The sequence below is a fragment of the Dipteris shenzhenensis genome, chromosome 7, assembly GCF_047967505.1.
Source record: "Dipteris shenzhenensis isolate YYH24624 ecotype China chromosome 7, Dip_SZ_1.0, whole genome shotgun sequence".
Classification (NCBI taxonomy): Eukaryota; Viridiplantae; Streptophyta; class Polypodiopsida; order Gleicheniales; family Dipteridaceae; genus Dipteris; species Dipteris shenzhenensis.
In genome coordinates, this window is record NC_141602.1 from 55,434,313 (window position 1) to 55,506,401 (window position 72,089).

The 72,089-nt window shown below is 44.2% G+C and overlaps 1 protein-coding gene across 1 annotated transcript; it reads left to right on the forward strand.

Annotated features, from left to right (window-relative positions):
- Nucleotides 1-10,093: 10,093 nt before the first annotated feature.
- LOC147900532 (ATP-dependent RNA helicase DEAH12, chloroplastic-like) lies at nt 10,094-55,080 on the forward strand. The gene is made up of 3 exons (XM_087376719.1): nt 10,094-11,531; nt 11,708-13,931; nt 52,427-55,080. Exons 1-3 carry the CDS (start codon nt 10,731-10,733, stop codon nt 54,568-54,570), a joined length of 5,169 nt encoding a protein of 1,722 aa, XP_087232845.1. The 5' UTR covers nt 10,094-10,730; the 3' UTR covers nt 54,571-55,080.
- Nucleotides 55,081-72,089: the final 17,009 nt, after the last annotated feature.

The window sequence follows — 72,089 nt, forward strand, 5'->3', positions numbered from 1 at the left end:
TCAGGGAAGCCCACTCTTGGGTTGCGGGGCACCATTTGGAGCCCCATATGATCTCGGATGGCTCTATTTTGCACACTGGTTCTATCGTGTGGTTGGTGGCCTATTTTGGGACCAACCCCCAGTCGACCGTTTTGGGTGGACTGGGTCAGCAATCACCCAATTGGGTCTATGACTGGTGGCTATATAAGAGCAAGCTCGTGAAGCCCATTTCATCACTGGCTATAGCAACCCTAATTCCTTAGCATCCAGCCTCCGTCCTCTATTGTTTCCAACTCGCCATCGAAGCTTCTTTCACAAAAGTGCACAGTTGGGAGGCAACACCATCTATTGTATCAATTTTATAGTAATCAAATTTTTGATTCTCCATACTATCTGTTTTTCTCTCTTGAACGAGATCCTGTTATCTGTTGAGCACAGACATTTTATTGTTTTCTTACAACCTTAAGCAAGCACCTAGAGAATGGTATCAGAAGTTGGATGCTTTCATTCGGTCCTAAGGTTTCACAAGAAGTGAGATTGATCATTGCCTGTACACTAAAAGGGCTAAGGATAATGGCTTGATACTCTTGGCACTTTATGTGGATGATATGCTATTGGCTAGCCAGAACACTTATGAGCTAGATGAATTGAAGGACAAGTTGCATGAGGCCTTTGACATGAAGTATTTGGGACGTGCAGGTTGTATTCTTGGTATGCACATCATGCATGACCGGAGTAGGAAACTCCCTTGGCTTTCACAGAATGAGTATGTTACAAAGGTGTTGCAGCATTTCAATATGGAGGGGGGAAAGGCAGTAATTACTCCATTGCCTCCATATGTGAAATTGAGTCAAGCAGATAGTCCCAAATTAGATAAGGAGAGGGCCATGATGGCCAAGATTCCTTGTGCATCAGTGGTTGGGAATCTTATGTATGCTATGATAGCTACTAGATCGTACATTGCATTTGCAGTGGGAGTTGTGTTAGCCGGTATATGGCTAATCTAGGAAAGAGGCATTGGGAGGCAATTAAGTGCATCATGAGGTACATGAAGGGTACCAAGGAGATGTGTATTTGCTTTGGTAGAGGAGAGATGCGTGTACTTGGGTATACAAATTCAAACTATATAGGGCATGTGGATAGCAGAAGATCCACTTCTAGTTATGTGTTTACCTTTGGAGGTGGTGCAGTGTCGTGGATGTCTCATGCACAAAAGTGTATTTCTTTGTCTACCACAGAGGCCGAGTATGTTGTAGCCACCACAAAGGGTTGCAAAGGAGGCTTTATGGCTTGATCGGCTAGTGGGAGATTTGGGGATTCATACAGGTGTACTAACATTGCATAGTGATTCCATGAGTGCTATTTAGCTAGCACAGAAGCAAAGATCAAACACATTGAAGTTAGATACCATTAGGGAGGTACTTGAGGACAAGCGCTTAGAGCTTGTCAAGGTTCATATAGATGATAACCTTGAAGATATGCTGACAAAGAGTCTACCTAGTCAGCGATTTGAGTACTGTCATATATTGATGGGCATTGGATAGTATGTCCACTGGTTGTTCTCGCTTAAATGCACATTGGCCTTTAAGTGGGAAGTTGTGGGAGTTAAAGGCCACTGTACCTTAACCCCAATTATGTGCAATACTCAAACACATATATATATGGATGACATAGAAGATTAGGGTGATGTGCACCCACCAAAACTTGTGTAGCTCTCTCTTCTGGCTCTCCTAACATTGCATAGTGATTCCATGAGTGCTATTTACCTAGCACAGAATTTGTTCTTTCATGCAAAGACCAAACACATTGAAGTTAGATACCATTAGGGAGGTACTTGAGGACAAGCGCTTAGATCTTGTCAAGGTTCATATAGATGATAACCTTGAAGATATGCTGACAAAGAGTCTACCTAGTCAGCGATTTGAGTACTGTCATGTATTGATGGGCATTGGATAGTATGTCCACTGGTTGTTCTCGCTTAAAGGCACATTGGCCTTTAAGTGGGAAGTTGTGGGAGTTAAAGGCCACTGTACCTTAACCCCAATTATGTGCAATACTCAAACACATATATATATGGATGACATAGAAGATTAGGGTGATTTGCACCCACCAAAACTTGTGTAGCTCTCTCTTCTGGCTCTCCCTCTCTCTCACCTTCTTCCATTCCACTTCTGTTGTTGATATCTCTCATGTCTCATATTGTTAGGTGGGTCTCTACCTTGAATCCATTGACTCAATAACTCAAGCACAAACTATCAACGTGTATCATCATGATGAGGCCAGTAGCCTTTTGTATAGCATTCCTATCACCGAAATCTCGGAGGACAACTTTTGAGGTGCAAGGATGTTGTGGACACACAATTGTGAAAAGGAAGATGGGAGCAATGACTACAAGAGCTTCTCTTTGAAAATATGCAAGAGTGACCATTCTTATCTTCTTGCCAATTACTTCCAACATATCATGAGTTATGTATAGGAAATTGAATGTTGAAAGACAAAACCATTCTTGTATACCAATACAAACTATAAAGGATGGAAACAAATGTCATTTAATCACCTTACAACATTTGATACACTGGTGGTCTTTCACAACATCTTCATTTAGCTTTTTTGGTAAGACCTTGAGAGTGCAAAGTTGATGTATTCGGTTCAATTCCTCCCTTTGCATGAAAGTTTAAAGATACCCCTTTGACATTAGCATTCCATCATTCATCTTAATCTTAAGGGAAATGAGAATTCTAGCACACTAAGAACATTAGTTTATGATAACAAAACACACAAAACATGCAAAAATATATTTATAATGAGACGAGATGGATACGAGCATACGCGCTCTTCCATCGCTTGACATATTCTCCCATCCATCCCCTCACATACAACATACCATCCCACATATTTAGAGCTTCATCCACTACTTCCAAGCACAAAATGAGATGAGATGGATATGGGCATATGACTCTTCCATCACCTATCATATTCTCCTATCCATCCCCCCTCATGTGTAACATACAACACTTTATATTGCATTTAACACAGGTACAATATTGTTTATCTCTTCGACTTCACTGTTGTCACTGAGTAGCTCAAGCTCGTCTTCTTCTTTGCTGAATGCACCCTCGGCAACTAATTCTGTAGTCAATCATTGTCCAACAATTCTCATTATAGTGGCTTCACTTACTGCCCTAGCTGCCGCAACATCAAATCCTTTCAAAAATCATAGATTTTTAAAGTAAAATACTAAATATGCAACTCTTGATGGCTTTAAACGATTGCATCTCTTAGAATGGATAAAATCGTATGCACTCCAATTTTGCTCACATGCACCTGATGATGCAGCAATAGAGAGCACATGAGTTGCAACATGTTGTAACTCCAATGTCTCTCCACCATATTCCTTCCACCAAGTAGGTGCAATAGTCATCTTAATAGCATCAAGATTCCAAGGATCTCCAAAAGAGCCTTCGTGATTCATATACCTCACTCGTTGTTGGTAGACCAATTTGCCTTGATCTCTTGGAAGCAAGTTCTTACAAACCTCTCAAAAGTTACTTATGACTTCTGGATTCTGTGATTGAGTGCATGTATTTGATATTGTGGATGTACTGCAAACGCAGCTCCATGCAAAGGAGTGTGCATTTGCTTCCATCTCTTATCGACCAAATATACCACTTGTTGCTTTTCCCTAGATTGTACAAGATGCACACATTTACTGCCTAGTAGTGCGTACTGTGTCTTTTTCTTGAGCCAATTCGCCCATCGTCTATCAGCAATAGTCTCGACTAAATCTTTACACACTTCCAACAATCTAGCAAGAACTAGAAAAGAAGTGGCAAATCTAGTTTGACAAAATTGCCTTAGTTGCTTCACAGAGTGCTCTTTGAATACTACATGCAAGTATTGATGACTCTTTATAAAACTCACTATGGCGTTAGCATCTTGTAGTACTAGTTGCAATATGGCAATTGTCCAATATCCTTCAACAATAAGTTGAGAGTATGAGCGCCACATGGCACCCATATCAGAGTGGGATACTTTGCCATGACCATCTCACCCACGGTCTTGTAAGTCGATGCATTATCTCCTGTTACTAATGCAGTAACATTTTCACTACCACCAACTTTACGAATTGTTCTTTTGTATATTTTTACAATATATGCTAATGTTTTTTATTTGAGACGTATCAATACTCTCCAAAAACATAGTTCCCTTAGAAGTAATGCACATTACATTTATCAAGGGTATGGCTTGCTTGCTAGCCCATCCATCAAAATCAAGAGTGCACCCATATGTAGGAATAAAATCCAATATATTTTTTTTCAAGTAGCCGAACAACGTTTGTTTGACTCTATCAAGATGAGTTGTACGCATTTTATTATAATCCAGAAAAACAAATCCTAGTCTAGCACAAGACTTCAAGGCATTACGAAACGTCTCATCTCTCATGACATTGAATGGTATACCATCTTTTACAAATGCTTCTGTCCATCTTAAGTGCTCTTCATGCACTTGTTGCCGAAAAAATCCATCCTCTGTAGAAGATTGTTCTCTCTTCTTTATCTTCTTTACCTAACAGGCATTAGTCGCATCAAAACTCACCTATGAATCGCTTGCTAGCAAATCTACATCACCTTCATGTACAGATACACCTCTTGCATTTATTGGTGCTTCTCCTTCAATCGTCTCATCAACCTCAGCGCTCACATCTTGTTGACTTGGACAATTCCTTATCAGGGTCAGATTAACCACTTTCTTCCATTTCTCTAAATATGGTTTGCATAATGGAAGAACATCGAGTGCATAAGCAAGCTTCAACATCACTGCCTATTCTGAGAAAATGTTGCTTGAGAGTAGAACCACCCGTGAACTTGTCTCCATAATATTTACACTACACGAAAGAGACTGAGGCATGTACTTTTCATATCTCCATCACATATGACCAAATCTTTCCATGCACCATGCTTTTGAAGTTGCAAAAAAAGCAAAATGCAAAAAAATTAATTTGTATATGCAATATACTGCAATACACATGTTGTCGAAAACAACACATATCCTTTAAAAAATACTTTCAAGAATGCAATATATTTTTGTCATTCATTCACGGTCTATTGAAAGAATATGAAATATTCATTCAAAAGAAAGTGTAAGAACGAGTAATTAAAATTAAGAGACATGGATTCATTTCTTTTGAAAGAATACACTCAAACTGTAAATCATTCATTCACATTCTATTGAAAGGATATTAAATATTCATTTAGAAGAAAGTGTAAGAATGAGTAATGAAAATTGGGAGACATGGATTCATCTCTAATAAAAGAACACTCAAACTGTAAATCATTCATTCACATTCTATTGAAAGAATATTAAATATTCATTCAAAAGAAAGTGTAAGAATGAGTAATAAAAATGGAGAGACGGATTCATTTCTATTGAAAGAATATACTCAAATTGAAAATCATTTATTCACATTCTATTTAAAGAATATTACATATTCATTCAAAAGAAAGTGGAAGAATGAGTAATAAAAATAGAGAGACATGGATTCATTTTTATTCAAAGAAGATACTCAAATTGAAAATCATTCATTCACATTCTATTGAAAGAATATTAAATATTCATTCAAAAGAAAATGTAAGAATGAGACAAGTGTTCTAATAACCTTTAAAACTTTAAATTCATACACCTTCAAAACTCTTTGTATTTCTTTTACGTTCTATTGAAAGAATATTAAATATTCATTCAAAGAAAGTCTAAGAATACAAACACAAAATAAAGTCATATTTTTCACAAGAGATTTAAGGAACTCCACAAGGAGATCCTAGAAGTTCCAGATACAAAAATTTTATCACAAGAGATCTAAGGAACTCAACAAGGAGATCCTAGAACTCCCATAAACAAATTTTCTCACAAGAGATCTAAGGAACTCAACAAAGAAGATCCTAGAACTCCCATGTACAAAAAAATTCTCACAAGAGATCGAAGGAACTCAACAAGGAGATCCTAAAACTCCCACAAACAAATTCTTTAATCTCTTATGGTCGGCTAGGGAACCAAGCATGAGATAAGAGACACTAGCAAACGGTGTCCTTATATACAGAAACGTAGTCACATATTCATCCTAATACAGGTTTATTCATACAAATACGTTATTCGTACGAATAGGTATTCGTATGAATAAAATCTATTCGTACAAATATAGAGGGATGATGTGTCGATTTATGTAAAAAATGTGACGTATCATCGCTTTTTTACTCAATTTTTTCTTTCATTTGAATCATTCGAGCAATTTTCTCGCATTTTTCGAATCACGAATTCGAATTTTTTCTACTTAGCTATTTCTGTAAAACACACAAACTGGGAAAATCATTGGATTCCACTTTGCTAATCTAGCGTTGATAAACAACTTTCTAACTAGGATTTTCTAAAGTACCACACTATATCTATAAGAAGGGGTGGCTTTCCATATTCTCACAATTCTTCATCTTTAAACATCAAGCCTATCCAAAGGGGCTTTATCAATCCATTGGCTCACCACAGTCCATGGTTCTCGAGGCATCTTTAGATCTCATAACTAGCAGGAGCCCGTCTTTGAGAGCCTAGTCAATTAGCCACGGTGATCTTCCCAGTGATGTATCTCCATAATGCCAGTAGTGTTGGTAAAGATATTCTTCAAACTTGAACCAAGCTAGCCAAATTTTCAAATTGAGGACTCTTGATCTGGCTGCCACATAAGATAACACGATTCATACTTATCCTTCAAGGAGATAGCCATTCCAATGGGGCATCCCAAATATTTCACAACCTCACCTGCTTTATACCATTTGAATGCAAAGTCATGACCAATCTCGAAACTCATTCCATCCCAACTACACTAGTGTAGTCTTATTCTCATTAATCCTATTAGGTCCCGGAGTTTTACCCCTTGCCATAGCAAACATAGTGAACTCGATTTCTGACTTGGTAAAAGGATGCTATAATTGGACAGTTTCATATGGAAGCACAGTCCATTGCAGATTCCTCAGAAAAACCTCTAATCAACTTTAATAATTTGGAATCACAACAGGTCTAGTCCCTATGCAATGTTGGAAAGGTAGGCAACAAAAGCTTCAGCTATTTTGAGGTTGCGATAAATTGCATTACCATCCTTATCAATAACCATTGTAATATTCTCCTTGTGTTTTTTGTCTCGGATTGCTTAAAGAAGAAGGCGGATGGAGAGTCCCCTCCCTCCAACCATCTCAAACTAGACTGAACTCCGGTAGCTACTAGCGTTATATGCTTAAAAATAATTAGTTGCACTCAGTAAAGGGGGATTGTAGGATCAAAAGGCATCTCTGCACTAGCTAGTAATAAGTAGCTTTGTGTCCAGTGAGTTGTGTTCTCCTCCCTCCTCATTCTTGAGCCTCTTAATCTGCCAAATTCCTTAGCAAACCGTGTTGTCTTCCTAATGCATGCATTCCAAGGATTCATTGGTTGAGAATAGCACTTTGACTCTCATCTCCATCCACTCTTTATTACCTCATCAAAAGGATGTGTTCATTTTGAAGGGTACTAGGCCCAAGCATCACTGCAAGCTCAAAATTGAAAATGATCAGAGGAATATATTATTTTTAAAACCTTACTTTGTAAAAAGGCTTCAACCACCAACCATTTTTTGTCTATTTGGCGAAAAGAATCCCAAGGTTGATCGGCATGCCAATTATGTCATGCATAAGCTTTACATGCATTTAGCATCTTGTAATCTTCCCAATCAACGAATGAACCAAAAGTTATCATGCTTCTCCATGCCATCACTTCTTGGCTTAGCATTAAGTTCCACTACGGGGCTGATCACAAACACTGCTCCAATCACCCAAACGAATAGCTTGTTTTCGAATCAATGCATTCCCTTGTTTATCCCACAATAATGCTCGCTGTGTAGAGCGATTGGCATACACTAACACCAAATAATGCATCTTGATATCATATTGTAACTAAAATAAACTCACCCTCACTATCATTGTAACTAGAAATCACACAACAACTCGAACTAATCATCAAAGCCATTCTCCCTTTACCAGAAAAAAGGCAACTAATAGCATGGAACTTGAACATTCCGCAAGTCATTACAACCTGTCTTGAGTTCCTTAGCTGAAGAACCATAGGTTTACACTTCCTAATCAGTTTCTTCACTGTTGCTTTCAAGCAAACTTCTATAATATTCCATCTCACCATGACTATAAACGCTACTATAGAGCATTGATTATTCATGTTGATGTTATTCATCTCGATCCATGTCTTTAGCAAGTAGTGCAAAGACATTAACAAAACTACTTCTATGCGCTTTACCTTTAGCCACTCTAATTGACTCACATTTGTTAGTACCAGTCCTTGGAGAATCTTCCTGCATAGTAGGTGCAACTATGTTTGACCTTCGAGGTTGGATCTCCTTCCATGCATTAACCACCACACTATCTTTCACATGACTCCCTACTTCCTTCTCCTTCCTGCTAGAGACGTTCTCTCGCTTTGCATCTTTCATTTTTTGTTCTCTTCCCACCTGCGCTTGTGCATTAGTGCTTTTTTGAGATTCTTCTCTTTTATCCACCATGCATGAGCATTTGGTCTTCTTCATAGACTCTTCAACTTGCTCTTAGACATGCAGCGCCAACCCTTTTGCTTTTTCACCTTGCATGTCCACCACCACTTCCTTTCTTTCCTTTTGTTGCAGTAAAAATAGAGGGCTCCTTTCATCTACATGTTTTGTCAGACAATCTCTTGCAAAACGCCCACTGTGACAAGACCTGCACAGATCACAAGCATCTGGAAATATCCCAAACTACACTTCAACAAATAAACTCCAACCATTGGAGAGGACAAGCTCGAGCCCTTAAAAAAGGGTCTCTCCTTCTATCCTGAAGCAAAGAGACCTTCCGTGATGACTTCTTTGCTTGCATTGGTGGAATATACAACACTATTCCAAATAGTGAAGCAATCCTTTCCAACTTAAAAAGAAGAAGCTCATTGATGTTTGGACCCAAACTGCACATTCATATTGAAGTACCTCCAGAGGATTGAATGATGCACTCCAAGGCGTACACCAAGTTGCCTTGATAGCCAACCAAACTCGAGACAAGCCCGTCTCTTTCTCCAACCAACTGCATTATTGCTCTTCCTAATGAATGGAAAATCCACAACGTTACATTTATTTTGGTAGGTAAAAGAAAACCACCTCATCTTCCAAAGTCACTCTGCCCAAGAAGAACATGAAAATCTAGAGTCTTGCAGCCTATTGTACTCCCTACACAAATTCTCCGGTTGGATGTTGATTAGCAGGTGTAAAATTCTTTTTGATTTTGCATTAGTTCCTTCAAAGGATTGATGCTTCCTAATCTTGATTTTCTGCAAATTATTCTTCAAATAGACAAGATTGACAGGATCAATGTTTTGCTTTGCAGATTTGACAACCTTAGCATAGGCATTACTATTGCATGTCATCTTCATGCCAGTCACACTGTCAATGCATGTCTTTAACACCTTCATCAACTTGGAAACGGTTGGACTCACATTTCAGAGGTTTGGGCTTGTTAGCATGCATGGTGAGCTCCTAGAATCGTAGGGCTGATTCCCATGTCTATGTCAAGATGAAAGATATGCCAAGAGGCTTCAGTTCTCACGAGTGTTGTTGAGCTAGCTGTCTATGGTGGTAGATCCAGTGAGGAGCAAAATTGCTTAAACCTGGCAACGAATTTCTAATGGAAAACGTGGGATCATCCCCTTAGCGTCCTCTTTTTAGCTATCCTTGCCAAATGTGGGATTGTCCCTTGAGCACTTTTTGCCGTGTTTGCCAGATGTGGGATTTGTGCCATCTGTGCAATATGTGGGATTGTCGGTGTGGGGGTCTTTGTCTATTGCGAGATGTGGAATTTCAAGAAATTTTGCCGACTTTGCTAAATTGCGAACTATTAATCAGATACTCTTTTTTTTTTGGCAAAGAAATTAATCAGATACTCTTTTTTTAGAAGGATAGGGTATTGGGAGGGATGTGCAGGGGTTTTGCAAATTCACAAGGAATTTCCTGGGAACATCGATTTGTGTTGCTCAGCTGCCTCGCCGTCATCCATCGGACATCCATCGAGCCATCGCACGGCTCATTCATTCAGCAACGAAACGGCAATAATTTTGTTGGGAGCCGCCGCTTGCACAATCAATTCATTGCCCTGCTTTGATTGCTCACAGCAATTTCGTTGGTGGTTTGCCCGTCATCAGGGCCACAGGAAGTGAAAGGGGAGAGAGAGCACGCAGAGCGCGCCAGAACATCATCTGCGCATTTCTGCTGTTCATCGCTTGGAAGCTTTTAGCGGCAATAGATCACCGGTGAGGGATTTTCATCTCTGCGAGAAGCGTTTAGGGAAGATTGGCGGCGAGAAAATCACGGGTGAGCTCTGTCGTTTTGTATTCTTGCATGCTCGCTAACCGCTGAGAATCGCTCCTCTCCTTTCCGAATTTCCTCTGCGCATCTTCTCCTCCTCCCCGGCTGCCTTGGGGAACGCTACCTTTTGGAGCAATTGCCTTTATGGAAGTGCAAGCTTGCGGATTGCATGCACGAAACAGAATCCGGCGCCGGGCCGCTTGGGTCTGCTGGTGGCGTCTCTCTCCGCAAACTCCCACAGCTTGGTTTGTTTGGGGTCGTATCTTACTGCACTTGGCGTACACAATTCATGCATTCAGGCTGATTACTTGAGGGCTCCTTATCTTCCCACCCCGATACTGGAATGGACCTAGGAGACGTTTCTATCCCCAGCGTCGAACATGTTTCTTCCAGGATGGAGAGTATGAGCATACTCGGCAATAATCGTGCATCTGTGCTGCTGTGTTCCTATAACAAAGGGTCGTGCGGCTCCTCTGAACGAACGCAGCTCCCAGACCTCGAAAAAAAATGCCCCGGTTTAGTGAATATCCAGCTGACACCGGGCAGGAGACCTATTGTGGCTACTCTCACCTTCTGCGACTGGAATGCAGCTGCGAACGCAGTTGTCGGCTTGTGGGAGCTCCGTCTGCAAGGTTTCCATGACCTGACACCTGAGCTTGCCAAAGATGAGCTGGGCACAACATGCAAGGCTCATCTCGACGGAAAGCTGAAAGATGTTTTTTTGAGTCATCTGGCTACACTAGAGAATGGCGAAGCTGTACAAAAATGCCAATCCGAACTTGCCACTTTACGGGAGGAGCTGCTCAAGATTCAACGAAGCTTAAGGGGGAGAAATAGCGTTGCAAGATGGACGCAACTTAGCACAGCAAAGACGGATAGTCTAACGCAGATACAACTTGTGGGTGCACAGATGTCAGAATATATGAATGGCTTGAAGGCTATAGAATTAGCCATACATTTAAATTGTGCAGAGGAGAATAAAAAAATTTCTTTCAACGATGAGACATCATTGTTCAGGCTAGGCAATGATTGGACCTGGCATCAGTTACACTGTTTGATAGAGAGAGAAACTCGTCGCTTTACAAATCGATTACCTCTTTACGCAAAGCGTAGTGATATACTTCGGAACATTCACAACAACCAGGTACTACTCATCTTTGGCGTGGCTTGTCTGCTTTACACGGAATATTGACGTTAATCAAATCTTTCTGCCTTACGTTACAGAAATCATTGCAGTGTTTGTTTTACGAGTTTGTGGTTTGTCTATGATAGCTCGAATATATTCTGATTTTTGGAGGTATTTTTGTAATGGAAGGGCAGGTTCTTGTGCTGAACGGAGAAACAGGTTCTGGAAAGAGCACCCAGCTTGTCCAGTACATGGTGGATGCAGGGTTTGTAAAAAAGGGTCTTTCTATTGCCTGCACTCAGCCACGAAAAGTTGCTGTTATGGCACTCTCGGAACGGGTGGCAGAAGAATGTAAAGGGTGCAACAGACTCAATCCATTTGTTGGTTATCTGTCTAGTCCTGCATTTAGGACAGAACAGTTTCCTAAGATCCTTTACGTGACTGACCACACGCTTCTACAGTTGTGCTTTCTGGACAAGAATCTCACGCAGTTTGGTTGCATTGTTGTCGATGAGGCTCATGAACGCAGTCTCAACACGGATCTCCTCTTGGCAATGCTGAAAGAGTGTTTATCACAGAGAGATGACCTTAAGCTTATCATAATGTCTGCCACAGCTGATGCTGCATCACTTTCTGGCTATTTTGGGGCTTGTATTATTTATAGGGTAGTGGGACGCAGCTTTCCTGTTCATTTTGTGTATGAGCCAGACGAAGAAGAGGACCTTGAACAATTTGAAAACAGGCAAACTCATTCAGGAAATAGTCACCATGTTTCGCGGGTTGTTCAGAAAGTGGCTTCTATCAATGCTGGGCCAGAGGAAGGGGACGTACTTGCATTTCTTACTTCACAAGCGGAAGTAGAATGGGCCTGCAGCCAGCGTTTTAGTCCTGCAGCCATAGTTCTCCCCCTCCATGGGAAGTTGCGGCATGAAGAGCAGCAATCGGTTTTCAAGTTGACCCCACCTGGTATGAGAAAAATTGTCTTTGCAACTAACATTGCGGAGACTTCTCTTACAATCCCTGGCATAAAATTTGTGGTTGACTGTGGCTTGGCAAAGGAAAGCTTTGTAGATGCCAAAAGTGGAATGAATGTCTTGAAAATATGCCGAATCGATCAAAGTGCAGCATTGCAGCGGGCAGGTCGTGCTGGTCGCACACAAGCAGGCATCTGTTACAGACTTTACAGCAGGCACGAATTTGAATCTATGGTGCTTCATAGGACACCAGAAATTTTACGAGTACACTTGGGGCTTGCAGTTCTAAAACTTTTGGCTCTTGGTGTGCAAAAGATCGAGTCGTTTGATTTTATCGACTCTCCAAATCCTGCAGCGATTTCCCTGGCAGTCAAAAACCTGTGCCAACTTGGTGCAGTGGTTGAAAGAGACGGAATGCAACATGTAACCACATTAGGCTGGCAGCTAGCAAAACTAGGTGTGGATCCTCGCCTGGGCTTTATTGTTTTGAAGAGTGTTTCTCAAGGCCTGGGAAGGGAGGGACTCGTGATTGCAGGCCTTTTATCATGCTCAGGTAGCATTTTTTTTCGCTCAGGTACTGAAGATGAGAAGATAAGGTCTGATTGCCTGAAAATGAGGTTTTGCCATATCTATGGGGACATATTCACAATGCTGTCTGTTTACCAAGAATGGGAGAGCATAGCCGAAAAGAATCGTAACACATGGTGTGTAGAGAACAGCATAAATGCTAAGGCTATGCGACGATGTCGTGATAATATTTGGGAAATGGAATGGTGCCTTAAACATGAGCTACAGGTGGAGATATCCACTCTTTGGTCCTGGTTCTTGGGTGCTTCAGAAGAATGCAATGTGACCTTGAGGAAAATCTTATTTTCTGCCATGTCAACAAATTTGGCAGTCTTTTCTGGAAATGAACGTCTTGGCTATGATGTTGTCTCTCTTGGAAAGCAAGCTTTTCTTCATCCGTCCTCAGCGCTGTTAGTTTTTGGACATTCGCCTAGTTGGATAGTGTTTGGAGAGCTACTTTGTACATCGCAAGAGTTTTTGACATCAGCTACTGTGGTGGAACCTGAGTGGTTATCTGAAATTGAACCTCCGCCTCCCTATGATATCTCTGCAATAATGTCTTCCAGGCTGAGAAAAACTATAGTCCCGAGTTTAAGTAGGTGCTTGTTGAGCAGATTATGTGGGAAGTCTTTTAGGAACCTAAAATCCCTCACAGAGCTAATTCGTCAAGGGGGTGACCAACGATGTATACTGGAGGCAGATTATGAGAAACAAGAGCTTGAGATTTACTGTACACAAGATCTTATGGAAAAAGCACAAGCGTTGATCATGGAGGCAGTGAAGCAAGAAAAGAGACGTTTGGACAACGAATGTGTAGAAAAGTGCTTGTTTCAGGCAGCTCTTGGCAAAAGCTCACCTGTCATGCTGTTTAGTGCAGGTTGGTTCTAATCTTTTTTAAGGGAATTATTAATCTTGTCTCCCTTGCAATCAAAAGTGTGTAATATTTCTAACAACTATATCGAGCTTTGGTGAACCAGGATACCTTTTTTCCTGGTCTTTGTGGTGTTATGTGTTTGACTTCCCTGGATATTAAAGCTTCATATCAATTGACACGTTGAATCTGTCCATCAGACCTAGGATAATTGGCCAAGCTGTAATAAATGCCATACTTAGAGATTCAAAAGGAGAGGTTGAGAAGTTACTTGTGAACTTTGAATTCAGAATATCTGTTGAACGAAGCGTCGTGCAATGTCAGGAGCGTCAGCAATCTTCTTGCATGGACTGAAATGTGCCATCTCGGATAAAGAATTCATGACTGATGATTTGAGCATTATAAACTCTCTTCTTTCTTTGTTGTTTGGCTTATTCTATAGAAATATTTTAATTTGTGAGATTGGATATATTCTGGTCTTATGAGAATATATATATTGCTTTTAAAAAATGTATGCATCAGAGCAATAAAGGGGCATATGCAAGGCTGAAGGAGTCATGGAGGGAGTTTTTGACTTGTCTTCATTTGCTGACGAGTGAGACACAAGTGATTTTGTTTGCATCATTCTTCATTTGCAGCTAAATGCTAAGTAGCACTGAAGAGCCAGTAAGTTTTACGGTGTGCTGGAGATGGTACTCTGTGCAATTTTTGAGCAGAATCTGCAAATATTCTTGCTGTTAGGTTACACAAATATGACCCCCATGGGGTAAAGAAAGCCATTGTTAAGGAGTCAGGGTGTGAATCTGTGATTCTGATCTAGAAGCGTGTTCCTAGGTTTTTGTGTTTTTCTTGGATTTTGAGAGGTTGCGGATTGAGAGTTCCTCTTCGTGTCTGGTTATTGGGCGTTTTTTGTGGACGTCTGGTATGGAGATTACTCTCCCACCTCGGCCTGGGTACTGTGTCGTTTCGAATTACTTTTAAAATAGCTAGTGGCATATTGGCCTTTGAAAGAGTTGGGCATGTCCATGTAACAGCCATGGGAGAAGCCACGACCTTGGGTAGTTCCATTATATATTCAATAGTTATGTGGAAGTTAGCAAAAACTGATTTCTCCTTGAGCTCCTCCCAAATGGAGTTTGGAACCTTGATGCCTCGTTGAGGTAGCTTCTGATGCGGCAATAACAGTAGGGGCATGGTTTGCGACAATTATGTGTCTCAGAATGCCCCTGGACTTGCCCTGTTACATAGCACAGCGCCTATGTAGAACTGCAGATTTTGATCTCTCAAGGAGGCTGTCATTTCTGTGCATACAAAAAGGAAAAAAGAGACTGCCGTGCATATACAAGAACTCTCTCTCTCTCCAAGGTTCTCATCAGCCCGCCCCCCCCCCTCCCCCCTCCTCTTCTCCCGTCCTTCCCTCATCTCTCTCTCCCTCTCTCTCACACACACTCTCTCTCTCATCAGACAGAATGAAGTGCATCCCTGCTTGTTTTCCACAAACTTTAGGTTATTAAAGTGGCCTCCAACAATCCAAGACTTTCCTGCCTCCTGTTTGTTTTAGCCAACTCTAGGTTGTTAAAGTGACCTTCAACAATCCAAGAGTCTAACTTGGGTTGGCAGTTCGTAAGGGCCACCCTATACATGTCGAGGATGCTTGTCACTGATTTGTAATATCCCAAGTAATCTCTTCATGTTTGGCTGCGGTCAAAGAGTCGAATAATTCTTTATTTGACTTTGGTCACAGCATTGATTAAAGGACAACAAGACTTGGCTTTGGCCAAAAGTTCAAGGAGTGTTACCTACCATCAATCAGCCTACCATCAATCAGAGTATTATAGAGCTGACTTCCGTCAAAGAGACTTGACTATGGTCAAGAAGACTCGACTATGGTCAAGGAGGGTTGACCCTGGTCAACTAGAGAATTGGATTGTGCATTGGTTTGCATGGCGGGGAAGCTCATATAGACTAGGATTAGTCGACAGTTTTTTTTGCATGTGAAATGCTAACAATTAATGGGTGCCATGGTGCATTGAATTGATTGTTGCATGTTTTGAGAGTGGATTATTACCACGGTCTTCAAGGGAACCGTGCTATCCTCCAGGTGGTGCCGACCTTTCCATGAGGCCGTGGGATTAGGAAGCTCTAGAACCTGACTAAACATGGAATGTAATTGGTCTTAGTCAGGGAGCTTTGGGATTACCAGTTGCTATATTCGGAGCACAGTCTTCCCCTAGCTCTTGTAATCTCTGGCCTTTGTGCCATTCAGCTTGTGTTCGAGGTTGGACTCTGTTTTTCTATCAAGTAATAAAGACCTTCGGGAGCGCCCATCCCTTGTGAGGTATACTGTGTGCATGCCTCATTCTCTCTCCTTTTCAGTAAATCGTGTTACATGCATTTCCGAAGCATGGAAGCTGCTCACATGGACCCATCTTGGATCAGAGCTTTGGCTCACTACTTCTCTTCGTAGTGACGATCCCAAGTCATGGGAAAGAGAGTTTTCCAATATTGAGTGCAAGAGAAGAAGGGGAACTAAGGTGCTGAATCCACAACAAGCACGTTGTCTAGTACAAGAGGTGAGCTATCAGGCACGTCCCGGAATAAATCTATAAGCAAAACGACGGTTCTTTTGGAGAGCACAACTCACGTCTTGCAAGCCATCCTTTGTGCTGCATTTCTCCATGTGATTTCACTTATAGCTAATAGAGGAAAAGATTCTCATTTGTAACAACAAAATTTCTAAATTTGTACGATTGGATATATTCTAGTCTTACAAAGGTATATTTTTCTATCACCTTAGCGGACATGCAAATTCCTTGAATTTCGTCCAAGTGGTGATCAGTTGTTTAACTACATCACGCGCAGTGCATAAGCCCCAACAGCTTAAAATTCTCATTTATAAAAACAAAATTTCTAAATTTGTACGGTAGGATATATTGTAGTCTTACAAAGGTATATTTTTCTATCACCTTAGCGGACATGCAAATTCTTTGAATTTTCGTCCAAGTGCTGATCAGCTGTCCAACTACATCGTTTTATCTTACGCGGGTGCAGAAGCCCCAATAGCTAAAAATTCTCATCTATAGCCTTACAAGGTATATTTTTCTATCACCTTAGCGGACATGCAAATTCTTTGAATTTTCATCCAAGTGGTGATCAACTGCTCAACTACATTGTTTTATCTTACGTGGGTGCAGAAGCCCCAATAGCTAAAAATTCTCATTTATAACAACAAAATTTCTAAATTTGTACGATTGGATATATTATAGTCTTACAAATATATATAATGGAGGAAAAGACATAGGTTTGTGCTCGGCATCTTCCACCCCCCAATTGGGATATACTATCTTTTGTTCTGGCAACAGTGTGCACATTAATGATGGATGTATGCATGCTGTCTTCGAATGGCTTGAAAGAGTTTACCAACATACAGTATCTTTCTGCCAGTTGACAGTCGCACCGAGGCAACAATTGATGAATTGTCCCGGTTGGATTAACGCCCATGGTGAATTCCGTGAGTGGGCATCTAGCCAACCGGGATCTTCATCTGCCATTGTTGGTAGTTGTTGCAACCAATTCCAAGGACGCATGGGAATTGAACAAGGCAAAGTCCGAGAGTAATCCATCACCGGCCGATTATGACTACATAGCAAGATGTTTAGTTTGTGTTGATTGTACCATTTGTGGTGTTGGCGGTCAAATGGTCCCTAGACGATATCTTTTACTTCACAAAGACACAGACATAAATTTTTCCGCATAGACCAGGCAATGTAGCACCTTTGCGTTTCAGATCATAAGAATTAAAGCTCTGTTTGGAATATGCTCCAGGCTATTCCTTGTGGTTGTAACTCTGTGATGATGGCTGATCTCTTTTCGAAGTATGTTGGTGGTGCACTTGTCTTTACATGGAAGCGTACTATCTTTGATAGTGTGAGGGATTGATTGCAGAATTGTTCACAATTTGCATAATCTTGTAGTGCTCTGCATAGTAGCAAGCTGTAGTCGGAGTTAACTGATTGGAGTTTTCCCCGTCGTCTTGGGTAGGTGGATTGTCAGTAATCCTGGTTGGCATGGCTCCTTTTGGAGACCAAGCTAAGGACAATAGCGCAGATTCAGTTGCTGTCAGAAGGTGAAGACAACTTAACTAGGCTGACCCTGAAGAAGTAGTTCGTCCCAAGATGCTGGAGCTTGAGGAATAGAGAATGGACCCGCGTCTGAAGCATCTCTTTAATGATGGTCATATGGAGGCAGTGGATGCACCTCTAGCTCTCCAGTAGGAAAGTACCAATTCCAGGATGTTCCCTTGCCTCTTGCTAAATATTTCGCTCAGAGACCACACCGTGCTGATCACAGGAAGAAGAGCAGAAAGTATGGTAAGAAGAAGAGGAGTCCCAATTCATCCACCAGTTCCAGCTCAAGCTCTAGTCATCCTCTTCCTCGTCATCGTCTTCAATCTGATACCTCCAGCAAGCGAAATTGGAAAAGTGAGAAGTCCTCCAAACAAAAGCCAAGAAATTCAAAGAGGGTGGTAAATCAGTTTGTTTTATCACCTACGATGGGGCTAATGGGCAGATTGAGAAGGTTATGCAGTTCGTTCGACAATTTGATGTGCCTTTGGTATGGAGAACTTCCTTGAGTCCTCCCAAGTTGCGCATGGTTAGCCTACACCACTCTGGAACAGCTAGTGTTCAACTCCTCGGAATTGGAAGGGCTACAAAAAGATATTCTTTGCCAAAGCCATTCCGAGATGAGGTTCATCTCTGTTTGGAGGGACTCAATATGGATGCAGGAGAAACAATGGAGGCATATAATCAAAAGTTTTGGGATGCTGATTTGCAGGTTGCTCCATTTTGAGAAAGTCTCTTTCTAGAAAGACTGAGCCTTCATAAATACACAGCATATCAAGGGTATTCAGGATCTGATGAATTCTGCTTCAGTGGCTGCCCTCATGCACATTCTGTGACATGTCATTGTGTCTTGGCTATCTCCGCCCTGCCCTGCCCCTCCGCCTCTCCGCCCTGCCTCTCCGCCCTGCACCTGCTACCCTTTGCCCCCTCTCACTAGCCTCTCCGCCCTGCCCGCCCCCTCTCCAGCCCTCTCGCTAGCCTCTCCGCCCTCTCCCACTAGCCCCTCCGCTTCCTCTCCGCCCTCTCGCTAGCCTCTCCGCCCTCCCCGCTAGCCTCTCCGCCCCCTCCCGCTAGCCTCTCCGCCCTCTCGCTTTGCCCCTCTGCCTTGCGCGCTAGCCTCTCCGCTCCCTCCCACTAGCCTCTCCCGTTAGCCTCTCCCGTAGCCTCTCCACTCCGCCTCGCCTCTTCGCCCTGCCCCTCGCCTCTCCGCCCTGCACTCGCTTCCCTCTGATTTGCCCCTCTGGCCCTCTCGCTGCCCCTCCCAAGTTGCTCTTGTTTTGCCCCCTCCGCCTACAGCTCCGCCTCCCCTGCAACCCCTCCTTTGCCCGTTGTTGCCTCCCCCATAATGAATGGCAAAGGGGGATGAGGACAGGGGACTAGGCGGGAGACCCTTGGGTCCAAATTTACATACGTGAGGAGATGGGGAAGGGGAACGGTGACAAGGGGAAAACACAAAAGCAACTCAGCCTGGAGAACCTCAACAAACGCAGCAACCGGAGCAGTTTGACAGTGGACAGCACCGCGGCCCAAAAGAAAGGGGCCCACCCGAAGCCCATGCCACTCACCACATCCTCGATTTATGGTTACCACCACTATTTCACCACCATCATCCGCCTCATCATCTACGCCACCTCTCTCCTCCCCCTCTCCTGCATCATCATCAGAGGTCTCCTCTCTAGTAGCCCCACCACTAGGCCAACTGGCCACGGCTCCACAGTACTTTTCCCTCGTATCCCCTCTACCTCTCAGTCAGCCACCCTTCATCACCTCGTCGGCCTCGCTACTCCTACATACCAGTCCCCCGCCCAGATCACGCTGTCCCCACCCTCAGTACAACCTCAGCAGCCCACCTTCATTCCAACCCCTCTCGAGATTCAGTTCCCACCTGGGCCAGGATATCTTAGGCCCCCACCAGATGCTTGGGACTCCCTATTGGATGAGATACACAGCATCCGGGCCGGTCAGGCAGAGCTGACACATTACACTCATGAGCAGGCTCGATACACCCAGGAGCAGGTCCGCATTATACACGAGCAGGGCACCCTTATCTAGGGACTCAGACACGACATCACAGCTTCGAGAGGAGCTCGGAACCCTGAGAGCAGCACGTGGAGGGACCCCAGTCACAGAGATGGAGGCACAGATAGCCACGATACAGTCGACTATAGCAGAGACGACTAGGTGGGTGGACGTGGCGAAACGGGAGCCCGCAAAGGCAACCGTTTCATTCGCCATATAGGAGCAGCAGCAGGGCTTCGAAGGCCCTCAACATCCGGATACGAGGAATCACGTGAGACAGCACCAACACCACGGCGACGCCCATGGAGGAGGCGATCACCTTTGTGACCATCACCATGGGGGTTCCCGACCATGGCATAGAGGGAGCATGGCGTGTTGGGAGAGACCCCAACCGAGAGCAGTCCCTAGTCATTCGCTTCAGAGATTCACATGCTCGACTAGCGACACTCTGACGTCGAGCCGCTCTACGAGAGCATCCCACCTTGTCCATGGATGAGGATTTGACACCACTACAGATTGAGGAGCGACGAGTTCTTCTCCAGCAGCGGGATGTTGTCCGCAAGGAGGGAAAATGGGCCGTGCTCCGAGATGGCCGTGCTCCGAGATGGTAGGTTGTTGACTGGCACCCGTCGGGCTCCCATCCGTATCCCATAGGGGGATGGGGCTTATGAGACTCATGTTTTCGAGACCCTAGCCTGCACCATTTGGAACTGTAATGGTACCTTATGGTCAGACCCAGGGAACTTCTCGGAATCTTACACAGGACGAGACATAGTCTTTTACACGGAGACACCACACCAGAGCCCAGAGTGTCCACTATCGATAGTCAGTGGCTACACATATTAGGAGTCAGCCTTCAGGGATGAGACGAGGGATACAGGAGGAGTTCGAGGATCAGGCGGGGTCACAGTATTGTACATGTCTTCCCTCGCTGGAGGACGCACACTCCCGATTCATGTGGATCCGGATCCGATGCACAGCCTCTCGTGACCTTTTCATAGCAATATGCTACTTCCCGCCAGACACATCCCACTTCGCCAAAGTGGCATGAGAGGAGGATGAGACATCGCCATATGTACCCTTACATCAGGATATCCCAGACCTTTCAGCCCGCAGGGAAGTTCTCCTTGTTGGGGACTTCAACGCCAGGACAAGCACGCGCCAGGCACCACTCCTGGACTTCCGAGACGACTCTATCATGCTACCAGACATGGACCTAGACGGAGCAAGTATGACCGGGATCTCATCGGACCGACACGGGCCTGTTACACCATATGGACACGCGTTCCTTGATCTGGGTAGGATGCATGATCTCATCATCTACAATGGGCTTGACCTATGGCCCTCCTCAGGTGGTTTTACTTGTTTCCCACACGGGGGGGGGCACTAGTGTAGTAGATTACATCATGGGATCCCCTACCTTCACCTCATGTATCACCGACTTCACCATAGCACCACGTCCTCCAGGAGTTGATCACACATACCTATTCTTCACCATCGCCACCCCACGCTTAGCCACACCACACACACCACATGGGAAGCATGACACCTACCACGACATACACTTTGATCACAGCCTCTCCCTTGCCTACTCTGGACGCCTAAACAGACTCTTAACCTACATCGATCACATACTACTCATAGAGGACCGTGCTGTCTGTTGGGGTAAGTATGATCAAGGGCTTGCTCTATGGTGCATGTGTGCATCTAGGGGAGTCACGTGTGTTTGTGTGTGTTGTAAAGGCACATCAAGTGCTATGATGTGTCTAGTGTGTGACCTAAGTGATGATGTAAGACAAAGGGAATCACACTGATGTAGGGATTGATTCCCACTGATGTAGGGGTTGATTGCCACTATGTAGGGAAGGTATTACCTTCTCCCCCTTTCTATAAAAGAGAGTCTTCTCTCTCACAATCATAATAGAGATCTACCATATTGCTTTCATTGTGCTCTCACACCTCTTGCAAGATGCATTTATTCTATCCTACGGGATCCTACAAATGGTATCGGAGCTTTAGGTTCTAGATCTAGCCTAGCCTAGCATTAGATGCTATCTCTAGCATAAACTACAAGTTTCTTCATCTTCTCCATTTTCCTCCTTCTTCCCAAAATCTTTGAGAGCTCTGTTCTCTGCCTACAAACGACCATTGCCGTGAAATTTCGACTGTACGTGAAACGCCAACACTCACACTATCTGACAAAATTTCGCGCAATGCCGCCTCGAAATTCAATAGAAAGCTGTAGCTTTGCAAGAGGAGAGTCCCAGGAGGCTGTAGAAGAAAAAAGGTCCAGAAAAAGCCACTTTTGTAAATTCGACCAGCAAAAGAAGTGCTTAGCTCTGCCCGTTCTACCAAACGCACGGAGGGAAAAGCATATCAGTGTGAAGGGCAGGCAGAGGGGAAGCCATCGGTTAACACGGAAGTCGAGGAGTCCAAACGGGTGAGGAGTTATGAAGAAAAACGGAATTCAGCTGAAGGAGGCTGAAAAACCAGTCCAAAATCTCAACAAAGGGAGAAGATGAGAGAGAAAATCACACATGTGAAGTTTAGAAGGCCTAGGAAGGTCCAGGAATGGCAAAGGAGCATGTAAAAGGAACTAGAGCCACCTGGAACTCTAGGGGGGCCACTAAAGGTACATGGCCCTCTAGGGGGCCCATTAAAAATGCCACATCATCATTTCCCAACAACCACTCTTTTAATTCCTTGGAATGCCTTTGGGCCTAGGGATTAATTACGCTTATGTGCTAGGCACCATGTCGCGTTTAATTACACATTATTAAGCCCACGCTTGGACTTTTAAAACCAAAGTTGTCACGGTCTTGTAGTACATTAAAGTACTTAGAATTTCACGCCCCCGTGACAGTCCTTCAAATCTTTCCCCATACCACACGGTCCACTAGACCACCACCTCTTGGTTCTGTGCCCTGCAACAACTGGTACGATGCGGAGTACAAGGCTTATCGCCGACAACTCCGACTTGAAACCAGATGTCACCTCTCGAACACACCAGACACGGTACGCAAGTACCGACGTCTCGTACGTTGGAAGAAGTAGGCATTTATTTGTCGAAATGAGGTGCTGAACATCTTGTACATCAACAACTCTAAGGATTTTTGGTGGAGATTCCTTGAGCGTAGGTCTCCATCATCCCTCACCGACACGAGATTTTGGCACACGTATGTACGCCATCTTTATGATGTCCCACACCAGCCTACTCCAGATCTCATACACACACCCCGTCCCACCACTTGCACGTTATTCACCAGAGGGGGAGTCAAGGACACGACATTGAAACTGCACAATGGTCGAGCTAAGGATCGCGAGGGGCTATGCACTGAGTTTATCGCATATGGGATTGACACGTTAGCTCCGATCCTAGCAAAGCTATTCAATGACGCTGTTTGCCTTGGCTTCCCCTGCACTTGGACACTCAAGACCATCACCCCCATCCACAAGGCAGGGGATCCCATGGACCCGAGTAACTACAGGACTATCATGATTGGACATGTGATGTCCAAGATCTATGCAGCAATATTGGATGCGTAGGTCATCTTGTTCGTAGAGATGAGAGGGCTCAGAGTAGAGGGTCAGGCTGGTTTCAGGCGAGACCATGGGACTATGGATCACATACTCACACTTAGGAGTGTCATTGAGGAGGCCAAATCATGGAAGGAGAGGGTATGTTGCTACTTTGTGGATTTTTGCAAAGCCTTCGACACAGTATCTCGAGCTCGTCTCATCACACGCCTATAGACACTGGATTTGATCAGGAGATCATCTGGGCAGTCATGGCACTTTATGAGAGTCTCAAGCCGAGTTCGGACAGGCGCAGGTTGGACAGATGAGATTTTGAGTACCATAGGGGTCAACCAGGGTTGTCCCTTATCACCAACCCTGTTTGGCCTCTACATCGATGAGCTTGAGACTTTCATGGGGGCTTTCGGAGGGATCGGTTGCTCACTTGTCGGGATCATCATCAGGATTCTTCTTTATGCAGATGACGTGGCACTCTTGTCGTCCACACCTGAGGGGCTCTAGCGACACCTGGATGCACTGCAGGCTTTTTGTTTATCCCATGATTTGGAGGTCAACCTTGGCAAGACCAAGGTCATGATCTTTAACACCTCTCCAGCAAACATGCAACGGAAGCAGTTTACTTTCGGTGGGTCATTAGTTGAGATCGTATCTTCATACACTTACTTGGGGGTCATCTTCTTTGGCCCGATCTTCACGATGAGACCAGCAATGCAGGTCAGACTGAGTAGGGGATATACCTCACTGGCTCGGTTAGAGAGATAGTGCTTCCACTTCCACTTTCAGGACCCTCGGATCAAGGCTCTTCTCTTCGACTCCTTGGTCCAACCAGTCGGTATGTATGGCAACCCTTGTTGGGGACCTGACATGTTAGAGATAGAGTGGACACGGGTGGAGCGCCTGCAGATGCTCATGCTCTCACGGATGATCCGAGGGAAACCATCTGTACCACATCACATCATTGAGGCCGAGTTTGGTGCTTCTCCACTCCAGCTAGATGTAGCCTTTCAGACCATCACATATCTACACCGGGTTAGATCATATGGGGACTGCACATCAGGGAGACAGAGGTTGCCATGGTTGGCTCTCGATTCCTCCATGAGGATGGCAGCAGAGGGAGACGAGCGATGCTGGTATGCACGGACTCACAGATGGTTTGTGAGACTAGGGTTTCACATCGATAGGATACCTTCTTTTCACTACAGTTTAGATGCCCCTCTGGTACTCCCACCCATCATCTTGATCGAGCCACACACCAACTAGGTCATTCGAGAGGATCTCCTGCAGCTACACACCTTTAGGACCTGGTTGGAGCCGAGGGAGCTTCCAGTGAAGCTAAGTTTCTACAGAGATTATTGTCTTCATATTCCGGAGGAGGGATTCATCACACCACCGGGGTACACTGAGCTTCATATGCCTCACTCACTACGGATCTCCATCGGACAGTTTGGGGTATCATCACACTGCCTCCGCATAGAGAGCAGCAGAGTAGAGGGGATCCCTAGGGAGCATCGCATATGCATATTGTGCAACTGTCAGGAGGTTGAGTCGGAGGAGCATTTTATTTTTAGGTTCCCAGTGTACTATGAGATCCGAGGTCACTACCACTGTCTCTTCAGAGATGGCTCTAGGCTCCTTTCCAGATTCCTCGCCTACCCAGATCAGAGATGCCTCGCAGCCTTCATTCACGAGAGGGTCCGACATAGAGAGTACTTACTCAGGCGACGGGGCTTGGCCACAACATGAGACACCTCAGAGTAGGATCATAGAGTTCTTCCCATCGAGTTACATTGATCGTTGAGTCTCTAGCCGTAGACGTGACAGAGATCTCGACCCGACGATCGTAGCACGACACACGAGACATCGAGGGGACAATCAGATCACTGGGGCACTTGTCAAAGTGCAAAGGACGAAGTCAAGGCTTGCTCCTCAAGAAAAAGTGTGTGTGTGTGTGTATGTTGGGGAGGGGGGGTGATGTAATATGCGGGGATTAGCCGTGCGGAAACATAGATGATATGTAGAAAGAGAACTCAAGCATGAGAGACACCCAAGGTCTTCCTAACTATATACACTGATTCATATATGGTTGCCAAATCGGCTGTGCTAAGACCACTCCCCTAACTATGGCATGTGGGAGATGGAGCTATGCTGCAGAAAATGGACCCCAAACCTCACCCATAGGATGGCGAAAGACGCTGGGAGATGGATACTGAAATGAGGAAAGCTGAAGGCTGAGTGCAGGAAAATAGGGGCAAGGGCCCCTTGTGTATAGGGTTGGGAACCAGCCAACCTTGGGCAACAAAACCGGCTGGCTGGTCAACCAGGCTGCTAGCCCTTGCCAAAAAAATCAGGCTCTTTTGGGCCATGTCAGGAAGGCCTTGGGGCTGCCTATGCAAGGTGCCCCACTTACCCTCCTTCCACATTGTGTGTTGCCCTTGAGAGCCCCTAAAACTTGCCAAATATGCTACGATTTGCTGACCAGGCAGCTAGTTGTCACTACCACCTGTGTTACGCTCTAGCCCAGGTAGCATGACCTCGGAAGAATCAGTCGACATTTCCCTTATAGGATCTATCTTTGTAATATATGTGTTTGCGCTTCATGTAAATGATCGGGAGGGATTTAATGTCAAGGTCCTAGGTGAGGGCTGATAGCACCAGACTAGATAGATCTGAGACCAAGGGCCTAGTGCTAAGATTGTGCCTAGGGGCAAGGAATTAAATGCATCCCAAGAGAGGGGTGAAATGTTGCATTAGGAAGGCCCTATATGGATGACATGTGGCATCTAGATCTATCTAGGGATTTGGGGTTTGCTAAGGCTAGAGAGAGAAGAGAAGGATTTGATTCACGTGGATTTTGGTAACGTAGCTCTCTGCCTCGCTTGTGAGCCTTAGCAAGAATTGGCTGGGAGGAGAATCATGGTGCTGCTCCCGTGATCTGCAGTAGAGGCCAGATTAGGAAATATGTTTGACAATTGGTATCAGAGCTCAAGGCTACGAAGAGGAGAGGTGTGAATTCGAGATATAGGCTTAGACAGCCCGAGTGGCGGACGGCGACCAGTGTTGGTGCTACGCTATGACGGACGGAAGGTGGCGAGTAACGTGAAGGAGTTGCTGACGGTGCCTGGATTGGAGTCTCTGACTGTCGACGTCGAAGGGCCTGCGAGATGACGTGGGGTTCCCGTAACGTATTGACGGGCCTACGAATCGGCGGGGCGTTGGACTACCTCAACGGAAGGTTTATGCATGCGTTTAACGAATAGTATAGGGCGACTACAGCAAGACCAGAACGGGGGTGCCGTGACGACGGACACTCGGGGAGTTACGACGGTGTCTGGTGACACAGTGTAGACGTGGAGCGCAGAGTGATACGAGCGGTTGTTGAAGGACCAGAGCACAGACATGAGATGCAAGGTGTTTCGTGGGTCTAACGGAGAATTTGATCGACGCTCATGTAGAGTTTCCAAACATACGTGAGGCTTTCGATGCGATATGTGGTCTGGACGCAGAACAGCGTGATGGCTAGACAGTCGACGGGAATAAAAGATTGTTAGTGTTACGTGATTAGTCCGTAGGTTGGCGAGGACAGCGTAATCTGAAGGATACGCGATACCAAGAGAAGTCTTATTATTCATGAGCAGGCAGTACGCAGTGTTGGGATATCTCAAGGTGTATGCCTCAGGCACACCTTATGTTTCTATGTGTGAGTGCTAGAGGCACAGTTAGGTGCCCACAAGCACAGTTAGGTGGTGGAAAAGCCACATAGGATGATTGAGTGAATCTAGGAGCAGATTAAGGAGATGACTGTGGAGCTTTGAGGTCATCAGTGATGTCAGTGACCTTGTATGAGGTGCCTACTTAAGGACCTCTTTCTTCTTCATTCTATATGCAAGTATTCTGATTTTGTGTCAACTCTACTCTCTCCTTTCAGTGTTTCAACATGGTATCAGAGCCATTTCATCCCCCTTGAGCCCATTTCTACCACATCATCATCATCATCTTCTTCTTCTTCTTCACCATCTCTCCCTCTTCTCCAAAAATTTTGCTTGAGCTTGTTCTCCTTCAATCCTCAACCATTTCCCACACCCTTTCTGCTGTAGATCCCTCTTGTTAGGGCGAACTTCGGGCTGCAAGCAATTGGAGAACAACCCGCGCTGCTGGTCGCCATTGCAGAAAAGTCGTCGTTTTTCTCTTCTGCGTTTTCTCTGCACCTGCTCTGTCTTTTCTTAATTCCTTCCAGGGCAAGCTTCTACATACCTAGAGCTACCTTGTGCTGAAATTTGAGCAGCAATGGCTGCATATTGAAGGAGAAAACAGAGAAAAACCAGTCGACTTTGTTCAAGAAGGTGAAGGCGACCTGACGTGTTTTTTCGCCTCTTCTTCCCAGAGGATCTACTGTGGTATACCAGCTTTCTTTTGCCTCAGAAAGCCCCCTTTCTTTTGCTTTGAAGAGTGTGCTATGAGCCCTCCAAGTTCAGCTCTCTAGTTTTGACAGTTTTTACATGCTTTTGAAAATAAAATGCTACTCTAGCATTTCTGGTCTTTTGAAGTTTTTAATAACTTCACTACAAGTGTTGCTTCAGTTTTGTTTTGACTTGCTAGACCTGGTTGTGATTGGAAAGTGGTTATTTCATCCACTTCTATGAAGCATATAAAAAGTAGCATCATTGTTTGAAAACTAGTCACTACTATTTGCTACATCAAGTGGCTATACTTTGGAAGTATTGCAGTTCTTTTTGCCTTGTAAGAGAGATAGACACTGCCCAATATCTGGGTTAGACCCTCTCATGGCTACTTTATATAATCTTGAGAAGTTCAATGGAAAGGGGTTCCATACATGGCAAATGAAGGTAAAATTTGCATTAATGCGGGAGAACTTATGGGGACTTGTCAAACCTTCTCCTACCGCTTCTTCTACGGCCTCAAATGCTGGGGAATCTTCAGCTCCGACACGACCGGCAAGGGATCCAGCAAGAGAAGAAAAAGCATATGGTATAATTGCTTTAGCTTTGGGTGATGATTACATACATCATATATCTGACTTGGAGTCTCCATCAGAAGCATGGCAGAAACTAGATTTGATTTTTGGTGCAAGCTCTCATATTTCTAAACTATCACTTAAAATCTCTTTCTTTGAATTAAAGATGGCAAGTGATACTACTTTAGCTGCCCATGTCAACTATATGCGGAGTCTTATGACTCAGTTAGCTTCTATCAACTCTCCTATCACCCCTGATGATGCTATGGCAGTACTACTTAAGAGTATGTCTGAAAGCTTTGATCACATTGTAAGCACTTTGAAGAATCTTCCCAATCCAAACCTTGAAGGCATTATCTCAGCTCTCCAAGAAGAAGAAAGACACATGGAGTTAAGAAAAGGCAATGACACTGCTTATGTTATGAAATTCCAGAAGGGCAAGTACTCTCCTTGCAATCACTGTGGAAAGACAAATCACCTTTCAAAGGACTGCTTCAAAGTTAATCCATGTAAGCACTGTGGCAAAAACAACCATAGTGAGAAGTTCTGCAGAGACAAAGCAAAGACAGAAAATGCAAATCTACTTACAGTGAATTCGCCTCCACAAGATGAGGCATCCCATGAAGATTATGCATTTTAAATCATCTCTATGTATGCTCCAGATCACTCTTTTTATGTCAAGGTACTCAGCCTGGATAGTCCTCCAAAATGAATGAAAATAAATTATTGTGTGTTGTGTTTTGTGTGTTTTGTAAACACCTCTGGTCACCTTATGATGTAGGCCATGTGTATGTTTGTTCCATGGTACCTCCTACAGACATTGTGTGCATGTACATGTAGGAGAGATAACCATTGGAAGGTCTGTATCCCTTTCTGTTTACCTTACACCCAAGGAAACCCTTGCTAGCATGAGAACCTAGCCATAGATTTATCCTTGACCACCATGAGATGGCATGAGAAACTATGAGACTAGATGTATCCTTGACATAGCCTGAGGCATCTCCTTGAGGGGGGGTTTGTTGGGATATCTCAAGGTGTATGCCTCAGGCACACCTTATGTTTCTATGTGTGAGTGCTAGAGGCACAGTTAGGTGCCCACAAGCACAGTTAGGTGGTGGAAAAGCCACATAGGATGATTGAGTGAATCTAGGAGTAGATTAAGGAGATGATTGTGGAGCTTTGAGGTCATCAGTGATGTCAGTGACCTTGTATGAGGTGCCTACTTAAGGACCTCTTTCTTCTTCATTCTATATGCAAGTATTCTGATTTTGTGTCAACTCTACTCTCTCCTTTCAGTGTTTCAACACGCAGAGGCTGCAGGATCCGGAGACACCGATTGGACGCAGAGGCGCAGGACTTGACTAGGGAGCTTTCTTTGATCTCCCTTAGCTTTGTGTTGTTTTTTTTTCTTCTTTAATTAGCTGGGTGACGCGCTACTTCCATAGACAGGACAGCACGCATGAGGTTTCAGCGTGGCAGTAGGGACGGGTTATGCCTGTGTGGTTCAGTCTGAGTTAATTTGCAGGAATTTCCCTAGTATAGGGAAAAGCGGGATTTGGATATATGCCTGTGTCAAATGCGTAATTAGTGTGCATGTCAGATTGCAGGTATTCCCTAGTATAGGGAATTGTGTTTAGAGTGTCAGTACACTGAATTGTCAGCTTGTGATTACAGTGTTCTAGGGGTGTTTATTAAAAAAAAAAAAAAAACCCCCAAAACAAAACACCTACTGAACTAAATGGAAGCAGAAGAAGGGGCTTCCAGGAGGGACCCTGGTGAATTAGGAGTCCGGCCTACCCAGCAGGGATCGCGCCCAGTAGCTCACACTTTATCTGGCAGGATTGCATTGCTGGAGGATGCCTTGCAACAGTTGTTAGTGCAGCAATTACAAGCCAACGCAGGGCAATCTGAACTTAGGAGAGCGTTACAGAGTATGTCTGCCAGACCTTCTCGAGAAGAGAAGGGAAAGGCTCCAATGGAACTGGAGTCTAGTGTCCATACGGTCGAGCCTAGGAAGGCTAAAGTGCCAAATATTGCCAATTACAGATCGGAAAAGTATTCTGGTCGGATGAACGACCGTAGCTCCGATGTCATTGAGACCTGGTTACACAAATGGGACGAGGCGTTCGCCATTTGTGAGATCAGAAATGACATCAGAAAGATCCGCGAGGCCACCCATATGTTTAGTGAGGCAGCGGATCGGTGGTGGATTAAACAACAAAAAGATGGCATAGCATCCACTACTTGGGAGGGGTTTAAAAGAGAGTTCAGGAAACACTTCTTACCTCCTGACGAGGCATCCCGAGCTTGGGATCAATATAGGAACCTTCGTGAGAGAAATTTATGAGTGGCAGAATACACTGATAAGTTTCGAGAGAGTGTAATGAAGGTTGACGAACCCCTGCCTCAATCAATCCAAGTGAAAGATTTCATATTTGGATTGAATGATCGAATAAAAATGGAAGTTCGGGCTAAGTACGCAAACACGCTAGATGATGCAATAGCTATAGCCCTGAACTACGAGGATGCCAAGGGCAGCAAGCCAAGTGGGTTTGCACAGGTCGGAACCCGGTATGGGTATCCGAAGAAATCTGGGTTTAGGAAGAAGTGGGCTAGTAGAGGGAGTGGTTCGCAGCCGAGTGGTCAAGCCAAGCAGGCGAGACCGGCTGAAACTCCTAAACCAAGTACCACCATTGGAGTGAAGAGGAAAGTAACTCCAATGGCAGCCCGGGCTTGGGCTAAATCTCCCTTGAACCCAGAACAGCGGGAAAAAGCGAGGAGAGAAGGCTTATGCTTTGGTTGCCTTCAACCTCATCAGTGGAGAGATTGTCCACGTAATAAAGATCGTCGAATGGCTGAGATGGTGATCTCAGAGTGCGACGTGGAGATGCAGGGAAGTCCAAGAGCGGAAGAGATGCAGATTCAGCTAGCGGGATCTTCTCAGAGGTTAGTACTTTGTTTGTTCTGTGTGTCTGTTACTAAGTTAGTGACGAGTACATCTGATAACATCCTATCTAAGCCCGCAACAACGGGGTATACAGCCTTCAACGATACGGAGTTAATTAAAATGAAAGGGCAAGTGGCCATTCATGATGTCATTGTGTTGTTTGACTCGGCGTCAACTCACAATGTGATTAACTCCAAGCTCGTGAAGAGGCTGAAATTAAAGACAAGTCCATCTGACTATGCGTATACAGTCAGGATGGCCGATGGAAGTTCAACTGAAGTATGGGACCAAAGGGTTACCCAGTTAGAGCTTCGGATTCAGGACTATGCTGAGAAGCTTGATTTTGAAATAACCAAGCTTGCTCATGCAGATATAGCCCTGGGAATGGCGTGGCATTCTAGGAAGAATCCAGCCATTGATTGGAAAAAGCACGTATATCAATTCAAGATGAATGATGTGCTTTATGTCTTGCGAGGTGAAAGAGATATACCTCAGGGACCGTTGGTTTCCGTGATGGAAATCAGAAAGGCTCAAGTAGAGTTTTTGTACCTTTGCACAGCATCGGTAGAGTCGATGGATGATTCTTCGACTAGCACTGATGTTACGCTAAGTGGTGAGATGGCCAAGCTGGCTAATCTTATAACAGAGGAGTTCTCTGAATGTTTTAGGGATGAACTACCTTATGGGTTACCTCCAGAGCGGAAAGTTCAGCATAAGATTGAGCTGATCCCGGGGGCAGAACCTGTAAATAGTGTCACGGGGGCGTGAAATTCTAGGTACTTTAATGTACTACAAGACCGTGACAACTTTGGTTTTAAAAGTCCAAGCGTGGGCTTAATAATGTGTAATTAAACGCGGCATGGTGCCTAGCACATAAGCGTAATTAATCCCTAGGCCCAAAGGCATTCCAAGGAATTAAAAGAGTGGTTGTTGGGAAATGATGATGTGGCATTTTTAATGAGCCCCCTAGAGGGCCATGTACCTTCAGTGGCCCCCCTAGAGTTCCAGGTGGCTCTAGTGCCTTCTACATGCTCCTTTGCCATTCCTGGACCTTCCTGGGCCTTCTAAACTTCACATGTGTGGTTTTCTCTCTCATCTTCTCCCTTTGTTGAGATTTTGGACTGGTTTTTCAGCCTCCTTCAGCTGAATTCCGTTTTTCTTCATAACTCCTCACCCGTTTGGATTCCTCGACTTCCGTTTTGCCCGATGGCTTCCCCTCTGCCTCCCCTTCGTAGTGATATGCTTTTCCCTCCGTGCGTTTGGTAGAACGGGCAGAGCTGAGCACTTCTTTTGCTGGACGAATTTGCAAAAGTGGCTTTTTCTGGACCTTTTTGCTTCTACCGCCTCCTGGGCCTCTCCTCTTGCAAAGCTACAGCTTTCTGTTTGAAGATCAATAATTGCAATGATTTATCCCCATCACGATGAAATTTCAAAAGATTACCCGGGCCTCTCGGTCCTATAGAATGAGTTTTACTGAAGAAGCGGAGGTACGTAGGCAACTGGAAGAATACCTCAAGTTGGGACAGATTCAACCAAGTTTCTGACCTTTTGCTTCACCAGTGATATTAAAGAGGAAAAAGGATGATACGTTTCACCTCTGTATAGATTACAGAGCATTGAATAATATCACTGTTAAGCACAGGTATCCGATGGCTCGGATTGATGATTTGCTAGATGCACTACATGGAGCCGTGATTTTCAGCAAGATAGATCTTAAGTGCGGCTACCATCAGATCCGGATTAGAGCTGAGGATGTGCATAAAACCGCTTTTAGAAGCAGGTTTGGTCATTATGAGTTTTTGGTAATGCCCTTCGGACTTACCAATGCTCCAGCGACCTTCGTCATGCTTATGAACGATTTACTACGTCCGTATATCGGAAAGTTCGTAGTACATTTTATTGACGATATCTTGATATTCAGTAAAAGTGGTACTGAGCATCGTGAACACTCAAGAATAGTGTTCAGTACTTTGAGGAAAGCCAGTCTTTATGTGAATAAAAAGAAAACTATATTGTGTATGGTTAGGCTTGAGTATTTAGGGTTCATAATTACTCTACAGGGGGTAGAAATGGATCCGAAGAAAGTGGCTGCGATACTGACTTGGCCAATCCCTCAGAGTCTGACCGCGTTGCGATCATTCTTGGGATTTGTCCAGTTTTATAGAAGGCATATCAAAGGATATTCCGGAATAGTATCGCCATTGACTGATCTGACCTCAGATAAAGTACCTTTTGTTTGGGGACAAAATCAACAGGAAAGTTTTAACACCATAAAACAAGCTGTGGTCTCAGGACCGGTGTTAAAAATAGTTGATCCCCAGAAACCGTTGTTCCTAGAAACCGATGCAAGTGGCATTGCGGTAGGAGCAGTCCTCCTTCAAGAGGGAAGGCCAGTAGCCTTTGAAAGCAAGAAGCTTTCTCCCTCTCAAAGGAATTGGCCAACTCATGAATTGGAGTTGTACGCTGTTATCCATGCTTTGAAAACATGGAGGCATTATTTGTATGGTTCAGAGTTTTATGTGGATGTAGATCATGATACTCTGAAACATTTTTGTAAACAGCCTGACTTGAGGGGCCGCCAAGCTAGGTGGGCAGAGCTCATGCAGGAGTTTAATCTAACGATTCGGTACCGAAGAGGAAAAGACAATAAGGTAGCTGATGCGTTGTCTTGCATTATGCACAACCTGAGTTTCACGGTATTAGAGAGTGCTCTAATGACTGAGATCAGAGAAACTCAGAAGGTGGACGAGTTTGTCCAGAGCTTATGGCTTAAGGCTCATGTGTTAAAACCCGGGGAAAATGAAGAAGATGACCTGGCATCCAGAAAAGGCCAAACTTATGCAAGATATACCATAAGGGATGGTATGCTAGTTAGAAATGGCAAGGTGGTAGTACGTGGTCAGAATGATCTCAGGCAGAGAGTCATTCGACAATGCCATGATAGCCCGTGTGCGGGACATCCAGGTGTCGAGAAGACATATGATCTCGTGAAGCGAGATTTCTTTTGGCCAAAGATGAAAAAGCATATTCATGAATATGTGACACGGTGTTTCTCGTGTCAGGTAAGTAAGGCCGAGCGGGTGAAGCCACCCGGACTTTTACAGCCCTTGGAAATACCACTAAGTAAGTGGGAGAGCATTTCCATGGACTTTATTGTAGGGCTACCTGCAACACAAGGAGGATATAATTCTATCCTTGTGGTGGTTGATCGTCTAACCAAGATGGCTCACTTCATTCCGACTAGAGAGTCTGTTAGTGCCCCGCAAGTGGCGGATTTGTTCATTAGACATATATTCCGTCTGCATGGATTACCTAGATCCATAGTGTCAGACCGAGATGTCAGATTTACCGGTCATTTCTGGACAGCGGTATTCGAGACACTGAGGACTGAGTTAGGAATGAGTAGTGGGGATCATCCTGAGACGGATGGTCAGACGGAGAGAGTCAACCAAACTTTAGAGGATATGCTGAGGGCATATGTGTCATTGAGGCAACATACATGGGACAAGTGGTTGCCATTGTTGGAGTTTGCCTACAATGATAGGAAACATTCATCTACTGGGTTCAGTCCGTTTGAACTAAACTATGGTTATAGACCAGCTAATCCAACTATAGTTGGAGTACCTCAGAAAGTGTCTAGTGCCGCGAACTTTGTAGTTCAGATGCGGGAGATGCTAGCACTTGCGAGAGCTAATATCCGCCAGGCTATGGATAGAGCCAAGGTGTATGCGGATGAAAATCGGTCTATAAGAGTATTTGAAGAAGGAGAAAAAGTTTTTCTCAGAATTCCTTCGCACTCAAAGTCGTTGACTTCAGGAGAGTGTGCTAAGTTATCACCTCGATACTGTGGGCCGTGGTTAATTCTAAAGAGAATAGGCAGTGTAGCCTATAAATTAGAATTGCCACAAGGGTGTAAGGTGCACCCGGTTTTTCATGTTTCACGTTTAAAGAAATTTTTACATACAGGCGACTCACTAATCGAAGGTGTGGTTTTGTTTCAGGAGATAGAGGATATTGCAAGGCGCAAACCAACAAGAATCCTGGACCGAGGAACAATGCAAATACGAAATCGAAAGATACCCACGGTGTTGGTTGCATGGCATGGTCAGCCTCTATCCGAAGCTACTTGGGAGTCCGTATATCAGTTGCGGAGAGTGTTCCCAGACTTTATCATCGAGAACGCTGATGTCTGAAGAGGGAAGGAATGTTACGCTCTAGCCGAGGTAGCATGACCTCGGAAGAATCAGTCGACATTTCCCTTATAGGATCTATCTCTGTAATATATGTGTTTGCGCTTCATGTAAATGATCGGGAGGGATTTAATGTCAAGGTCCTAGGTGAGGGCTGATAGCACCAGACTAGATAGATCTGAGACCAAGGGCCTAGTGCTAAGATTGTGCCTAGGGGCAAGGAATTAAATGCATCCCAAGAGAGGGGTGAAATGTTGCATTAGGAAGGCCCTAAATGGATGACATGTGGCATCTAGATCTATCTAGGGATTTGGGGTTTGCTAAGGCTAGAGAGAGAAGAGAAGGATTTGATTCACGTGGATTTTGGTAACGTAGCTCTTTGCCTCGCTTGTGAGCCTTAGCAAGAATTGGCTGGGAGGAGAATCATGGTGCTGCTCCAGTGATCTGCAGTAGAGGCCAGATTAGGAAATATGTTTGACAACCTGAGCTTGACCTTGGTGCATGTGACATTCCCCTCTTTTGAACTTGTTGCTAGGTGGATACCTCGCAACGCTTTGCCTTGGCAAACCGAACTGCTCCGCTGTGGCTTGTGACTTTGGGAATTGGGAATGGACCCCCGTAACTCGTGCCTGACTCATCTCTGGACCTAGGGCTCTCAACGGGGTCACGGTGTATGACAAGGGTCAGACTGTGTGTCACAATGCTCCCTAGTGTAGGGGTGCATGTGACATTCCCTCTTGCGTAAATTCAGGATGATGATAGTTGCTGAGGTACCGAGTGAATCTGCCAAGCGAACGTGATTGTGATGACCACCAACTACTGCTTGAAACTTGACTGTCCTCCCAAATAACTGGGGAATAACAGTGTGGCGCTGGTACTGAGCTGGCACCGAGGAACGAATGATTTGTTGTGATTACATGGTATCTTAATAAAAACTTCTAAGGACCGGTACTATCGCATTGGAAGTCAAATTGCTGAGGCCAGTCATCCCACCTGGCTACTACTGCGAACTCTTGATCCTCAGGTGGTATGGCACTCTGATAGGCTTGCTGAGGACTGACTAGGCTGTTGATGTGAAAGCACTGCACTCTGGAAGTCCAATGGCATGAAACTAGCTACCAACTGTTGGCATGCATTTCCCCATTGTGGAAGATCCCCCGACATAGAAATGCTGGTGCTATTCCAGAATCTGCTGGGGTGATGATAATGCCACTAAAGCTATTCAACCAAAACTGAAAACCTAGTAATTCCAGAATACTCGCATGCACTCCTGGAAATGTTAGAGACTCACTGTGCCCACCTGTGAGCCCCCGTTTTGTGGGGACAAGGGGCAGTGAGAGGAAGGAGGGATGGGAAAGAGAGACCCAGGCAAACATCATAGGCAACCAGCACACGGGCTGGTTGCTGTCTGCAAACAGCAGAGAATTGGGGGGGGCCCTTTGCCTCCCTAGAAGCATAAACAGTCCCATGGACTGGCTGCACAGGGCACCCTTTTATAGGGGCCTGTGGCAGGGCCAGTCGGCCCAACCAGGGCCACCGACCAGGGCCGACCCTGGTCGGATTTCCAGACTGTTCTGGTCGGCCACCAGTCAGGGGACCGACCCTGCTGGTCGGCCAGACCAGAAGGCCTGGGCAGTGCCTATAAAAGGCCCACACTTCTCTCCATTCCAGCATCCAGTGCAGGACAGAAAGCCTCAGTCATAGGCTGTGCTGTGCACTCAGAGCTGGTCTCTTCTGACAGAGAGTTCCTTCAGTTCTCCTCAGCACTTGGCTGAGTTTTGTATTGCTCTCCTGGAGCCATTTTTCTGCCCACCATCCGGTGGATGAATATATTCTCTCTCTGTCTAAGTTTTCTCTGAGTGAGTGTTTATTGCATCTGTGATCAGTTATCTGAGTTGAGTGTTAGAAGAGCGGGATAGATTTTGGCTGGAGGTTTGAGTGATTCATTCCCTCTGTTTTCTAACATGGTATCAGAGCCATAGGCTCTCGACTCTTCCTCATCAAAACACTCTCTGAAGGAAGGAGTTCCTTGGCAGTAAGGCAACTCTGTTTTCAGCTCAGGCTAGTACAGAAGGTCAGTTCATTTATTTCTGTTTCAGTTATTCAGTTTTGCTATTCACCGAGATGGATCAGCGTTCAGAAGCCTCTACATCCATTGCTCGTCCTTCCTCCTTCTCCAGTCATCTTCCTTCTTCATTTATCCCTAATTTCGGTGAAGCTGGAAAGCTCGATGGAACGAACTTTCCAATCTGGAAAGTCAAGATCCGAAGCCATCTGTTGGCACGGAGGTTGTGGATTTTTGTGAATGGGACCGAAGAAAAGCCGGAGGACCTTGTGGACAAAAGAGGTGAAGTTCTAGCTGAAGCAGATGCGGATGAACTCTGTGCATGGGAGGTGAGGGATGCTCAAGCCTTAGCAATGCTTATAGGCACGACAGCAGATGCTGTGATTCCTCATATCCAGTTGGCAGAGACGTCTTCAGAGGCGTGGGCCATACTGAAGGAGCTGTATGAAACCGATAATACAGCTCGTATCATTACACTTCAGCATCAGCTTTATAATCTTGATATGAATGAGGGTGATAGTGTGCATGATCATCTGACAAAGGTAAAAGTTGTGCGGGACCAGCTCGCAGGGGTTGGTCAGAAGGTGGACACGAGTCAATTAGCGTTGCTCACACTTCACAAGTTGCCACGGAGTTTCAAAAGTTGTGACTACGGTCACCGCGGGTCAACGGACTAAGCCAATCACTTTTGAAGAGCTTGGTCCACTCCTGCTTCAGGAGGAGGCTCGAGAGAAACTCTTTACGCAAACCGACGAAAAGGCATTGGTTGCCAAAGACCAGCCTGGAAAAGGCAAGCCAAAGGATTCCAAGAAATCAGAGGACGCTGAACGTAAGAAGAAAATGAAGTACTTTTACTGTGAAAAGCTTGGCCACTCCGCCAAAGAATGCCGGAAGAAGAAGGCAGATCAAAAGCGGAAAAGAGAAGCCAAGAACAAAGAAGAGCCTAAGAGTGATTCTGCCAATGTGACGACTGGACAGTTATTTTTACTCAGTGAACATTGTTCAGCATATGCAGTTAGTGAAGGTAAAGAGGGTTGGTATGTTGACAGCAGTGCTTCCAAGCACATGTCCAACAGAAGGACTTGGTTCAAAACCATGGAAAGTACACACCCGGATTCCAAAGTTTTTGTCGGGGATAGCCGGACATGTCCTGTGAAGGGCATCGGTAGCATTCCTTTCATTACCACGGCGGGTGAGGAGAAGGATATCTTTGGAGTACTTTATTGACACATCCCAGCACTCCTGAAACCTCTGATCTGCAAAACAAACACACACCACGTGAGAACTGAGCAGGCTGCTCACCACCCAACCATGACATCTGCGGGATGTGATCCCGAATCAGGAGATGTCCCCTCCGAGCCACGAGCTGAGCTACTGGCACGAACTCCCAATCAGATCCAAACTAGCCTGGTGTCCCATACCACCAGGTGGCCTATGAAGCCCTGGATCTGCCACTGGGCCTTGGGCTACGCTAAGATGTAGGCGCGCGTCCGCGACTCAATCCAGGAACAGACCTGGCACCTGGGAACGAAACTTGCTCCCAACTGCACACTGAGAACTGAACCCCCTGGGCCCCTTTTATAGACTCGGGCCCCGGCGCCAAAAATAGCGAAGACCTATAAATAGTTCGTACCCTTGCCACTCAACCCGAGAATCAAGCCTGCCTAGCTCTAAGCCTCCCGAGGCTAACTTGATCTAGTCCTGTGTACCTAGTACACGTCAGATACCAATCCGTGCACATGACATACTCCCCCTCCTCTAAGAACTCACTCCTGAGTTCGCTAAAAAACCCGGGAATGTTCTTTGGAGGTTTTGTAATGTCTCCCATGTTGCATCCTCCTCAACACGATCCTTCCACTTGATCTTGTATTCCGTGATAGTACGATTACGAATCTGTCTTTCCTGAAATTCAAGAATACACTCAGGTTCGTGAGGAATAAAAGTCAAATCTGTAACTTCTATAATTTCATGAGGAGAAACAAGTTGATCATCAGCACCCAAGACTTCTTTCAGTCTACTGACATGAAAGACTGGATGTACTTTAACATCAGGAGGCAATTCTAGTCGATATGCAACTGGTCCAATTCTTTTAATGACCTTGAATGGGCCACAGTATCTGGGGGATAATTTCGGAACCAAACCAGTACTTAGGCTCTTGGATTCCTTAGGAATTCTCAAATATACCATCGTTCCTTTAGAGAACTCTCTAGGTGAACGATGTCTATTAGCATAAAATCTGTCCCGATCTTGGGCACTTCTAATAGACTCCTTGGCAAACTGCAACATTTCTTGCATATGTAGCAAGAAGTTCTTAGCAGCATCATTTTGAATTCCTTTTAACCCAACCATAACTGGTGACTTAGGTTGAAACCTGTACATAAGCATAAAAGGACTGTAACCAGTACTAGAATGCTTTGCACTGTTGTAAGCAAATTCTATCATAGGTAGATAATCTTCCCATGAAGATTGTCTCTTAGATACATATGCCCGAAGCATGTCTTGAACCAACTAGTTGACCTTCTCTGTACTGCCATCGGATTGTGCATGATCCGAGGAACTCATACTCAGAGTAGTTTCCAACTTCTCAAATACAAGCGTCCAGAAGTTACTTGTAAACTTTGAGTCCCTGTCACTGACTATGTCAGATGGCAAACCATACAGCTTAAACAAGTGGTCCACAAACTCGTGAGCCAGTTGAACAGCTGAAATAGTTGTTCTAGTAGGTAAGAACCTAGCCATTTTTGTCAAACGGTCGACTATGACCCAAATGGAGTCATGACCCTTGCGCGTACGAGGCAAACCAGTAATAAAATCCATGGAAGTACTTTCCCATTTATTACCTGGAATCTGTAATGGCTGTAATAAGCCTGCGCTTCTAAGGCGTTCTGCCTTAGTAACCTGACAAACTCGGCAACCTAACTACATAGTTCTCAATAAATGCACACATCTTAGGCCAATAAAAGGTATGCTTCACAAGAGACAGAGTCCTATGTATACCCGGATGTCTAGCACTAGGAGCATCATGACACTCCCAGAGAATCTGGATACGATCCAGATCAATGCTAATACCTTCAGAAGAAATCTTGTGTCCTAAGTAAATGATCTCCTTCATAAAGAAGTCACATTTGCTCATCTTGGCATAGAGCTTATGCTGTCTTAGAACAACTAAGACAACCCGGAGGTGTCCTATGTGATCCTCAAGCGTTCGACTATATACCAAGATGTCATCTAAGAACACTACAACAAATTTGCCCAGAAAATCCCTGAACAAATCGTTCATCATCTGCTGAAAAGTAGCAGGAGCATTGGTCAAACCAAAAGGTAATACGAGGAACTCGTAATGACCATACCTAGTCCGGAATGCGGTCCTATCTATGTGTTTAGCATAGATACGGATTTGGTGATAACCCGTACGCAAATCAATCTTAGTGAAATACTTCGCTCCGGCCAAACGGTCTATCAAATCATCGGAACGAGGGAGAGGGTATCGATTCTTAATTGTCACTTTATTTAATCGTTTATAATCTATACACATTCTCCAGGAAGAATCTTTCTTCTTTCTTAGGAGGACAGGTGCACCCCAAGGTGATTTACTTGGGCGGATATAGCCCATATTCAGGTAATCCTGTAGCTGGGTAGCTAACTCATCCTCCTCAACCTGGCTCATCCTATAAGGTGGTACACTGATAGGTTGAGCCCCTGGGACTAAGTCTATGCGATGATCTACTGCCCGTTCTAGAGGTAAACCTTCCGGCAGTTGAGCTGGGAATACATCCTTAAAACTATCTAACAACATTCTCAATTCACGGTGTTCAAACACACTTAATTCATTCTTGTTAATTACAGAAACAACAAATGAAGAAAGTGGAATCAAAACACACTGATAGACATCATAATGAGAATTGTTTAATATATTCCGAAGCTGCATCGCAGATACAATAGGCCCCTGAGAAGAGGGAATTTTATCACATTGAATACAAAATTGGGTGTCCTTATCTAACAAAAGAAAGTGTATGCTCCGTCCATCCGATCTGAATATTGTGGGTTTTAAACCACTCTATTCCGATCAACAAGTCTACATGCTCCAGATGCATAACATAACATGTAAGAGCTCCCGTGTAGGCTTGAATCCGGATAGGAAGCGCTTCAACCTTGTGATTCCAAAACTGCTTCCCAGCTGGAAGCTGCACCTCATAGGTGTGGTCGCTAGGTACTGTGGACAGCCCCATCTTCTGCACAAATTTGTAATTAACAAAATTGTGAGAGCTGCCCGGATCAAAGAGAATGTGAACCTGTTGGTCCATAACTTCTCCATAAACTCGGAAAAGATCATGGGAACCAAACAACGAAGTATTGAAAGTACAATTACAAGAGAGTGGGCAGGTAATGACATTTACTGAAATACCTGTCATCGCGACTTGGTTCGCTCCCTTGGCTGCGGTACGTGGACCCGCCTGGAGCTTCGGTCCAAGCACCAACTTTTGGTTCTTGCGCTTTGGACACTCATTCTTTGTGTGGCCCCGCTCCTCGCAATAGAAGCATCGTCCTTCTTTCTTGAGCCTCAAAGTATGAAGGAAACGGGTTTTACCATTCTTAGCTGGAGTCAAGTTTTTCTTGGAGGCGTTGTCTGTAGACTTCGTCTCCCCAGTACCAGTCGTATGCTGAAAGAACTTGCGTTTGTTCTTTCCACTCGTGTCGGAAACTGTGGTTGCTTTGGCACCGGCCATGGTATCATCGTATATGCGCGCATAATTCATGGCCTCCTGCAACGTTGTGCATTTGTTGTTCTTTATCTGCAGCTTGTAGGAATCTGGCAAACCATCCACGAAGAAATCTAACAAGGTCACTTGATCCATCTTAGTGGCCTTGGTTTGCAGATCTCGAAATCTTTGAAGATAAACTTCAAAGGTCAAGTTTAATTTTGACATATCGAGGGCTTTAAGCTTGCCAACGATATCATAATCATCCTCCTTCAGGAACTCCTTCCTGAAGACCCCTTCAAAATTTGTCCAAGTATCAGGCTTAGGCTGGAGTTCCTTCCACCATAGCAATGCTTTACCTGACATGAACCCCGTTGCAAGCTGGATCTTCTTCTCATCTGGGTATGGGTGGAACTGAAAGTGTACCTGCCACTTGTGTAACCAAGTGTCAACTACCTCCTTCGTTCTAGACTTTTGATCGCCCGGAAAAGGGTCTGGAGTTATATTCGGGCCTAGCACTGAAGCCATGGCATCCACATGCGTGAGTGCCTGCATAGTGCTAGCCAGAAGGGTGAGAGTTGCTACAATCCCTTGGAGTTGCTGTGTTAACCCCGTTTGATTTGCATTGACCTGCTCGAATTTTCCATCTAGAGCAGTCGTAAATTCACTGAAGGCCTTTTTTGTTATCAGGTCATCATAGAGACCCTGATCCTCCTCTCCCACAGGAGTGTAATCCAAATCCTGCTCTCCCATGGTGAACTCGGGATTTGCAGAATCAGACATAACTGAAATCTGATTTGAATACAGACTGAGAGAAATAACTGACTGAACCGAAGCAAAAAGGAGAATGGAGCAGAGGAAAACCGTCCCAAGAGATGCTGACGGAAAGAGATGCTGGAAAACTGGCAAACTGGAAGCCCACGAATCCCGAAATTTCGCTGAACCCGCTACCGGATGCACATACGAAATCCTGCGGTGAACGTGCTGCTGACGTGGCTGTACGGTCTGCTGACGGAGGCCGTACAGTTGCTGACGTGGCTGTACGGCGACCGTACAGTTTGCAGGTACAGCTGACGTAGGTACCGTTTCGGAAGGCTGCGCTGCTGTACGGATGTACGGACGGATGGCGATGGCTGACGCAAGCAGGGTGTCGCAGCAGCTGACGCAGGCTGGCACAGCTGTACGGTGCTGATGCAGGGCTGGAGCAGGCAGGCACGCAACTCGATGCAGCTTCTAGGCTCTTTGCGAGGCTGTGGGTGGGCTGGTACCCTGCCCCATCTGTATAGGGAGCAGGGCAGCCTAATTGGGAAGCCCTGCTTCCAAAATAGGCCAACCTCCCCCAGCTTTGGAGGGGGTGCTTTTTTCGAAAAAAGCACCCTCCACGCAGGCTGGTCGCACCTTGATCGCTGCCTTTTGCGCCTCTCCCTGCACAGGCCTGATTCCGTACTGCCCTGGGCGTCCCATCTCTGCCTCCCTCGCAGCCCTTTTCCCTCTCTTTCCTACTTCTCTGCTCTCTCTCTCCTGCTTCCTACAGCCTTCTCTCACAGGCCCCTTCAGGAATCTCGAAAACTCTCCCTCCTTTCTTCTACCCTTTCCCTAACATCTGTCCACCCCTGCTAACCCAGGAACCCAGCAAAAAACGCAGCAATAAATTTCGAATTTTAGGGCATACCTGGAGGAAAAATTCGTCAAAAATTCTCGCATCAGAAGTTCCTACCTCAGGAGTTGGCTCTGATACCAACTGACACATCCCAGCACTCCTGAAACCTCTGATCTGCAAAACAAACACACACCACGTGAGAACTGAGCAGGCTGCTCACCACCCAACCATGACATCTGCGGGATGTGATCCCGAATCAGGAGATGTCCCCTCCGAGCCACGAGTTGAGCTACTGGCACGAACTCCCAATCAGATCCAAACCAGCCTGGTGTCCCATACCACCAGATGGCGCTATGAAGCCCTGGATCTGCTACTGGGCCTTGGGCTACGCTAAGATGCAGGCGCGCGTCCGCGACTTAATCCAGGAACAGACCTGGCACTTGGGAACGAAACTTGCTCCCAACTGCACACTGAGAACTAAACCCCCTGGGTCCCTTTTATAGACTCGGGCCCCAACGCCAAAAATAGCGAAGACCTATAAATAGTTCATACCCTTGCCACTCAACCCGAGAATCAAGCCTGCCTAGCTCTAAGCCTCCCCAGGCTAACCTGAGCTAGTCCTGTGTACCTAGTACACGTCAGATACCAATCCGTGCACATGACATTTATGTACCCGACCTTTGCAAGAATTTACTGTCTGTAAGTCAGATGGACAAAAACAACATGGCAGTTCTCTTTCAAGATGGCAAGGTCACCGTGACATCCAAAGGAAATGGGCAGATGGTGGCTCAAGGTGTTGAAGAGAATGGACTGGACCGTCTCAGTGCAATGTTGGTTCATGAAGATAACGGAAAGTCCAAACTTTGGCGTGAGCGCTTCGGTCACGTCAGCTATGGAATCTTGGCTGAAATGTCAAAGTCGAAGATGGTGGATGGACTTCCACCAATTACAGACAAGGATGATGTCTGTAGGGCTTGTCTAGAAGGCAAGCAGCACAGGGATAAGTTCCCACAAGAGGCTTCGTTTCGGGCCAGCAAACCACTTGAGTTGGTTCACGCCGACATTTGTGGTCCAATGTCTACAGCATCGTGGGCAGGATCCAGGTACTCACTTCTCTTTGTGGATGATTTCAGTAGAATGACCTGGGTATATTGTTTGGCTAAAAAGTCTCAGGCTTTTGAGAAATTCAAACACTGGAAGGCTAGAGTTGAAAAGGAGACAGGGGAGGATGTCAAGACATTCCGCACAGACAGGGCGGGAGAATTCACCTCAAGTGAGTTCAACACATTTTGTCGCAAGCATGGGATCAAGCGGCAACTCACCATGGCACATACTTCTCAGCAAAACGGGGTAGCCGAGAGGAAGCATAGAACCACCACAGAGACAGGGCTTGCTATGCTCCGAGGGAGGAATCTTTCTAAAGCCTATTGGAGTGAAGCTATCAATACAGCCGTACACATTCTCAACCGGACCAAGACGAAGGCCGTCAAGGACAAGACTCCATATGAGGCATTTTATGGTAAGAAGCCCTCTATCACTCATCTTCGCATTTTTGGTTCTAACGCATGGGTGCATGTGCACAAGCAAGACAGGACCAAGCTTGATTCTCGAAGCAGACAATGTATCTTTGTTGGGTATAGTGAAGAATCCAAGGCCTACCGCCTCTTCGACCCAGTAAAGAAGCAAATACTCATCAGTCGGGATGTTGTCTTCGTGGAAAAGGAACCTGAACCCCAGGAGGAGCCTCAGATTGAGGAGGAGGAGATTGTTCAACCCCCGAACCCACCCCATCCTAGGTTGACCATCCAAGAGGTGACAAAATCAGAAGCTGATGTTCCACAAGATACTCAGGAAGAGCAGGATGTTCCAAAAGAAGTTCCCGTTCCTCCTCCTACAGAGAAGCAGAAAAGGTTGCCCCAATGGTACCTACGGACATTGGAAGAGTCTCGGGTCACGGCATTACCTGAGAGTAGCAGTTCCGGATTGCGTCGGTCTCAACGTCTTCAAAAGGCCCCATCCGTGAATTTTGCTTTGGTGGCTCAGCTTGATGAGCCAAGGACCTTCGAGGAGGCGAAGGACAATCCAGAATGGCAGGCTGCCATGAAGGCAGAGATGGATGCTATCCTGAAGAACAATACATGGGACTTAGTGGCCAGGCCCCTGCGATGGAAAGTCATCGGCACTAAGTGGGTATACAAACTTAAATACAAATCCGACGGCAGCTTGGATAAGTATAAAGCAAGGTTAGTAGTGAAAGGTTTTGCTCAAACTGAAGGCATGGATTTTGATGAAACTTTTGCTCCCACAGCCCGCATGGTTACTATCCGGACAGTGATTGCCCTTGCTGCCCATACCAGTGGCCTATTTTTCAAATGGATGTGAAGTCCGCATTCCTTAATGGAACCCTGAAGGAGGAGGTATACGTGGAGCAGCCACCGGGCTTTCGAGATCCAGTGTCCCCATTAAAGGTCTGCAGGTTGAAGAAGGCGTTATACGGGCTGAAACAGGCCCCCAGCCCCCAGAGCTTGGTACCAAAGGATTGATATATTCTTTCAGAAGATAGGGCTCAGTCGGAGTCCTTCTGAGGCAAACCTTTACTTGTTCATTGAGAAGGGATTGCGACTGGTACTCATCCTCTATGTTGATGATCTTATCTTGACAGGTGATCATGTCAAGAAGATTTCACAGGTCAAGGAGCTACTCATGTCTGAGTTTGAGATGACTGACCTTGGGTTATTACATTACTTCCTTGGGATTGAAGTAAAGCAGGCCAAAGACAGGATCTTCATTTCACAGGAGAAATATTGCAGAGAAATTCTGGAGGATTGTAGAACAGCATTAACTCCCATGGAGGTCGGGCTCAAGCTAAGTGTTCACGACACATCTCAGCCGGTTAATACTCCCTTGTATCGACGATTGGTAGGAAGTTTGCTTTACCTTACCAATACTCGTCGTGATATTTGTTATGCAGTTGGGCTATTATGCCAGTTCTCTGCTTCTCCCAGGAAGAGTCATTGGGATGCAGGTTTACGAGTGCTGAGGTATCTGAAGGGTACTTGCACCTTTGGGATCACCTACACCAAAGGCATCGAACTAGGCGGGTTCTGTGACAGTGATTGGGCAGGTGATGCGGACACCAGAAGATCGACGACAGGATATTGTTCTTACTTGCATCTGGTGCCATCTCTTGGCTAAGTAAGAAGCAACCCACAGTGGCCCTTTCATCTACAGAGGCAGAGTACAGAGCCGTGTGTATAGCAGCTTGTGAGACACTGTGGTTGAGGTGGATTCTGGAGGACATGGACGTGTGTCAGGAGGATGCGACAGTGCTGATGTGCGACAATCAGAGTTGCATAGGCATTGCCAAGAATCCAGTGTAGCATGCGCGGACCAAACACATCGAAGTTCATTACCATTTTGTTCGAGAGCTCATCATCGACGACGTGATCGAGCTTATCTACTGCCCGACCGCCGACAACTTGTCCGACCTCTTCACGAAGGCACTCCCTCAAGAATAGATGGAGCACCTCATCAAACACATGGGGATTGGCCCACAGTTGTGACATTGAGGGGGGGTGTTAGAGACTCACTGTGCCCACCTGTGAGCCCCTGTTTTGTGGGGACAAGGGGCAGTGAGAGGAAGGAGGGATGGGAAAGAGAGACCCAGGCAAACATCATAGGCAACCAGCACACGGGCTGGTTGCTGTCTGCAAACAGCAGAGAATTGGGGGGGGCCCTTTGCCTCCCTGGAAGCATAAACAGTCCCATGGACTGGCTGCACAGGGCACCCTTTTATAGGGGCCTGTGGCAGGGCCAGTCGGCCCAACCAGGGCCGACCCTGGTCGGATTTCCAGACTGTTCTGGTCGGCCACCAGTCAGGGGACCGACCCTGCTGGTCGGCCAGACCAGAAGGCCTGGGCAGTGCCTATAAAAGGCCCACACTTCTCTCCATTCCAGCATCCAGTGCAGGACAGAAAGCCTCAGTCATAGGCTGTGCTGTGCACTCAGAGCTGGTCTCTTCTGACAGAGAGAGTTCCTTCAGTTCTCCTCAGCACTTGGCTGAGTTTTGTATTGCTCTCCTGGAGCCAGTTTTCTGCCCACCATCTGGTGGATGAATATATTCTCTCTCTGTCTAAGTTTTCTCTGAGTGAGTGTTTATTGCATCTGTGATCAGTTATCTGAGTTGAGTGTTAGAAGAGCGGGAGAGATCTTGGCTGGAGGTTTGAGTGATTCATTCCTTGTGTTTTCTAACAGGAAATTCTGGTACTGCTGCTGTCTGCATGATTTTGGTGAGGGAAAGCTAGAATACACGTGCCTCCTCTACTGGCGTGATAACTGCCGAGGGTAAAAACTCTGCCACCTTGCTAGAATCTGGAACTGTGGATGTAGGTCTCTCGAACAACCTGTGTCATGCTGAGCTGCGGAAACTATAGTTGACTCTCTGAGAAACTCTGAGAGAGGTGATACCGTGCATGGCTCCCCAAGGTGCTGAGAGGCGACTGGCACTGCAGAGCACCCCTCCAAGGAGTAGATTGTACTGGATCCTCTCCAAAGGAACAGTGGAGCCGCTGGGTGCCCTCTAATGAATCAATTGAGTGGGATGCTGCCTGAAAGAACTGCGAGATGTGTGGAACTGTTGAGAACACCTCATCTACAATGAATGATTGGTATGCCTCTTGAAAGGACTGAGAGATTGATGCTTTCTGAATTGACTATATCCCCTTGAGGTACTGAGGAAGGACGAAGACTGATGAGCACACCTCTGTTGATGAATCGACTGAACTGTTGTCATCGCCCATGGAACTGCCGGTGTAGACTGCTATTGCTGGTGGTTTGCGATCTGATGGAGAGGACACTATATGACTAACCTCTTAGAGTGTAGGACACAATAATGGGAAGGCCTCGTCAACCTCTTTGCTGACTGGTACTGCAATTGCTGCCTCCCTAAAGAACATGAGTATCCTCACGGATTACCGAGGAATTGTCAACCTCCGTATTGCTGAATTCTGATAGCTACACATGCGACTCCAACTATGAGGGTACTTCCTCTTGCTAGGCCTGACACTGGTTCGGCAAACTCCTAAGACGCCTTCTCCTACCGAGCATCAAGGCTATTGGGATAGGAAATTGAGCCCAATATGCCTGAACACTCATGATGAGAAGGTGGAATGTGAGTCATGCTGACTAAAGCTGATGTGGCCAATGGAGCCGATGAAGAGGCTTGATTGGGGTGTCCCCTTTGCAAGAGAACAAACTATGGGAGCTAGACTAACCCCTTGGGTGGTGGACCCAAGAGGCTTATCTACTGCAACTGTTGAAGGGGCTGAGATGTCTCCAAGGATGGAAGACCCATCCCTGATAACTGTGAAAACTATTTGCTCCCATGATAAAGCTGATCCAGTGGACTGAGCTCTCGGGGTGGAAGACCCAGACGAATTAACTGGACATGATAAAGTTGCTGGATGACTAAAAGACCCATCCGACATAAGTGTACGAACTGAATGATCCCCTCGGGTGGGAACTCCAAGAGCATAAGCTGTTGAAGTTGGATGATCCCCATGGGTGGTAGACCCAAGAGCCTCATCATCTGGGCGTGCGGACTGAGCTGAGTTGGCCCCAGGGATGGAAGACCCCTGAGAGCTGTCTATGAAAATGGTTGCACTACCCCCATGGGTGGAAGACCCTGGGGCACTGCATGTAGCTATTGCGGAAACTGAATGGTCCCCTGGACTGGTAGACCCAAGGGAAACCACTGTCTGAGCTGTTGCAAAATAGTCCACTGAACAATGATCAGAGATGGAAGACTCATGAGCCGATAAAGGACTACCTGTTGATGTCCACGACAATATCCTCGAGGGTGGAAGAGGATGATGGGCCTTTACTGGTTGCTGCTGATGAGGAGAGGAATTGTGAGCAGGCCATGAGAAACTGTTGATGTTGTAAAAGCATCTGCCTGCGGTCTCGTCTGCGTTGGACCTCGTATGCTGCCACATCAGTACAACGTGGGGATCGATGCGTGGCTGCCTCAAGGCGTTCCTGCTCCAACAGAAGCTGGAAGCGGTTCAATGTTGTTGCATCCTCCTTTGTCTTCTTTTTCTGCTTGGGCTTGCCTGAGATCTGCTCTACTGGACGGGTCCATGATGGAAGACTGGTAGACCCATTAACTGCTGCAACAATGACTGCCAGAGGAAAAAAAAATTCCCTTCTAACCTTGCCCTGCAAGGTGAACGCATACGGGTGAAGATGGGAGCTGGCCCGATGCGCAATGAAGAAAGGGAGGGAGAGGCTAATGGAGTATGGTACTACCACTAGTCCGGGCTAGAGACAAAATACAAAGTTAGAAAATATTCCAAGCATGCTCCCTGATTTGCTAACTGAGTCCGCATTACTAACCGTTGCTGCCAGGACTCCCTCCAACCTAATTCAGATCAGAAGGGCTCTGATACCAATGTAGCTTGCGGGGACTAGCTGTGGGGAAAGATAGATGAGATGTAGAAAGAGAACTCAAGCATGAGAGCAGCCGAGATCTTCCTAACCATAGTACACTACTTTATTCATAGATGGTTGCCAAATTGGCTGTGCTGAGACCACTTCCCTAACTACGACATGTGGGAAATGGAGCTATGCTGTGGAAAATGGACACCCAAACCTCACCCATAGGATGGCTGAAAGGGCCTGGATGCTGGGAGCTGGATACTGAAATGAGGAAGGCTGAATGCTGACTGCGGGAAAAGGGGGGCAAGGCCCCCTTATATAGGCTGGGTAACAGCCAACCTTGGGGCAGCAAAACCGACTGGCTGGTTGGTTTTGGCCGACCAGGCTGCTAGCCCTTGCCTATTAAACTAGGCCCTTTTAGGCCATTTCAGGAAAGCCTTGGGGCTGCCTATGCAGGGTGCCCCTCTTGCCCTCCTTCCACACTGTGTGCTGCCCTCAGAAGCCCCCAAAACTTGCCAAATATGCTGCGATTTACTGACCAGACAGCCAGTTGCCACTGGTGCTTGACCCTGGTGCATGTGACAGCTGAAGACGGAAAGATGAGTAAAAGTGGAAAGCAGGAGAAGAAGGGAACAGGAAAAGAAAGTGAAAAAGGGAGGGAGGGGGTAGGGAATGGTAAGAGGACAGGAGACAAAAAGGGGAATGCAGTTGCGATGCCAACACAAGGGCAAAAAATACCCCTTTAACCACTGGGAGTAGCCAAAGGCAAGCTCAAAGGCAACATAATTTGAAAGGTGGGACACAAAGCTAAAAGGGGCAAACAAGCCAGAGGGAGGGAGCAAGCAAGAGGGAGCTGCAAGCCCAGATCAACCATAGTCTGCAAGTCCCTACCAGGTCCATAGGGTGCACTGCTCTTGATGGTTGTGAGGGCAGCCCACAAGGGGAAAAATCCCCACACGGGCCTGGTGAGAGCCCACAGAGATCTCAGCGGGGCCTCAAAGCAGGGACAAAGAGGTGGGAAAGCGCAAGGGAAGATTACAGGACAGTGGTGACCATAGAACTGATGATGAGAAAGAGGAGTGGACAAGCAGTAGGGGGAGCAGGAAGGAAGGGCGAAGAGGATGGAATTGGAAGGAGGGCTGAAAGAAATGCATAATCAAGCACGGACCTTTTTAGCCAATTCTAGCCACTAGTATGCGGGAGAGTATTTATAGAAATGTTTCTAGAGTGGGGGCAGTTGCACCTGCAATTGCAGTACACACTGTATGCATGCACTTGTGTGCACCTCTTTCTCTGTCAGTTAGTCTTTATGCTTCTTCACAGTTAGCCTGTGCAGTCGTGTGAAAGATGAACACAGCTCACTTGTTTGTCACTCAAATGAAAGTATATCGTGTCTAGAGATATATGTGGTACCCTTTGTACGATCCTTGATATTTGTGATGTTAAATCCGGAATCTCTCTTGTTTATTGAAGCTTTTACATTTGGTGCTGAGTTTATGTTTAGGAGATGATGAGAAAAGAGCATTATGATTTGTGTCCTAAAATCAAGCTTTTAGTTCCTAGATTTGCTAAGATTAAGACCTTTTGTGATTTTCTATGGTAGCTAAGCTTTTCAATGTCAAATGAACTATGATGTACAATCTTCAAATGCACATTAGAATATATGACCCACTTGTTCTGAAATCTCATATCCCATTTATAGCATCTCATCTATTACTGCTATGTTAACTACCACACCCAATTCGGTGGATGTATCATGATTTTCAGGTTGGGACATCACAGTATGTAGTCGATGCTGTATGCGTGAGATGTCTATGGTTTGAATCATTGTGAGTGGATCTTCATGAAGTAAATGCTGCACATGTCGTGATTTAAAACTGCAAATTCTCATGTATGTCTTGTCACTTTGCAGGTGCAGAAATAAGACAGTTGCTCATGCCTGGTGAGTTTGCGAGTGTTGAGATCTCAAGTGTGGACTCTGCAATGGAGGACAGAGAGCTTATCAACATGTTTGATAAGTGTGCAGATGGAGTGGCTGGATTCCGCAGGAGTTTCCCTCCAGAAAATAGTAGGAAGGGTGAGAAGTGCGGAGTTGTGACATTTTGTTCCTCAAAGGGTGCTGCAGAAGCAGTTAGTCTTCTGAATGGTGTAGGAGTTGGGAAGCATTTTATGGAAGTAAGACCTTTGATAATGTCAAATCCAAGTGACAAGTACAAGACTTATTTTCCAGCTGTGAGGGCCACCCTTTCCTGGCCTCGTCGACAATTCAAAGGGTGTATCTTAGTGGGGTGTGCTCTTGAGGATCAGGATTTGATCATTAAATCATGTTCTGGAATGCTTATTGGTGGATCTAGAATATTGTGCAAGCGAGACAGGGTGGTTCATGGTAGAGTTTTTGTATACGGTGTGAACGCGGAGATCACTGAACGAGAGCTCAGACAGGCTTTCCAGAATGTCACAGGATGCACTTTAAAGGAGATAATTGTTCCTCGTCATCCTGCAACTAACCAGCCTACTGTTGAAGCTTGTGAGGCGTCACTTGTGCAAGAGATTCAACGCTTTGTTCCTGTAGACAAATTTAAGGTTTTTGTCCGTGTATCTAGTATTAAGGATTTTGAAACTATTGCTGTTGTGAAATTTGATGAGAGTGAACATGAGGGTGCAGCAAGGGCTATTTCATATCTTCAAGGTCACAGCTTGTCAGTTTGTATGCCCTGGCAGACCATTACTTGTAAGGAAGCCTTTTTCAGTTCAATGCATTGCTCAGGACTAATCTATTCTGTGCTAAAAGAAGACATATCTGATTTAGTCTTGGCGCTGCAGCAGCAGAATGAGGGTGCAGAGATTTCTCTGAAGAAGATTGAAAGTGGTGGTTGTTATGTGAAGATCTTTGCTGATAGTCTGCGCACAGTAGCTGGCTGCAAGTCTGCCCTCGAGAAATTGGTAGAAGGGCTGGTGGTGGATGGTGAAGCATTAGATGAGTCAGCTCTGCGGCTGTTGCTTGCAAGGGATGGTCACAAAATGTTGAGATCTGTGGAATTGCAGACCAGGACTTACATATGTAGTGACAGAAGAAGTCAGACTTTGAAAATTTTTGGGCCGATGGAGAGAAAGAACAGGGCTCTGAAAAGAATTATTAGAAACGCTTTACAACTGAAAGAAAGGAATAAATGTCATGAAATTCAACTGCGAGGAGAAGGAAGGCCCTCTGGCCTGATGAGGGAGATTGTGAAAAGATGTGGAGTTGATTTGGTCAAAGTAAAGATGCTGGTTCCAGGTGCATCATTGAGTCTTGATCATCGACACCATAGACTGCTAGTTTATGGCTCTAAAGAGGAAGTGATGAAGGTAGAAAAGAAGATTGAAGAAATAACCTGGGCTTTGAGTGGAGATAATTGTGATAATATCCTAGAATCACCGTGCTCTGAGAATTGTGGGATATGCTTTTGTGAAATAGAAGATAAGTACAGTCTTGCTGGCTGTGCTCATGGTTTCTGCCGGGTTTGTCTTGGAGATCAGATTAATTCAGCTGTCCGGCACAGGGAAGGTTTTCCCCTTACTTGTGCACATGAAGGTTGCTCACAACGGCTGCTCATTGCTGATTTTGAGGCGTTGTTGACAGCTGATCAACAGGATGAACTGCGGAAGGCATCCCTTAGTGCCTTTGTTGCTTTGAACAGAGGAAAGTACAGATTTTGCACGACTCCCGATTGTCCTTCTGTTTACCGCGTTTCAGATAAGGGCGAGTTGTTTGCCTGTGGTGCCTGCTCTGTTCGGCTCTGTACGAGTTGCCATGTTGAGTTCCACTCTGGAATAACCTGTGATGAATATAAACAGTTCAAGCAGGATCCAGATTTATCACTCAAAGCTTGGCGGAAGGGGAAGCAACATGTAAAATGTTGTCCCTCTTGTGGAAGCACTATTGAAAAAGTGGATGGCTGCAACCATGTTTTTTGCAATTGTAAGATCCATTTGTGTTGGCTGTGTCTCAATCCCTTCCAGAGCAGTGAGGATTGTTATTCACACCTGCAGAACATGCACGGTGGATTCACATGAAGATATAGATTTTGCATATATTCAAGCAATACTTCTGTGCTGTAAAGCCACGTTGTTGCATGGGAGGATATGTAACGTTTCTATCCTCTTCCAGATAAAGAGAGAGGAACTGGTAGGAGGTAGTCCGTCCTCTGGTTGAAATGAACTAGAAATTTATATTACTTGTTGAAACGATATCGATGAAGGGCTGTGATATAATTCCCTCTAGGGCAGGCATGTGTGTAATTGTGTTTTGTGGCTCGATATCGTGCATGGCAGTTAAGTATCCTGGAAATTTGTATCTCCCAAATCTCAATGTGTCATTCCCCTCTCAGGTCTGACAACGAACAGTTTTTGGTTGACGCCAAACCAGTGTATGGGACGACAATCACATCTGCCATCTCAAATGCACTTGTCTCCAGATCTACCTTACCTCTCACATCCTTTCTTCTCATTTTCCTTGATTGGGAAAATATCCCTATATCAAAAGCATTTTCTCAAGTCAAATGTTCTTTGTTGAACTACTATTTATGTGGCTCTCTTCTATGGTTTAGGTCATGATGTGTAGCTGTCATGAAAAGTTCTTTTTAACCAAGTTGGGAATCTAGTTTCTCATGGCTAGTTGCTATGTGCAAGAGCTTCCTATAAAGCTCTCTTCGTTTTAATCAAGTTTGGAGGCTACATTTGCAATCTTTGCTTTGTTTGTGCTGAAGGTGTGTAATCACTGTATTTTCGTTCTTCCAAGTAGCTTTCTCTTCATTGTGACACATGGTGAAGCAAAGATGTATCCAATATAATGGACTTGGCGTGGAATGAAGATGCAAATTGGGTTGCTCGGGAAGAAGAAGAGGTGGCTTTTCTGACTTCTTACATCATTGCCATGTCTCTTTTTCATATGGCACTAAGGTTGAAGATGTTTGCACTTAAGTTATCTTTTGCCATACGGTGTGAGAGTATGTATGCCATTTATTTGAGGGTGCAAGCAGATTTCAAGCCTCAACTTCTAGTTTCGGCCACAATCAATAAAGCTAAAGACACGATGAACTCGTCAAGAAGGTTTGTGATACGCACAAATCTGTTAACGCCTAATTTTTCACACCAATCACGGGCATAGGCACACAGATTATCCTCCCAGCCAACCTCGATGGTAGTGCGCTCCCAGAATCAACTCTAACCTGAAAGCTCTTGCTTGCCAAATTCCAACGAGCCCCAATTCCCTAGATGGATCTAGTATGCCACATGTCTACATTTTAGGGTACCTCCTAAATGCATCATTTACCCCTCTCTTGGAATATCATTAAAATCACTTGTCCCTTGGCACATTTAATGCATTTAGATCCCTTAGCCTTAGATCCACCTAGTCTAGTGCCATATCACCCTCACCAAGGACATTGACTTTGATTCCTTTCTGATCATTTATGTAAAGCCCAAACAAATATAATACAAACATTGATCCTTTAAAGGAAAATGTCGATCGATCCTTCGGAGGTCATGTTGCCTCAACTTGAGCGTAACATTCCTTCCCTCTTCAGGCATCAGCGTCCTCGATGATAAAGTGTGGGAACACTCTCCGTAACTGGTATACGGATTCCCAGGTAGCTTTTGATAGAGGTAAACCATGCCATGCAACCAATACCGTGTGTATCTTTTGATTGCGTACTTGCATCATTCCTCGGTCCAAGATTCTTGTTGTTTTACGTCTTGCATTATCCTCTATCTCCTGAAACAAAACAACACCCTTGATTAGTGAGTCACCTGTATGCAAAAATTTCTTTAAACGAGAAACATGAAACACTGGGTGCACCTTACAACCCTGTGGTAATTCTAATTCATAGGCTACCTTGCCTATTCTTTTTAGAATTAACCACGGCCCACAATATCGGGATGATAACTTAGCACACTCTCCTGTAGTCAAAGCCTTTGAGTGCAAAGGAACTTTGAGAAAAACTTTTTCTCCTTCCTTAAATTCTCTAACGGATCTGTTTTCATCCGCATACGCCTTAGCTCTATCAATAGCTTGGCGGATGTTAGCTCTCGCAAGTGCTATCATCTCCCGCATCTGAACTACAAAGTTCGCGGCACTAGGCACTTTTTGAGGTACTCCAACTATAGTTGGATTTGTTGGTCTATAACCATAGTTCAGCTCAAACGGACTGAACCTTGTAGAGGAATGTTTTCTATCATTGTAGGCAAATTCTAACAATGGCAACCACTTGTCCCATGTATGTTGCCTTAATGACACATATGCTCTAAGCATATCCTCTAAAATTTGGTTGATTCTTTCCGTCTGACCATCCGTTTCTGAATGATTCCCACTACTCATTCCCAACTCAGTCCTTAGTGTCTCAAACACCGCAGTCCAAAAATGACTGGTAAATTTGACATCCCCGTCTGACACTATGGATTTGGGTAATCCATGCAAACGAAATATATGTTTAATAAACAAATTTGCCACTTACGGGGCACTAACAGACTCTCTAGTTGGAATGAAGTGAGCCATCTTGGTATTATGATTAACTATCACAAGGACATAATCATATCCACCTTGTGTTGTGGGCAGACCTACAATAAAGTCCATGGAAATGCTCTCCCACTTACCTAGTGGTATTTCCAAAGGTTATAAAAGTCCGGGTGGCTTCACCCACTTTGCCTTCCTTACTTGACACGAAAAACGTGTCACATATTCATGAATATGTTTTTTCATTTTTGGCCAAAAGAAATCGCGCTTCACGAGATCATATGTGCTCTCAACTCCTGGATGTCCCGCAGATGGGCTATCATGGCATTGTTGAATGACTCTCTACTTGAGATCATTCGAGGATTACCAAAAGGCGAGCGACAAAAAGCGAGCGAGCCAAAAAAAGCGAGCAATAAAAAACAATAAAAGATTTATAAATCCCCCATTTCAGTAGCAAAAAATAATAACTTATTCAGAAGTCCATATGTTTCCTCAATGCTAAAAGGTTAAATATGCATATAACTTTCTGAGCCACTAACATTAATTTCACATCATCCATGAGATAGTTTGTATGTGCAATTTCCAATTCATTGTTTGTATTGAAGACAAACCCTACAGTAACTGCAATTAAGTTCTCTCTTTCCACTAGAGTAATTGAGATCATCAATGCAACCTTCCACACAAGTGGGGTGTTTCCAAGGACTCCTTGCATGGATTAGTCTAGATTCCATGCATATGTAAATGCTTAGCTTTTTTAACTCTGTTCACTCTTGGAATGAAACCCATGTTTCTTTGTTACTGGAAAAATATCCGTCCCTAATGATTTATTCTTAGCCCAAAAATCTAACCAATGCAACAAATTAACCACAAATTCATATTTTGGTGCATTAAATTTTACTAGATGGTGCACAAAGACATGATAATCATCTAAAGTACGCCTTGCCATTTGATTTGATATGTAACATGACCCTGTTTGGACTTGTAAATCAAAAGATACAAGGATGTGAAAATGCCCTCTTTTGGGCCAAAACAGGGAGCACGTTAACATGACCCTGTTTGGACTTGTAAATCAAAAGATACAAGGATGTGAAAATGCCCTCTTTTGGGCCAAAACAGGGAGTGCGTTAACATGACCCTGTTTGGACTTGATTTAATGCGCTCCTTGTTTTGGCCCAAAAGAGGGCATTTTCACATCCCTGTATTTTTGCAAGATGTCAACATATGATTTTTTTGGCCCAAAAGATGAGTTTTTAACATCCCTACATCTTTTTATTGTCAAATATAAATGGCATAATGTTACATATCAAATCAAATGACAAGGCATCATTTAGATCAATATCATGCCTTTTTGCACCATCTACAAAAATTGTGTGCATCAGAATATGAATTTTGTGAGATTCGGTCCAATTTTTGCACCAAGTTTAAAGCAAGGTTTCCCATAATGGGGAGCGAGAAGACACTGTCTGTTTTGGCAAAAAAAAAACGAAAATTTAACATCCTCTACCTTTTAATTGCACTCTGGGGATCACTCTTCATAAACCCATAAAGCATGTGCAAGCAAGCATGTATTAAAAATTATCCCTATTCTTGCAATTTACATTTTGTCATGTAAATGGTTGAACCCATGTATGTGTTTACATTTTAAAATATCTACATATATAATTACATTAAGTTGCTATTTTATAAATCTCCTCATGCACACAAACAACATGTAAGTCCCCCCACTAAAAAATACCCCTCAATGCACAAAAGTGGTATGTTACATGTTTATGAGTGACCCCCCAGGATAATTGCCAAACCCAAATGGGGTCATGTTACAATAGTCCTTAACTTTAGACTACTCAATTTCAAGAAATGTGACACATAACCACTCTTTTGAATACTTTATACTTCAAGCAATTATTTTATTAAAAACTTAGATTCTTTCTTTGCTTTCTTGATTTTCCAATCACTTCAACTAATTGTCGCTCGCTTTTTTGGGCTTGCTTACTTTTTCTCGCTCACTCTATTGACTGCCTCAGATCATTCTGATTAGGTACTACTACCTTGCCATTTCTTTTCAGCATACCATCTCTTATGGTATATCTTGCATAAGTTTGGCCTTTTCTAGATGACAAGTCACCCTTTTCCCCAGGTTTGAATACATGAGCCTTAGGCCAAAGGCTCTGGACGAACTGGTCCACCTTTTGAGTGTCTCTTATCTCAGTCATTAGAGCACTTTCTAATACCGTGAAACTCATATTATGCATAATGCGTGACAACGCATCAACAACCTTATTATCCTTCCCTCTTCGATACCGAATCATCAAGTTAAACTCCTGCATGAGTTATGCCCACCTAGCTTGGCGGCCTCTCAAGTCAGGTTGTTTACAAAAATGTTTCAGAGTATCATGATCAACATCAACATAAAACTCTGATCCATATAAATAATGTCTCCATGTTTTCAGAGCATGGATAATAGCATACAACTCCAATTCATAAGTTGGCCAATTTCATTGAGAGGGAGAAATCTTCTTGCTTTCAAAGGCTACAGGCCTTCCCTCTTGGAGGAGAACCGCTCCTACCACAGTGCCACTTGCATCGGTTTCAAGGAAAAACAGTTTCTGGGGATCAACTATTTTTAACATCGATCTTGAGACCACAGCTTGCTTTATGGTGTTAAAACTCTCTTGTTGATTCTGTCCCCATATAAAAGGTACTTTATCTGAGGTCAGATAAGTCAATGGCGATACTATTTCAGAATATCCTTTGATATGCCTTCGATAAAATTGGACAAATCCCAAGAATGATCGCAAAGTGGTCAAACTCTGAGGGACAGGCAAAGTCATATCAGAGCCACTTTCTTTGGATCCATTTCTACCCCCTCAGGAGTAATAATGAATCCTAAATATTCAAGTCTTACCATACACAGTACAGTATTCTTTTTATTTACATAAAGACTGGCTTTCCTCAAAGTACTGAACACTATTCTTAAATGTTCGTAATGCTCAGCAATACTTTTACTGAACATAAGAATATCGTCAATAAAATGTACTACAAACTTCCAGATATACGGACGTAGTAAATCGTTCATAAGCATGACGAATGTAGCTGGAGCATTAGTAAGTCGAAACGGCATTACCAAAAACTCATAATGTCCAAACTTGCTTCTAAAAGCGGTTTTATGCACATCCTCGGCTCTAATACGGATCTGATGGTAGCCACATTTAAGATCTATCTTACTGAAAATTATGGCCCCATGTAATGCATCTAGCAAATCATCGATCCGAGCCATCGGATGCCTGTGCTTATTAGTGATATTATTCAATGCTCTATAATCTATACAGAGGTGAAAAGTATCATCTTTCTTCTTTTTTAATGTCACTGGCGAAGCAAAAGGTGAGAAACTGGGTTGAATCTGCCCCAACTCGAGGTATTCTTCTAGTTGTCTTCGCACCTCCGCTTCTTCGGTAAAACTTAACCTATAGGGAGGTCTATTTACAGGTTCTACCCCTGGGATTAGTTTAATCTTATGCTGAACATTCCGTTCTAGAGGTAACCCATAAGGCAACTCATCCCTAAAACAATCAGAGAACTCCTCTGCTATTTGATCAGCCAGCTTAGCCATCTCTCCATTTTGGATAACATCAGTGCTAGCCGAAGACCCATCAATTGGCTCTACCAATGTTGTACAAAGAAACAAAAACTCTTCTTGAGCTTTTCAAACTTCCATTACAGAAACCAACGGTCCTTGAGGTATATCTTTTTCACCTCATAAGACATATAGAACATCATTCATCTTGAAATGATAAATGTGCTTTTTCCAATCTATGGCTGGATTCTTCCTAGAATGCCAAGCCTTACCCAGGGCTATGTCTGCATGAGCAAGCTTTGTCATTTCAAAATCAAGCTTTTCTACATAGTCCTAAATTCGAAGCTCCAATTGGGTAACCCTTTGGTCCCATACTTCAATTGAACTTCCATCTGCCATTTTGACTATATATACATAGTCAGATGGGCTAGTCTTTAATTTCAGCCTCTTTACAAGCTTGGAGTTAATTACATTGTGCGTTGACGCTGAGTCAAACAACACAATGACATCATGATTGGCTACTTGGCACCCCTTCATCTTAATTCACTTCGTATCGTGAAAGGATGTATACCCCGTTGCTACAGACTTTGATAGGACATTATCAGGTGCACTAGTTACTAGCTTAGCAACAGACACACATAACAAAACAGGTACTGACCTTTGAGAAGATCCCGCTAGCTGAATCTGCATCTGTTCTGCTCTGGGACTCCTCCATTTCCACGTTGCATTCTGAGATCACCATCTCAGCCATCCGACGATCCTTGTTTCGTGGACAGCTGATGAGGCTGAAGGCATCCAAAACACAAGCTTCTCTCCTCGCTTTTTCTCTTTGCTCTGGGTTCAAAGAAGACTTCGACCAAGCCCGGGCTGCCATTGGTGTTACTTTTCTTTTCATTCCAATGGTGGTACTTGGTTTAGGAGTCTCAATTGGCTTTGCCTGCTTGGCTTGACCACTAGGTTGTGAGGCACTTCCTTTGCTAATCCACTTCTTCTTAAACCCATTTTTCTTCAGGTACCCATACCGAGTCCCAACCTACACAAACCCACTTGGTTTGTTCCCTTTGGCATCTTCATAGTTCAGGGCTATGGCAATTGCTTCATCTAGCGTGTTCGCATACTTAGCCCGAACTTCCATCTTGATCCGATCATTCAATCCAAAGATAAAATCTTTTACCTGGATTGACTGAGGTAGAGGTTCATAAACTTTCATTACACTTTCTCTGAACTTATCAGTGTATTCTGCCACTGATAAATGTCTCTGACGAAGGTTTCGATACTGATCCCAAGCTCGGGATGCTTTGTCAGGAGGTAAGAAGTGTTTTCTAAATTCTTCTTTAAACCCCTCCCAAGTAGTGGATGCCAATCCATCTTTCTGCAGTTTTATCCACCACCTATCCGTTGCCTCATTAAACATATGGGTGGCCTCGTAAATTTTCTTCATATCATTCTTGATTTCACAAATGGTGAAGCCCTCATCCTATTTCTGTAACCAAGTCTTTATGATATCAGAACTACGGTCAGACATCCAACCAAAATACTTTTCTGGCCTATAATTGGCAATATTAGGCACCTTAGCCCTCCTAAGCTCGACCGTATAAACACTGGTTTCAAGTTCCATTGGAGATTTAACCTTCTCTTCACGAGATGGTCTAGTAGACATAGTATGAACCATTTTATTGAGCTCAGATTGCCCTACATTTGCTTGTAACTATTGCGCTAAAATCTATTGCAAGGTATCTTCTAACATTGTAATTCTGCCAGATAGTGTATGGCCTACTGGGCGCGACACCTGTGGGGTTGGCCAGACTCCCGACTCTACAGGATCCACCCTAGAAGCTTCTTCTTCTATTTCCATTTAGGTTGATGGGTGTTAAAAAAAAGGAAAAAAAGAAAAAGACATGTGGCATACTAGATCCATCTAGTCTAGTGCCATATCACCCTCAGCAAGGACCTTGACTTTGATTCCTTTCTGATCATTTACGTAAAGCCCAAAAAAATATAATACAAACATTGATCCTTTAAAGGAAAATGTCGACCGACCCTTCCGAGGTCATGTTGCCTCAACTTGAGCGTAACAGTTTGTGTGGGAATTTCATAATATATTGTCATTTATTTGAAGGTGCAAGAAGATTCAAGCCTCAGCCACCATCAATAAAGCTACAAACATGATGAACTCAGGTTATGCGTGATGGAGTTTATGGTTTTCATTCTTATGAGTGACCATCGTGAGATTGAAACTGCACTATGTTGTATTTTTAGAGGATGAGTTTGGGAATCTAGGTATATGCTTCTGCCTTGTTAGCAGACATGCAAATTTCACCTTGTGAAGTTTTCGTCCAAGTTGCGGCCTGCTGGTATTGCGATAATTCTTTCTATATTAAATAGTGCGTTGCCCTATCAACTAGATTTAGATGCTCGTTTGGGAGAGACTAAAATGAAATTGTTTAGACTTCACAAGCAGTTGTAGCTCGAATGAAGAAATTTTGGACTACCCTTTTATTAGCCTTCTCCTTTAGTGCTAGCCTTTGTCATGGTTGAGTCTGCCCTTCACCTTTAGAGTGCCGATAGAAACTCAGTATGAAGACTTTGTATAAATGGATGCTCAAATATGTGTGGGTGTGTGGATTTTTATGTGTGAGAGCATATTTTTATACTATGGGCTACACCCATTGTTGGGCGCTAATTACATCAATGGGGATGTCATAGTAGCTAGTCCCTGCTATGCGTGATGGAGTTTATGGTTTTCATTCTTATGAGTGACTATCGTGAGATTGAAACTGCACTATATTGTCTTTTAGAGGATGAGTTTGGGAATGTTCCTAGATTCATATAGGTATATGATGCAGACGAGTTAGGAGGGTCTATGTGTAGATTTCATAATACTTGGGTTGGATATTTTGGTTGCGTTTTAAAGGAGGTTGGCCTTTTGAAGTTTCTAACCACAAGAAGGTCATGGTTTAACACCCACAAGTTGCCATATGTCTTTAGTCAAGTATGTAGAAGGACTATAGTTGTCCCTTTGTCAAGAGAAAGAGAAGAAAGGTTCTTAGCCTTACATATATTAAGGTCTTAATTGGATCCTATTCTTTGTGGGATTAGGTCACTTGCACCTATTTCCATGAATCATTGGCTAGCAATATTGCACCACCAAGCCTTCTCAACATTCAATGCTAAATTAGATAGTAATCTTGTGTTGAATAGCAATACAGTTTTGCTTGAAATAAATTGAGCCTGAGTATATTTGATAGCAAAGATTTAGGTGCTCGTTTGGGAGAGATTTAAATGAAATTGTTTAGACTTCACAATAGTTGTAGCTTGAATGAAGAGATTTTGCACTACTTTTTGAGTAGCCTTCTCCTTTAGTGCTAGCCTTCATCATGGCTGAGTTTGCCCTTCACCTCCAGAGTGCCGATGGAAACTCAGTACAAAGATTGTGTATAAATGGATGCTCAAGTACATGTGGGTGTGTGGATTTGTATGTGTAAGAGCATATTTTTATACTAAGGACTACACCCAGTGTTGGGTGCTGATGACATCAATGGGGATGTCATAGTAGCTAGTCCCTGCTATGGTTTCAATCTTAGGAGTGACTATCATGAGGTTGAAATTGCACTATAATGTTTTTTTGGAGGATGAGTTTGGGAATGTTCCTGGATTCATCTAGGTATATAGGCATAACCAAAACACTCTATATAAGATTTAGACATACTTGCAAGAACTTGTGCTAGAGAGAGAATACTAGGTTTAGTGAGATGATGTCATTCACTCTTGCTAAGAAAAGGATGAGAACTCTTAAATGGGAATTCATTTTGATGGGGAACTCATTTTACATCAAGACCTTGGATTTCAACATGAAGTGTTTTCAAAATTTTAGATAGAGAAAGACTACTTGTAGTGAAAGACTAATGCTACAAGTGCCAGTGAATCTACAAGAGTTTTACTTCTTCTAGCTGATGCAAAAGACACCTAAGGCATAGTGCAAAAATCCAGATTTTAGAGAGTATAAAGGGCTTTAGAGAGAGCATCAAGGCTCTGATATAAATACCTCACTATAGAAGAGTCCAAAATTGCGGTTGTCTGTTTGCTCTACTCTTCTTTTCATGTGCAGTCTCTCTCTTAGTGTCCATGCTCCCTCAGTGCTATCAATGTATGTGCATGTTCTAGCCCTACAATTCTTGTAACCTATACCCTTGAACATGCAATTCTCCCTCTCTTCCTCTCTCCCTATTTTCTATTCTAAATTCTACCCTCCCCCTTAACCTTATCCTAAAATCAAGTCTCCCCCTTATCTCTGATTCCCTTTCTACTTTCATGAGGATTTTCTAGAAATCGAGCACTTGTGTTTGAGCATTTTTTCATAAAATTTCACATTCTACTCTTGTTCCAAATATAGCTCTTATTGCTTCATTTTATGGTTGATATCCTTTCCATTGAATGTCTAAATTATTAAGGGTACATACTTGTATAATCAAGGTTCTTATATACAAACAACTATAGTTTAAAATCATACACATACGAACATCTATGTAGTTCCTCATATACAAACAACTATAGTTTCTTAAAGATTGGAAATCCATACACACAAGAACATCTATACGAACAACTGCAGCTTACTCTATTCAAAGAATTATTGAGCGCTCTTATATACAAACAACTATTGTTTCTTAAACATTGTAAATCCATCACATATGAGCATGCAAATGTGGGAATATATACATATTCTTATCTATGTTCGAAATATAGTCATCTCATACATTAATGGAAGATGACATGTCTATGTGAGTTTCTTGAATACAAAAGATTCATACCCAATAGCATTAGGCAGGTTAGTAGTGGATCGTGTGAATGATTTCACAAAATCAAGTTATTAAAGTGTAAATATTTATGTTCCAAATATAGCCATCAATACTAGATTTATGGTTGATGTCCTACCCATGTTTTGAATGTCCAAAACTTTAAGGGCACACACTTGAACAATCACTGTTCTTACATACGAGCAACAATAGTTTCTTAAAGATTGAATTTTGTGAGCACTATATCTATGGGAACCAGAATAAATTAGCCCATAAAAGAAGGGGAAAGAAAGAGCTTGAAAGGCTTGATTTGGTGCATTCATACGTATGTGGTCCCATGCCTACACGATCATTAGGCAAGGATGAATACTATGTGACATTCATTGATGATGCAACTAGGAAAGTTTGGGCTTATGCTATAGCTCAGAAGAGTGATGTGTTCCAAGTATTTCAAAAATGGTTGGATTTGGCTGTCAGTCAGGTAGAATACTTAAATGCCTGCAGATTGATAATGGTGGAGAGTATATCTCTCATGACTTTCTGCATTTCTATGATACACGTGGGATTAAGAGGGAGCTCACATCCCCTTGCACTCCAGAGCAGAATCCAGTTGCAGGAAAGGATGCAATGTATGCTTTCCAATGCAAGTCTTTCTGGTGGTTTTTGGGTTGCGACAATGAAGACTGCAATGCATGTGATCAATAGATCACCTAGCAAGAGTTTGAATGGTGGTATTCTTGAAGAGGGATGGAGTGGCAAGAAGCTCTCTTACTCTCATTTGCATATATTTGGGTGTGAGGCATATGCACATGTGCCAAAAAAGCTTCGGAAGAAGCTAGATCCCAAGTCTAGGAAATGCATCTTTTTGGGTTATGGTGAAAGTGGAGAGAGGGGCTATCATCTCTAGAATCTAGAAGTAAAGAAAATCATACGATGCCATGATGTGGTCTTCAATGAGAAGAAGATGCATTAGACACCCATGAGGGATGTGGAAATGAGGAGAGTCACTTTCCAAGATGTGAATCCACCCACATATGTTCATAGATAGCAAGCTGTCCATGCACTAGCTACTCCCACAGGTACACAATCAAGGGCAGATGATGGATCATCTATTGGTGGCAATGATGAGCCAAATGTGGCTGATATGCAGGCGGGATACCAAGCTGAAATGCCCTTGAGAAGAACATCTAGAGTGTCTAGACTGCCTGAGAAATTGAATTGTAGGGAGCCTTCTTGCTATAGGGAGGTTATGATGCACAAGGATCAACGCAAGTGGGAGTATGCTATGCAATCAGAGATGAATTCACTTAGGAAAGATAAGACTTGGGACTTGGTTTCTTTGCCACATGGAAAGAAAGCATTGCCATGTAAATGGGTCTACAAGATGAAGGTCACAGCTAATGATGTGCCTAAGTACAAGGCCCGTTTGGTTGCTAAAGGGTTCAAGCAAGAGAAGGGTGTGGACTTTGATGAGATGAGTAAAGATGACCACACTTAGATGCATACTTGGACTTATGGTAGCAAAAAATATGGAGCTTATGCAGATGGATATGAAGACAACTTTCTTGCATGGAGATCTGCATGAGGAAATTTACATGGTACAGCCGGAAGGCTTTGAAGAAAAGGGTAAAGGGCATTTTGTTTGCAAGCTGAAAAAGAGTCTCTATGGCCTCAAGCAAGCGCCTAGAGAATGGTATCATAAGTTTGATGCTTTCGTTTGGTCCCAGGGTTTCAGAAGAACTGAGATTGATCACTGCCTCTGCTCAGGATAATAGCATGATACTCCTAGCACTTTATGTGGATGATATGTTATTGGCTAGCAAGAATACTTATGAGCTTGATGCATTGAAGGCCAAGTTGCATGAGGCCTTTGACATGAAGGATTTGGGACCTGCAGGTCATATTCTTGGTATGCGCATCACGCGTGACCGGTGTAGGAAACTGCTTTGGCTTTCATAGAAGAAGTATGTTACAAAAGTGTTGCAGCGTTTCAATATGGAGGGAGGTAAGGTAGTAAGTACTCCATTGCCTCCATATGTGAAACTGAGTCAGGAAGATAGTTCCAAATCAGATGAGGAGAGGGCCATGATGGCCAAGGTTCCTTATGCGTCAGCGGTTGGGAGTCTTATGTATGCTATGATAGCTACTAGACTGGACATTGCATTTGCAGTGGGAGTTGTTAGCTGGTATATGGCTAATCCAAGAAAGAGGCATTGGGAAGCAGATAAGTGCATCATGAGGTACATGAAGGTTACCAAGGAGGTGTGTATCTGCTTTGGCAGAGGAGAGATGCATGTATTTGGGTACACAAATTCTGACTATGCAAGGCATGTGGATAGCAGGAGATCCACTTTTGGTTATGTGTTCACCTTTGCAGGTGGTGCAGTGTCATGGATGTCTCGTGTGCAGAAGTGCATTGCTTTGTCTACCATAGAGGCCAAGTGTGTTGCAGCCACAGAGGGTTGCAAGCACGCTATATGGCTTGATCGGCTAGTGAGAGATTTGGGGATTCATACAAGTGTACTGACATTGCATAGTGATTCCATGAGTGCTATTCAGCTTAGCACGGAATCTGATCTTTCATGCAAAGACCAAACACATTACCATTTTTTTAGGGAGGTACTTGAGGACAAGCGCATAGAGCTCGTCAAGGAATATAGATGATAACCCTACAGATACGTTGATAAAGAGCCTACCTAGTCAACGGTTTGAGTATTGTCATGTATTGATGGGCATTGGATAGTATGCTCATTGGTTGTTATCCGTAAAGGCACATTGGCCTATAAGTGGGAGGTTGTGGGGATTAAAGGCCACTGTACCTTAACCCTGGTTATGTAAAATACTCAAACACATATATATATATGGATGAAATAGAAGATTAGGGTGTTCTGCACCCACCAAAACTTGTGTCTCTCAAGCTCCCTCTCACCCTTTCAACTTCCGTTGTGTCCTCACATTATATTCAAAGAAGAGTATTACAAAGTTATGTATAAAGTTTACATCATAATGCAGTAGGTCCCACATCTCCCGTTCCCTGAGTGCTTGGTCCTGCACCCTACGAATCTATGTTAGTGAGGTCCTCAAAATCAAATGTGTCAATATCCTCAGCTGCATCCAAGTCTCCAAAGGTATGTCTGTAGCATGCAAGCTCAACCTCCAATGTGTGTACGCGTGCTTGCAAGTCCTCAATCTCTTTGGCTTATGATGCAAGACGATCTTGTAACTCCTCAGCACAATAACACCCTGTTGACAGAGAGGTATGGCAGATGTTGCCAAGTCAACAAGATCACTGTGTGCCTAGGGAGTTAGCACGCAAGGGCTCTAAAATACGAGCTCTCTGTTCTCTATTCTTGCTCGCTCGCGCTCTGTAGGACATCCCTTTCCTATTCCTAACAAGCGATGCTTGTCGTTTTCATCCACACATCAATGCCAAACATCTTAGACATACACCTGCTAAATGAAAAACATGGGTATTTGCTGGTTGTTGGGGATGCTTCCTTCCACCTCTATATGAATCACTGGAGAAGAATGTGGGCAAGGGTTTTGTGCTGCAAGTCTGACAACTTGGCTTGTGCATATTTATTCCTAGCATTTTTGAAACGAAGAAACAAGGTGTTTCTTACGAACTCCAATGGACATAGCCTCTGTACTTGCCGAAGAGAAAGCGGATCGCATTGCATGGTGTCGTCATCCACTGGACCAGTGGCAAAAATACCTCGCCACTCTCTTCCCAACATCTCTCTTTGTGCCTATAAGATAGCTTGAGCCTCGGCGTGATTTTGCTAGTTTGCTCAATTAGCCTCTTGAGACACAAAAGCGGCTTGTGAGCCCTCTTGAAGTGGAGGTTCCTCTAGTTGGGGAGTATCCTATGGGAGAACGTTCTCTACATTCTCTCCCTCCATGCTCATACTTAACCTAAAAAATGACAAGATAGAATTAATTTATAACCATAAACAATATTAAACAATTAAATTCAAATAGATACTTATTGCATTGTTCACTTATTTAAACATTTATTGTCACATCATTTATGATATTTTAAAATTGAACCATCATTTTTATCGCATCATTCACTTATACAAATAATATTTAAACATTAATTATCACATCATTTATCATCTCATTGTAAATATACAAACTTGAACGATGGAGTGGATCCAGACTTGGATGATATAAAAAAATATCAATGTTACAAGTATTCATGATCGGTCATTCATATTACAAATTGTCCAAGGAAGATATAGTCATTTGTTGGTCTAAGTCCTTGGTTTGGACTGAGCTGTATGCCATATCTAGGAGCAATGTCAAAAACCCCACAAAAATTAGAAGTGTTGGGACGTCTATTTGGTTGTATTGACTTTCCATGAATCGCAAATCATCGTAGACGCCCAAATAGAGCTTTTGCGGGTCCAGTACTTGGTGATGGTACACAAATGTCTAAGATCTTCAAGATGTGATGAGACATAGTGTACACATCTTAAGCAATGTCAAAAGGTGGGTAATTGGTGCACAGACACTCTAGAGCAATGTGGCAAAATCTTGCAATGGAACTTTGCACAGTGTTGGGGTTGTCACTGGGCAATGCTGGATAGTGCTTCCTAGTGCTACACGGAGTCATCATTTCCCAATCATAAATGCCCAGATACACTTCCTTGGATGACTCTGAGAAGTGTAGCATAATGTTTTGTGCATGCAAATCATTATGCAGGATATTGTGTTGGTGCATTTACTGAATCGTGCAAACTAGTTTACTTAAAATATCGAATACATGCTGACAGACTCGTGGCGGTTTGGCAGGCATTTTCGCATCATCTCTGTGAAACATCAGAGATGGTTGCATCCCATCATGCACGAGGTAGGTTAGCCATCTTTCCAAATGATTTCCATTCCAAAACCAAAATAGTATCATTGGATTATCATCATGGACTAGACCTATAGCTCGGATGATGCTCGGATGTATGACATCGCCCAAGCACATGGCTTCTTCCAAGGCTTTGGCCTTCAATGCATCCGTGGTGGGCATAGAAAGCCTCAACACCTTACATGCATAAATCTTGTGCGGATCAAATGGAGCGACAAGAAGATTGCACATGTTGATTGTTCCACATGTGCCTGTGCCCACAGCTACACTAGGCGTGAATCGAATGTCTCGTCTGCTGAAGCAATATGGGCTGCATGGGTCTTGCCACTGATGCATGATCATGCAAGCCATGTGATGCGGGTGGTGCTTGTGCAGGTCAGAATAAAGGAGATGGAAATCTATCTGCTTGTGCAGATTGATAGTGCATTCTTGGTGCATGCGAGTATGCGAGAGATGGAAACTAGTCTGCATGTGCGGTAGGAGGCACAAATGTAGAAGCAAAAGATGTGGCAAAATGTGGGCATGCATGTGGTGGGAGATGTGGACCGGGAGGAGGAACTACTTCTGGGTATGGAAGAACTTGGAAAAAGGGATACGGGGAAAGACATGCTATGGTCGATGCATTGGTGCATATGTGTGGCGTGGCTATAGTGGTGCTTGTGGTTATGGTGGGTGCAATGCGGCATGTGACTGGGGGCATGGGTGCATTGGTGCTTGTGGTTGCGGTTATGCTTGGGGGCGTGGGTGCATTGATGGAAGGGAGGTCAAGGTAGGTCCTTTGCCTTTGAAACCTCGCCACGCATTCTTGATGTACATGACCCTATAGCAGGACCCTCCCACTTCGTGTCACAGGAGTTTATGTCTCGATCTATTTGACCAAGGCCCTCCAATGCGAAGTGGTGCAAATATTGGTCTATAGACTCTACTGTAAATACATCTAAAAATTGGTCATGCAAGGTCCTCCCTCCACACTCTGCCATTGTCCTCACCAAATTCTATACACTGCTTTATTCACCAAAATCTGTACACCGCTTTCACCATTGTTGAAAGCTGTCTCAATGATGTCCTGATCGACATTCATTAAGAAGTGTACATTCTCATTTTTCATCACCTTCCTCAGAATCTTAGTGAGATCAAGTTGCTGAAACTTCCTCTTCTCACGTGAGCCATCTCATATGAAGTAAGCTGCAACACAGAGTTCAAAAAAGAATTTAGTTCCAAGTGCAATAAGAAACTCATTAAGCCTTAACCTCTAAGAAATGACCTAGGCATAACCTCTAAACTCAAGCTCACATCATGTAATAGACTATAGAAAATCAAAACACAAAAAATAAGCATGTAACGTGCACAAAAAATGACCTAGGTATAACCCTAACCTTGGACTTCACCATCTAACACTAGGCTTCAACTACAACACACAACTATCAAGGGACAGTTGAGTGCCAGACTAAGTGTCTAAGAGCACATCGCATGATATCTAACTTAGAATGCAACACACTACTATCACCAAAAATCCAAAGCATCTAAATCAATTGTAATAGTACATATCAATTCATTCTACTCAAATTATTATGTTTCAAATATAGGAGTCACTCATTCATCTATGAAAGATGACATGTCTAGATGAGTTTCTTGAATACAAAAAGTCCAAACATACAAAAGTACCAGTCTTTAGAACAAGTGAAAATTTTGACTAGTTAGCTATGATTACTTCTATTTGATGTCAAAAATTACACTGTAAATGTATCACTATGTTAAAACTGTCTTAAAAAATGAGCTAAATCAGCCTCATACCTACCTTGAATACATAATACAGGTTCCAAATTAGCTTATGCTATCTTGGACTTCAGCTAAGTG

Excerpts from the sequence above, each read along its gene's own strand:
- LOC147900532 (XM_087376719.1), top strand. The coding sequence starts at position 10,731 with ATGGACCTAGGAGACGTTTCTATCCCCAGCGTCGAACATGTTTCTTCC. Across the intron at positions 11,532-11,707 it reads GGAACATTCACAACAACCAG|GTTCTTGTGCTGAACGGAGA; the intron begins GTACTACTCATC and ends ATGGAAGGGCAG. Across the intron at positions 13,932-52,426 it reads TGTCATGCTGTTTAGTGCAG|GTGCAGAAATAAGACAGTTG; the intron begins GTTGGTTCTAAT and ends GTCACTTTGCAG.